Here is a 72,089-nt window from a genome sequence, read left to right on the forward strand (position 1 = left end):
TAAATTAATATAAATAAGCATATTTTATTAATTAAATGATTCTTACGTATAATTTCTTGAATATATGTACATTTATATTTTTACATATATATTATTACGGGGACTTATTTGTTAGTGCCATTTTTTTTATGATTTTTTGATTATGTGTTATATTTGTTTTAATATCATTATTATGGTGTGTTTTTGGGTTATTGATAACATCAGGTTACTTGAATGTTATTGAATTTTTATCGAATCATATTATTTATTGATTATTTATGAGAGTTAATTCAATTCGTTAACCTAAGTTTGAGTTATTTTCTTGAAATGTTTAACTAGTTTGACTTGTTAGTCATGATTGGTCGATCAGTAACTGAGTTGGTTAACTTGTAGTTCGATGAACTATGAGGTATCATGGACTTCAGGATACGAAGGTTTTCAGACGCCAGCTGGAAAGGGGATCCCAAAATGGAAGGTGTCGTAAAGATTGCTAGATTGCTCATTGGTTTAAGTTGGTCCATAAAGTCAGTTTGACGTTTGTTATTTTATTCTTGAAATTTTTCATTGTTCTCGATTATTTGCGTGTTATGAATATTGAAGTGTCGTCATATAATATCATGGATTGCAGGTCACACACTTGTTAAATATACTTGTTGGGCCATTCTTTGACTCATTATTTCTTGTGTTTATTTTTATTCCAGATCATGATATAAATAAAAAGAAAAGGGTACAATGGATTAGAGAATATGTAAAGAAAGGAAGGTCGTTATGAGAAGTTTTGTAATGATTGTGTACTGTTAGTCTCTAACAATGCAAAGAATTACAGAAGGGGGGTTGAATGGAATTCTTGAAACTTTTTCTGAATTGTAAAATGTTCTAACTTAAAATATATATCAGTGTTTTGATTTGCAAAGTGGAATGACAAGTTAAAATGAATTAAAACACAAAGTAATAAAAACACAAGTCTTTAAAACTTTCTGGTGGATTTGAATGTATCCACCATATATATATATATATATATATATATATATATATATCAAGAGAACTCTGTGAAGTTGAATAGCTCACAGCTGCTTACAAATAAGAACAACTAAACTTACAGAGAAATGCTAAAGGATTCAGCTTACAATTTTTCTCTGAGAAATATTGCTTAGTCTTGTTGTTGTTCTACTTGCTACTCTTGGTTTATATCACCAAGATTACACAGTAATAAGACAATAATAAAACAAAACCTATCAAGTCTAATACTATGTCTTCATTACTCTATTCCAGCCAGCATCTTTGAATATCTTCATAATAGCATGGAAATGGAATGCTTCTTTGTTCTCAAAAACCCAGTTGAATAGGCTGCCACATTCCTTTTGCAAACTCGACGCATGTGACTGTGTTGTCACTGTCAACAGATGTTTGAATTGATCATCGTCGGGTACATGCTTGTTATCCGTCGGGTGCCTTGTTGATCATCCGTCGGGTAGCTTTGATCATCCGTCGGGTAGCTATTTGACACTTGACTCATTTCATTTATGCAGAATTACAAGACATCATCTATTTACAATTAATCAACCTATTCTGCATATCTAATAAGTCACATGATTATACTACTACAGAATCTATACAAAGGTGTTTGCAGAAATGTGCTACATGACTTATTGTTACATAAGCTACTCACTCGATGGATGTCAAATCATCATCCGTCGGGACTATATTGAGTCATCCGTCGGGACTATATTTGATCATCCGTCGAGTGCTAATTTTACTAAGTTAATCTACTAAGGTGTTTTGTTAATGAAATCATCAAGTTCACAACATATTCCCAACAATCTCCCCCAATTTATGTCTACTAGAATTGTCCATAAATTAAGAGAAACTTGATGATAACAAAACACTCTAAAATACAAATTTAAATGAAAGTAGATAAAACTGTAAAGTGCTGCAAATAACAAAATGTACAAAGATTTGCTCACAGTCATTTTCAAGGTGCTCCTCTAGCCTGAGCATATGATCTATTTCCTTGATGATCTGGATCTCTTTCCAAGCTTTGTTGTTTTCTTCTATCTGATTTTGGAGCTGTCTGTGGAATTCCAGTTCATCAGATTCTGAGAGATTTAGCATTCCTTGCATTTCCAAAAGAGTCTCATTGCTAAGATGCTCAACTGGTCTTCTAACTGAAGAATCTTCTAACTCCCTTATCATCCATGAATTCCATCAGCCAGTAGGGCCTTAGATGCACTCTACTTCCAGTGTAAGGAATAGTTAGAGTCTTTGGGAGTGCATCTTTGGCTCTAATACTCCTCAGTTCTTCAATCTTCTTTAGAACCAGTCTTCTAGCTGTCATATTTAATCCAAAGTTCTTCTTAAATGATGAATAAACCTTTATCAGCACAGATTGGCTTTATTGAAGGATCCTGTGAAGTGGCCATTGTATCTCTTTTCCTCCCTTGTACTTGACTACTAACCTTTCAGGTAGATTCCTGTAAGCAATCAATCCCTCTAAACTTCTTCCAGTTCATCTAGATAGAGGTTTAAATCTAAGAATTCCTTGATGTCACAGATGTACATAATGTCTCCCTTGTTGACTTTGGTTTGAGCTTTGGTTAGGGACTTGGATCTGAGAGTTGAGGGCTTCACTTTCTTGACTGCTCTGGTCTTTGTCTTCTTTGGCTTCATGAAGTGAGGTAGATTGAGTTCAAGTATTGGTAGACTATCCCAGTCTATTGGCTCATCCTTTGGAATGATAGGTTCACCATGAAAATTCGTGGATGATTTATTTTAAATTCTCCATGTGCTACAGAGGGGCATGGATGTTTGAGTTATTGCAGATGTAGACCTTTTGGGAAACTGATCTTCCAATTCCTTTTTATCAAAGTCCACTTTTCTCTTTGCATGAAGTTTATATCTAAAACTTTTTTCTATGCTGTGATTCTTCTTGCATTTTCAGTTCCTTAGATTCAATGGTTTCAGATGATTGTTCAGGGAATTTGTTGTGTAGGTTTTACAGCTTACAGCTTGGCCAAGATAGCAGCTTGCTCCTTCTTTTGTTTAACATTTTTAGTATCTAGAGCAGCTTGCTTCTTTTCTTGCTTCAATCTTGCCTTTTCTTTTCTTTTGCTTCAGCAAATTGAGGGTGTCCAGCCACCACACAAATTTCCTTACCATTCCTGAAAACCTTGGCAATTACTTCTTTTCAATGCTGAATCAGCTGGATCCTTGTAGAACGCAAAAGATCTTGACAGCAGTTTCTTTTCATCAGGCTTTGGTGTCTCATACACTGTATCCAAAGGGTTCTTTAGAGAAGGTTTAGGATAGTTTCACCTTTGGCTTCAAAATTAGCTCAGCCTTTGGAGATTTGATGCAGGATGGTTGTCCTCTTTCCAGATTATTCATGCTCATATCATTCACAGAGATTTGCCTGACTTGAGAGTGATGAATGGCTGATTCTTCTGGCTTCTTTGTTAGAGCAAACCTCTTTTGTATATCCTCATCAATCTTCCTCCCAGTTGATTGGACTCAACTGCTTCTTTTCAGTTGTTCTCAATGTGGCTGCTGCTTCAGTAATCAGATCAATGTTGTCTTTAGTTGGTGGATTGGTGAAAGCAATTGTAGGCACAATTACTTTGCTAACTTGAATATTAAGTTGTTTCTCCCCCTCACTTGAGTCTTTCTCCCCCTTTTTGTTATCATCAAGTTGTGTGGGAGGGAGTTGAGCAGCCACCAACTGTTGGAGTAGTGCAGTCTGAGTTTCTTGATTGTTAAGTATCTTGGCCATTGACTTCTCTACAGCAGATATTCTTGAGTCCATGGCCTTAACTTTCCTATTGATATCAGCCTCATTCCTTAACTTTTGAACAATTTCAGTCATGGTGGTTGCAGGAAGTCTAGCATCCAACCTTTCTATGACATCCTGCTTTACTTCAGAAATTTCTTTCTTGATTGTATCCACACTCTGACTGTGTTGGAGGGCTTGAATTTTATGCAGCTGGAGTGCTTCAAGATGTGTTGTGAGTAGCTTCTTTGTACTTGCATTTAAAGATGCCTGAATGGCAGCTTGGGTGTCATGAATTAGCTTGAATAGTATTGATTGGAGATGTGATTAGGAGCATTCTTTTGTTAGCATCCAGGAAGGATCAGTTGCATCTCCCCCTATGCTCATGCTATCTTCCTTATCATCCCCACCAGCATCCCCGGTTTTCATCCAGTTCGAAATCACTACCAATGTTGGAAGGCATAGCAGTAATTGCATCCTTTGCTCTCTGTAAAGATTATGTAGTATGCACCAAGTTCAGCAATCTTTCAGCCTCCTCATTGCCCTGTACATCTAGAGTTTGGTAAGCTGTTACAGGGTGAGTAAATGTCTCAGCATCCAGGGAAATAGAATCTATAACATCTTGATATTCTTGATGAAATAGTCTTTCCCTTTCTGTATCATTGATATTCATTGACTCACATGCAATGGTTTCCATCCTTATCACTCATGTACCTGCATTTCTCTCATGATCTCTCTTTTGTTGCATCAAGGTCTCACTTTGGCTCCCCACCCTCACACCCTCACCTTCACCATTTAAGGTGGGACTCCTCACACTCACTTCTGTCAGTCCTGAAGAAATGGACTGCATTGGTTCACTCTTTTCCTCTCCTTTTTCCTGGGAGCAACCCAGACTCTCACTCATTTCACTCCCTTCCCTCAGTCCTAGGAGTGATTGCACTACTACTAAGTCTTCTGCACTTGTAATAATTGATGAAATTTGAAGTTGTGCTGAGACACTCGACGGATAACGAATATCCATCGGGGTAGTAATTTTGCTAACCGACGGATGACTGTTGTTAGGCACATCCGTCAGGATACAATCACTACTCGACAGATGAACAATATCCATCGAGAGAGTAGAAATAAATGAGTTTGGAGTGGAGACTATTGTGGACTCTGTGCAGATTGATGAAAATTTTGGCACAGATGTCTCAACAGTCTCAGAAAGAAATGGCAAGTGAGCCAACAAATCATCTAGAAGATGATGTTTACTTGCTTGGATTTTTGGCTTCTCCAAGAGAGTTAAAGATGGAGAATTTGGAAGTGATGTGTTTATCATGTCAATATCCAAAGAGTGTGTGGGAGAATTTGGTGTTTTAGGTGCTTCAATTGTTAGAGATTTTGGTTGTGACTCCACATTTATTGGAGCCACATCAACCTGACTTTGAGAAGGTGCGGTGACTGTATCTTTAGCACCAGTTTGCACAGTGTGTGAACCCTGTGCATCCCCAAGTGTCTTTGATTTCTTCTTTCTAGTGTAAGTTTGGGGTGAGCTTGTGTCCCTTACCCTTTTAGCCTGTGCTCCTGGCTGAGAGCTTGTTTTAATGGTAACATCCTTTTGGGAGGATGAAACCAGTAATGAGCTTATATCCTTATTAAGCACTGCAGTTTGTTGGGAAACTGCAGTGTGGCTAGGCTGGGAAACACTCACCTCTCCAACCTTATCCTTAGGGTTTCTTTGATGTTCACCATGTCCCTCACCTTTCTCACCCACCTTCACACTCCCCTCTTTTGGTTTGGTGGATATTACAACTGGCATCTTTTGAGAGACACCAGAGGGGGCTTTCTTTGTCTTTGTTTTTGAAATTTTGGATTTGGTAGCTTGGGTAGGCAACTGTTGGGTCAATGATACAGTTGCCATAGCTACACTAGAATGCAAAGAAGTTTGTGAGGTTGGAAGAGTAGAGACAGTTGTAATTACCTCAATTACCTGAGGTGCCTCCATAACTGGAAAATATAAGAGTGGCACCTCCTTGTGATGGTTTGCCCTGTTCAAATCTGCAATGATTCTCCTTTCTTGAACCCAACAATCTAATTTGTTGGTTGGGTTCTCAAGCACAATATCCTCAGAGAGGTGGTTAGCAAGCATCATTAAAAATCTAGCATAGTAAACATTTTTACCCCTCTTATTTAGCTCCCCTAATTTAAACCCCAACTCAAATATGACAAGATCGCTAAAGTTGAAAAATTTATCAGTTACTAGCATGTAAAGCATGTTGAGCATAGAGATATTAACTGAATTAAAATTGTTAATTTTACCAGAAAATACCTTAGTAACTACATCACACAGATAACTACATTCCTTCCTAAGACCCAACCTCCTAATTTCACTTAATTTAGAAGTAGAGAGTGCATAACCCATGGAATTAAGCATATTAACAATATCAGTATCTGTGTGTGGAGTAGTGACAGTATTATCAAGAAACGTGAAGCATTCTTTAATAATATCACTATTAACACAGAATTCCTTACCTTTAATAGTGAAAATGATAGTATTATCAGTTGAGTTGTATGTTGCAGTCGTCCATATTCAACAACCTCACAGTAAATGGTGGGTGATTCCAGCATGGCATAGTTGAGTTGGCAATTCTTCACAAAATCCATCATTTTGTGGTAGTCGCCAGACTGCTGAATCCCCTTGTTCACTAGAGCCGTGAAGTTGTTCTTCTCATTAGATGAATCCAATTTGAGACATGATCTTGGCGACTTGTGCCATTGTTAGAGAGTAAAAATTGCAGAGAGAGAGATGATAATTGATTTTGAGAACGAGAGAAGTTAGAGCAGATGATTTGAGAATGATAAAAGAAAAGCAATGAAAATGAATTATGCTTTTATACTATCTCAAAAATAACTGTCAAAAATAATAAAGTAAAATAAAGTAACCAATAAGAATTTCCCAAAATAGCCATTTAAAAATAAACTGTAAAAATTCCATCAATTATCCGTCGTGTTATGCTTACAAACTATAAGTATACTCGATGGATAATGTTCAGAGAATCAACGGCTAAGAATAAGACAATTCGACGTATGAGGATAAATCAGTTATCCGTCGAGACATAAAATATTCCAGAAAAATAATTGATTTTATTAACAAATTGTATACCGACGGATGATCAAACTCGATGGATAATGATCATCCGTCGAGATGTAAATTTTGACTTAGCCAAAATTCCATCCAAGACTGAAAATCAATTAAGTTTATGGTTGCATTACAACTTGCAAATTATCTGTAAAGATTCAAGAGTAATTAAGCATACCTAACTCACTTACCAACCTCGAAAAGGTGGATTCATCCAGTGGCTTGGTAAATATATCTGCAAGCTGTTTTTTACTTGGAACAAAATGTAGTTTCATAGTACCATTCATTACATGTTCCCTTATGAAGTGGTACTTGATGTCTATGTGCTTTGTTCTTGAGTGTTGTACTGAATTTTTAGTGATGGCAATTGCACTTGTGTTATCACAGAAAATAGGAATCCTTTCCACTTACAGACCATAGTCTAGCAATTGGTTTATCATCCACAAAATCTGTGCACAGCAACTGCCAGCAGCAATATATTCAACTTCAGCTGTAGAAGTAGAAACTGAATTTTGCTTTTTAATAAACCAGGACACAAGCTTGTTTCCTAGAAATTGACAGGTTCATGTTGTACTTTTTCTATCAATTCTGCAACCTGCATAATCTGCATCTGAATAACCAGTTGGAACAAAACCAGAATCTCTAGGGTACCAAATGCCAAGTTTTGGTGTTCCCTTGAGATATCTGAAAATTCTCTTAATAGCTACTAAGTGAGATTCTCTAGGATCAGCCTGAAATCTAGCACAAAGACATGTAGCAAATATTATATCTGGCCTACTAGCTGTTAAGTACAGAAGTGAGCCAACCATGCCCCTATAACTTGAAATATCCACAGACATTTCAGTAGTGTTTAATTCAAGCTTAGTTGCAGTGGCCATGGGAGTTTTTTCAGATGTGCAATCCATTAGATCAAACTTTTTTAAAAGATCATAGATATATTTAGTTTGACTAATGAATATTCCATCACTAACTTGCAAACCAAGAAAGTAAGTTAGTTCTCCCATCATGCTCATTTCATACTTACTTTGCATCAATTTGGCAAACCTTTTTCAAAGTTTCTCATCTGTAGAGCCAAAAATAATGTCATCTACAAAAATTTGAACAAGTATGCTAGAGCCATTAACATTTCTAAAGAATAAAGTTTTGTCTACAGTACCTCGAGTGAAGTGATTCTCCAAAAGAAACTTTAACAAAGTGTCATACCAGGCTCTAGGTGCTTGTTTCAGTCCATAAAGTGCTTTCAAAATATAGTAGACAAATTCTGGAAAATTTGGATCTTCAAAACCAGGAGGCTGACTGACATAGACTTCCTCCTCCAAATATCCATTCAGAAAGGCACTTTTGACATCCATTTAATAAACCTTGAAATTGGCATGGGCTACATAGGCTAAGAAGATTCTGATGGCTTCAAGTCTTGCAATAGGAGCAAATGTTTCATCAAAATCTATTCCTTCTTGTTGATAATAGCCCTTAGCAACCAATCTAGCTTTGTTCCTGACTACTATGCCATTTTCATCCATCTTGTTTCTGAATACCCATTTGGTGTCTATTAGATTCTTTCCTTTGGGCTTGGGTACCAGCTTTCATACCTTATTCCTTTCAAATTGGTTTAGATCCTCCTGCATAGCTAAAATCCAATCAGGATCCAACAAAGCTTCTTCTACCTTCTTTGGTTCTTCCTTAGATAGGAAACTGCTATATAGACATTCTTCTTGAGTTGCTCTCCTTGTTTGAACTCTATTAGATACATCACCAATGATGAGCTCAAAGGGGTGATCCTTTGTCCATTTCCTTTGTTGAGGTAGATTAGCTCTAGATGAAGAGGCCTCATGGTTGTCTTGATGTGTGGTTGAGTTTTGATTATTAGAAACTCCCCCTGAGTTTATGGATCTTTGATTTGAGAAAGGAGAACTTTCTGTAAGTGATCTATTCTGACTTTCAACTTCTTTTGATGACCCGACGGATGGTAAATTTTGAGTACCGACGGATGAAGCTGGTTGTCTCCTGACGGATAAAGCAGATTGTCTCCCGATGGATGAAGCATTTTACAACTCGACAGATGTTGAATTTTGTGCTTCATTGGTAGTAGATTTTTCTGCATTATCCTTTGATATTGCTTCTTGATCACTTTCATCATCACTGTCATCACTAACCATCTCCACATTGTCAAATTTGAGGCTCTCATGGTAATCTCCATCTTGTAGTCCTTCAATCCTTTTATCATCAAACACAACATGTATTGATTCCACAACAATGTTGGTTCTCAGATTGTAGACTCTGTATGCTTTACCAACAGCATATCCAACAAAAATTCCTTTATCTGTTTTAGCATCAAACTTCCCATTCTGATCACTTTGATTTCTCAAGATATAGCATTTGCATCCAAAGACATGAAGAAAGTTTAGAGTTGGCTTCTTGTTCTTGAACAATTGGTAGGGAGTCATGCATTTTGCTTGATTCACCAAAGAAATATTCTGAGTGTAGCATGCAGTATTTACAGCTTCAGCCCATAAATATGTTGGTAACTTAGATTCTTCAAGCATTGTCCTTGCAGCTTCAATAAGTAATTTGTTCTTTCTTTCTACTACTCTATTTTGTTGTGGAGTTCTTGTTACTGAAAACTCATGTAAAATCCCATTTTCTTCACAAAATGCTCTCATGACAGAATTCTTGAACTCAGTTCCATTATCACTCCTGATTCTTCTAACTTTGAAATCAGGATGATTGTTGACTTGCCTTATGTGATTGATGATGATTTCACTAGCCTCGTCTTTAGACTTAGGGAAATATGTCCAAGAGAACTTTGAGAAATCATCTACAATTACTAGGCAAAATCTTTTTCTAGAGATGGACAACACATTGACTAGTCCAAACAAATCCATGTCCAGCAGTTGCAAAGGTTCTTCAACTGTTGAATCAAGCTTCTTCTTGAATGATGCTTTGATTTATTTGCCCTTTGGCAAGCATCACACAGTCCATCCTTAGAAAACTCCACTTGAGGAATTCCTCTAACCAGTTCTTTCTTTACAAGCTCATTCATGGTCTTGAAGTTTAGATGGGATAGCTTCTTGTGTCATAGCCAACTTTCATCTTGACTTGCTTTACTGAGAAGACAGGTAACAGATTCTGCATTTGATGAGTTGAAGTCAGCTAGGTACACATTTCCTTTTCTCACTCCAGTGAGAGCCACTTTGTTGCTCCTTTTATTTGTCACAACACAGGCTTCTGAGTTGAAGGTTACTGAATTGCCTTTATCACAAAGCTGGCTGATACTCAACAAATTATGCTTGAGACCATCCACTAAGGGAACCTCCTCAATGATGACATTGTCCTTTGAAATCAAGCCATATCCCACAGTATAACCCTTACTGTCATCTCCAAAATTAATACTTGGGCTAGCTCTCTCCTTGAACTTTGTGAGCAGGGTAGAATCACCAGTCATGTGTCTTGAACAACCACTATCCAAGTACCACAGATTCTTTCTGTTTCCCTGAACATATTAAAATCAAATCAAGTTGATTTTGGTACCCAAGTTTCCTTCGTTCCTGCCTTGTTAGCTTTCTTCTTCTGTTTCTTAGGTTTGATCTCATTTGACTTGGGGATATCAGATTCATCCTTAGTCATTTGAGTTGGACCTTTGAAACCATTCATTAAAACAAAATTATCATGCACATTTTGATTAACAGGAAATGGCATGCTATTAGTAAACATGTTATTCCAATAGGGCATGCTAAATGGCATTTGAGGCATACTAAATGCAGCATAATAAGGATTAGGTGCAAATGGCATTTTAGCAAATTGTGCATTCATATTCTGTGTAGACATAGCATTCATAGACATAGAAGGCATGGCATTTATGTTGGGAAAAGGGGAGGGTACAGACATAGGAGTAGGCAAGGCAAGTTCGCAATTAACAGACAAATGATTAGCACTACCACACTTAACACAGATTTTTCTAGGAGCATATTTATCAGGTGTGTAGTTGCTATATTTGTTAATCCCTACTTTCCCATTTCTATTGTTTTTCCTTTTAGCCTATTTTTTAACATCAATCTTTTCTAGCCTGTCATTCAATTGCTTGATAGACAGATGACCAACATTCACATTCTTTTCCTTCTTCACTTGACTAGATTCTCCTGAAATGAAGTTTTTGGAAACTGATCCATATTTTTCATTAAGTCACTCGACGGATAATCCTTTTGGTTATCCGACGGATGACTCTCATCATCCGTTGAGTCTACATCTGTTAGCAATCCTTCAACTAAATTGGATTCCAGCTTCTCCTTATTCTTCTTCCAGGCTGCATCACAAAAGGATTCAATACCTTGAACTTTGGTGATTTGAGCATGAACATCTCTAGATGTTTTCCATGCCTTAATCACCTCATGTTCTCGTTCAAGCTGCTTCTTCAAAATCTCTTCTTTCTTCAAGGACTCAGTTAATTCATCCTTAGCAATCTTACACTCAATTCTCAATTTTTCAAATTCAATAAACTGAGACCCTAGTACATTATTCCTCTCACTTAAAAACAAATTATTTTGTTTAATTTTAGCATTTTCCTTAGTGAGAGACTTAAGTGTAACATGCAAATGATATAATTCTGTAGATATGCCATTGATAGCATCATTACACTCAGCTTTAGATAAATGTGCTAGGTTAGTGGTGATTACCTGATTACTTGAAGAACTTGTCTCTGTTTCATCAGACTTGGCCATTAGGGCTAGATTGACATAGCTGACATCCTCATCCCCATCCAGACCATCTGCTGCCCAGTCATTGTTCTTGTGTAATGAAAGCCCTTTCATTTTGTTTGAGCAACTCAAAATACTTCTGTTTATAATCCACAGGCTCAAACTTCTTCTTGCTGGAATCTGACTTTCTACACTCACTGGCAAAGTGCCCTGCCAAGCCACATTTGAAACATTTGAATTTTGATTTATCCACCATGTTTTTATTTGGCTTAGCTGCTCCAAAGTTCTTTTTGAACTTGAGCTTGGAAAATCTTCTGGAAAGAAATGCTAGATGTTCATCAATGTCATCCACATCATCTTGGCTCAAAGAATCCTCATTTTCTGCTACCAGCCCCTTGCCCTTGTTTTCACAGACCTTTGAAGTAGACTCAACAGCTTCTATCTTCATCTCCTTCTCTTTCTCTAACTCAGCAACCAATGCAATGGACCCTCCTTTCTTTCTTCCTTTCTCCATTCTTTCATCTTGCTCTATTTCAAGCTCATAAGTCTTTAGAATGCCATACAGTCTCTCTAGTGTAAACTCCTTGTATTCTTGTGAATTTCTCAAGGAGACTGATAAGTGGCATTTTATACCACTTAGAACATCTTATAATGGCTTAAATTGATGTCTTGAAATCAAGTATTTTGTGTATTTGATACGTTTTTCTAGTGTTTGTGTATTTCAGGGTATTACTTGCATTTGTGGAGAGATTTCTTCAAGAATAAGCCTTGGCATGTGTTTGGCATTGCAAATGGGAAGATAGGAGCAGAATGCAACAAAGAACGGGAGCAAAAACAGAGTATTTTCCAGAAGGGGTCTGAGCGCCCGCTCAGCACTGCTGAGCGACCGCTCAGGAAGCTGAGCGCCCGCTCAGGAATGCTGAGCGGCCGCTCAGGGACGGAAATTTAAATTATTATTTTTAGACTCCTGATTCTGTTAAGCTTCCAACTTCTGAGATAGTTGGGTTTTGTGGGACTCCTATATAAGTAGTTTTCAGAGACGTTTCACGTGTGTTGAATCGTAGTATTAATCGAGGAGCGAGGAGATAAGGAAGAAGACCGTTTTAGCGCATCGCAACGAAGAGGAAGCATATTTTCTTGTGATTCTTTATTTCGTTGTAACGTTGGATGCTAGTTTTCTTTACTTTGAACCTATTTACTCTTGTGACGTACTCTGGTTAATTATAAGTAGTTTTATTAATTATTCTCGTGTGTTATTATCATGTTTTCATATGAATCCATGGTGACGATGAGTTCAATCATGGGCTAATCGTGATCATGGGGTCGTAACGGATATGCTATGGAATTCTTTAGTTAGTTGTTTAATACCTTATTGTCTGATGATTGTATGATATCTAGTATTGGTTGTGCTTATTCGTCTTATGTGCGTCGCGAACATATAAGATAGGGTGTTAATCTCTTGTGAAGCGACGGTGGATCTTGAGGTTTAGAATTTGCCATGATAGCATAGGTTCATGTATGTGTATGTATGATTAGTGGGTAAGTCTAACCATTTTACTTGCCCTGTGTAATCATAATGAATAACTTGTGCTTAAATCGTTATGTTGTCAAATTTTGTAGACATATAGGGTCTCAACATAATTGATGCCTATTCAACTTCTATCTTAATTGTGGATGCTTGGTAGAATGGTATTAGTACAACAAAAGTTGGCTTTTATCAGTTTCGTGTTGTTCGATTAATATCATCACTATTATATGCTAAGGGTAATAATGATAACTATTGAAGGAAGTAGTAATGAAGTTGTGATCTCATGAGTGTTTTAATATTGTTAATTCGAGTGTCAATTAAGTGCTTAATTCTCGTAGTTAATTGTAGTTAATAATTAGTTAATCAAATCTAAGTGTTATTGTCTTGACATTGAGAAGTAATTATACATTGGTGAGTGAGTGTTAATTGAATATAATTTGTCTGAGTCTTTGTGGAAACGAACTAGAAAGTATTATATATTACTTGCGAACGCGTATACTTGCGTGTATTATTAGCGCATGTTTTCGCCCTAACAGAGACTATCATTGGTTTCCATTCTTTTGGTAGGGATCTCAGAAATTTGAGGTTAGAATCTTTGGTTTGGTAGACTCTTCCATGCAGTTTTAGAGCATTTAGTAGCTTTTGAAATCTACTAAAGATATCAGTGAGAGTTTCACTTTCTTCAAAGTGGAAATGCTCATATTGCTGAATTAGTAACTGCATCTTGTTTTCTCTAACTTGTTTAGTGCCATCACGGATAATCTGAATTGTATCCCAAACTTCCTTGGCAGTTTTGCAATTGATGATGTTGTCAAACATGTCACCATCAACTCCATTGAACAGAATATTCATGGCCTTCTTGTCTATCCTGACTTGTTCAATATCAGGATCTGACCATTCATGCCTTGGCTTGGGAACTGATGGCTCATTTCCAGTTGCAGCTCTCATTGGTACATGAGGGTCTCTCTCTATGCAATCCACATAGGCCTCATCTTGAGAAAGTAAATGAAGATGCATCTTTACCTTCCAGTGATGGTAATTATCTTTGTCCAGAAAATGAATCTTGACTCCAACATCCTTCATGTTCATCTTGTTGTTTGTTGTGATCTTTAAACTCTTTGTTCTTTAAGAGCTTGCTCTGATACCAATTGTTAGTCCCTAACAATGCAACAAGAATTACAGAAGGGGGGTTGAATGGAATTCTTGAAACTTTTTCTGAATTGTAAAATGTTCTAACTTAAAATATATATGTCAGTGTTTTGATTTGCAAAGTGCGGAATGACAAGTCAAAAATGAATCAAAACACAAAGTAATAAAAATACAAGTCTTTAAAACTTTCTGGTGGATTTGAATGTATCCACCAGATATATATATATATATATATATATATATATATATATATATATATATATATATATATATATCAAGAGACCTCTGTGAAGCTTGAATAGCTCACAGCTGCTTACAAATAAGAACAACCAAACTTACAGAGAAATGCTAAAGGATTCAGCTTACAATTGTTTCTCTGAGAAAATACTTGCTTACTCTTGTTGTTGTTCTACTTGCTACTCTTGGTTTATATATCACCAAGATTACACAGTAATAAGACAAGATAATAAAACAAAACCTATCAAGTCTAATACGATGCTGCTTCATTACTCTATTCCAGTATCTTTGAATATCTTCATAATAGCATAAAAATGGCAATGCTTCTTTGTTCTCAAAAACCCAGTTGAATAGGCTGCCACATTCCTTTTGCAAACACTCGACACATGTGACTGTGTTGTCACTGTCAACAGATTTTTGAATTGATCATCCGTCGGATACATGCTTGTTATCCTTCGGGTAGCTTTGTTGATCATCCGTCGGGTAGCTTTGTTAATCATCCATCGGGTAGCCATTTTGACACTTGACTCTATTTCATTTGTGCAGAATTACAAGACATCATCTATTTACATTTAATCAACCTATTCTGCACATCTACTAGCAGTCTACATGATTCATAAGCTACTACAGAATCTATACAAAGGTGTTTGCATAAATGTGCTACATGACTTATTGTTACATAAGCTACTCACTCGATGGATGTCAAATCATCATCCGTCGGGACTATATTGAGTCATCCGTCGGGACTATATTTGATCATCCGTCGAGTGCTACATTTTTTACTAAGTTAAATCTACTAAGGTGTTTTGTTAATGAAATCATCAAGTTCACAATATATTTCCAACATGTATATGTGTAAGTAGTTTGAGAAGACTTGGTTTTCCTTGAACTGTGCAAGGTTGTATTTAAATAAGTCGGGTTGTTTTGTAAACGAGAACAATGTTCTATATATGCAAAATATTATGGTTTGAGTTTAAGTTTGAGAAAAATATGTTATATAAAGATTTGGTTTATTGGTTAAGTACTTGACGAACCGGAATCGATCGAGAATTATTAGTTGGGGTCTGGGGCATCATAATGTGCGGCGTATCTGATGAATCTTGCAACCTTATATTTATCCAATTATAACGGGCATGGGGAAAATGGAGAAGTTTTTGGATCTTTGAGGTTGGTCCAAAGGGTGAGTGGGTTTTTGACAGATAGGTATTCATATTTTAGATTTTTATGGATGTGGTGCCTATGAAAAATGATAGCTTTGGCATTTTGTTCAACAGTTGGGGTTTTTTCAGATCCTATGGTGTCTTTTAGCCCGTTAGCAGTAATATGTAATTCCACATCGAGCACCCAAGAGATAGATAATTATCCCCAGACATATCCAGTGCAACAAATAATTTTGCAAGATTTATCATTCTGAATGTAAAACAAATATTTATAATATTATATAACAACTTGACACATTAAAGAGAGAACAATTAATCATGTAGCATATAGTGAAATTTATAGCATGAAATAAAAATTATATTAACATATTTAACTTTAATTTAAAAAATAATATTTTTTTTAAAATAACATGCATGATAATAATAATAATATTTATAAACTTAAAAATTGATAAATTAGATAGTATCTTTTTGGTCAAGTAAAACAGATCGTACACGAACCGTACCTTCTTTTGTAAGTTTTAACTTCGTACAGAGACCCGAGCTCCTTCTTCTGGCAAAACCAATTGCACCTTCTTTTTTCTTTTCAGAAACTCGTGATGATTATGTGTTATAAATATAAAGTAATAAACTGGTAATAAATACTAAAACAAGTAAACGAAAATGGACGTTGAACGTGCAATGAAGAGAAATAATAGGAATATATTTTCTACTATTCAATCTATGTATGTTACAATAAAGGGCAAGTGATTATTTATGGTGTAAAGATATCGCATCATTAAAATGTGAATATAAGACTAGTTTACATGCTCTCAATTATTAATGCGTGTATTGAAAATAACATTCCATGTATATAGCTCACCAATTCTAGAAATAAATTTTGACATATTGACAATTACTAATATTATAACGGACAAGAAGTTATAATGAGGGAAAATTTCAGGACGTTGGGTGTTCAATAATCTTATATATAGTACATTATTAATATCAATACATTCAAGTTACAAATGTGCGAGGTGAACGGGAAACAAGCTGTGCCGCAAACCTCATTGAATTGCAAAACTTAGTCATTGAAATATGTACCCTGTTGAGCATGCTGTCTTTACATTCTTGTTCATGACCTTTTGTACCCTTCTCAATTATTCCTATTTTATTGTTTGGATCCCTGAACCAAAGATTCCGCATTTGACGTAATTAAATTTTCAATTTTTCTGCTTCAAGTCCTTCTGTTAGAGAATCAGTAACGAACATTACTTTTTGCTGACGTTGCATACGCCTTTTTATAAGTTCTTGAATCGATTGCATGGTTGAAGGTGTTAGCGAGTTTCAAATCACTAATTCTCATAACCAAACTAAAACTCAAATCAAATTTTTCCTATTTTTAACCTCATATTTTACGACTGGTCTAATTTCAAATTGTTGGCGATCGAAATATTTTGTTCACGGGAATTTTTAAGTTTAAATCGGAATACCATAAATTGAGGTCATTTTTTGATTTTATTGATGCATACGTGTAGATCTGTTAATTGTGCGCCTAATAGTATCTTAGTTTGATTTTTTCAAGGTGTTCTAAGATTGCACGGATTTTTCTCGGTTAAAATTTGTAGGTGATCTGATTAATTTGAGCAAGATTCTGACAACCTTTAAAATCTTTTAAACGGAGGGGCTTAATTGGGAAAATTTTGAAAGTTAACCTAAAATACAAAATTTTAATTTAAGGGCCCAAAAGAAGAAAATAATAATAGTTGAAGGACGAATGACATGTCAACAGTAGCATAGCTACGTTATATAACGGGGGTCACTTGCACCCGCTCAACTCTTAAGTGTCTTCTTATTTTTATTATATAAAATTTAATTTTTTTATATTTGACCCCAATAAATAATATTTTTGACATCACTTAATATTTTTAACCTCACTTCTTGACCCCGCTTAATAATATAACTTGTAAAGTGGTGCATAAATTTATCTTTTAAGTTAAAGAAAAGAAATTAAATATACTGAATAAGAGATAAATCGTTAATTATAATTTTGATAAATATAAATAGAAAAAAATATATTTGAAGGTACCGTTGATGAATCAATTATGTTAATCAAGCAATAGTGTAAAGAAGTGTCGTTAAAATTAACTATTTTTTGCATTTATAATCAAAGTTTCATTTGTATTTCAATCTTTTTGTTCGACCCCGACTCAGTTTCGTGGCTGGGCCCCTGCAGGTCAATTATACATTTTTAGCTAAAGCTGCGTTGGATATGTTTTAACTCGTGGCAAAACCAGCGGAGAGAAGCTAAGCTGTTAAAAGTTCCGGGTTGAGCAAATAGAGAGGCAAATAGACTGGACTTTGGAGAAGGGATAAAACGACATTTGTCAGTTGATTCTGACATTCTGTTTATGAATATAGAACAAGTGCAACTGATTAATACACCATCACTTGTTACCAAAAAGCTTGCAATGATCTCTTGTATCACCAGTGACTTGTAATTTCGCTAGTAAATTTGAAGGTTCGAGCACAAAGGTACAGGGTGCCTGCGTATTCAAATTTCTGTCATTCACCCTACAAGAACATTTTCTTCCCTCTAAAATGTTTAAATCACTACAAATTTAGCATCTACAAACTGCCCTATACAACAAACTTTACACAGCTCAAGATTCCCATTTTCATTTGTATGGGAACCTTTCCTATAACTACTCTTTTACAGTAATTTTTTAATACAGATCAACATGTACAAACAAAATTATGAAAAATGAGTGTCAGCACAGCTCATTGTCGGCCAGCATCCTGTTGGACCATGTAATTGCGATTTCAAGTGTTCGTGATGAACCATCCTTTTGCCTACCATGGCTGAGGCTAAATAAACCACTATATACTCCTTCACTTACCACTTTGTCAATTTGTATTGTCAGTCTCCCTAACGTAGTCTGAAAATATTCACAAATATATTATTACTAGAATAGTGTATGAGAAAGGATTGACCCCTTTTTTTTACATTACAACAGCATTTGTATAGCAACACAATTGCATTTAACTGCTTCAATTATTGTCATATTGAAAAAGTGTTGCAGTATGAAAAGCTGTCCTGTTGTAAGAAAATTTAAACCTCTTACATTTATTTGTTGAGTAAATTACCTTTCCGAACGTACTTCTGCTTTTGCAAACAATTTCTAACTTCTGTCCCCTTGGGGGCACATCAAACGACCACTTAAAACACTGGTTCCATTCCGGAGAGGTGCTGTTGTAGATTACCTGACATTAAGAGAGACATCAAATATACGGTTCTACATAAAAATTTGAAATATCAAACCAAAAAACATATTTGATATAATGACACATTGACATGGAAATTAATATATTAAAAAAAAATCTGATCAAAGAAAGGAACACCTTGGTTTGCCGGGAAGGACCATTGCCTATCATCAGCCGACAAAAGGCATTTGTTCCACCTATAACCTGTCTTAAATTGTTTGCTCGCTCAACGGTAACAGTCAAGCAACCTGGTAAACCATGCAAAAGGTTGTGTGCTTTCTCATGAAAACTTGGTGGACAGGTTTTCAGAAGCATTTGAAGAACAGGAATAGCTTCTGCCGCCACTGTTGCCTGAGAATTTGAAATATCTACTGACATGGTGGACCATGAATCTCTGAACAAACATAGGGAGTTTAAAGCAGAATCTTGGGCAGCCTCACTGCCAGATTTAAGTGCTACTATCAGGTGGGGGATACATAATGTAGCTGCTTCAGACACATGAAGCTTAGGAAAGTTGGAGAAGATGACATTAATGGTCTTCAAAATCTGTACATTAATTGTTGCTACTGACCACAATTCTTTCTCTAATGCAGCTGTATGCCAATACAAAAAACAATGCATGGGTAATAAGGATATGCTTATGGATGAAAAGCCTTGAAGAAGCAAACATTAAGTTCGAGCACATTGTGGGTGCCCGGCAGCAAGATATTATAACAAATATAATAACTAATTTCCATATACTAAAATGACGATAAAGATATAAACAGATCATTAAATCTCACTAAATATACAGTTGAGGCAAACCACATATTGTAAGCAGTCGGGCACCAAATTAAGGCTGCCCCGTGTTTTTGGTCCCTCTATAAATAGATGATATTGAATTGTTCACTAAATTTTATTTGTAGTATACTGAACTACCTTGGTTGTCAAATTTAAAATCAACTATACACCTCTTTGTTTGTCTATGCAATATAAAATCAAAGTATACAAGAAAAAGGTGGATATATGTAACCACTGGATTCAGCAAGGTGCTGGTGTTTTATTTGCTTATGGCAATGACTAAGTATCTCAACTTTGATATAAAACCATGTGAAGATATATGTACCAGAACTCGTAGAAGAAAACCCATAATAATCTAAACAATTGAACTACTTGGATCGGAAACTTACCAGTTAGAGATCTGATGAGCTCATTAGATACATATTCCTGAAGTGTGTGATTAGAGAATAGAATATTGATGAGCACTGCTGCCTGTGCAGCAACATCTGGGCTAGGAGATAATAACATTTCCTGAATTACCAATATTCCACCGGCTTCTGCGACCGCTCGCCTATTAGTTCTGCTATGCATAACGAAGTTTTGCAATGCACAAATTGCAACCAATTTTAATTCATCTGTGATCTGATCTTCAAGCAAACTTACCAGTGCACGACATGCGCAGACTGCATCACTGCCTCTGGCAAGTCCTTCATGCTGTGACAGGTCACCAAGAGCAAGAGCCACAAGAAGCATACCTGACAGAGATCTAGTTTGGGGATCTAGCAAGTACTGTGCCAGAGGCGCTACTGCATACTTGCACACCTTCATCTCACGTATTCTTACATTGTTGAATAGAGTTTCAAGTAGTCTTCCAGAGGCTTCCTCACATCGGTGCGACCTTAATAAGTCGATTAGAGCATCAATGGCACCGGCTTTAGCCATCAGTTCACCATAAGAAGATTCGGTCTTCTCATTGAAAACCAGTGCACTAAGAGCTACGGACACAGTGCTTTCCGAGCTTGAGAGCAACATCTTTACAAGAGCTACCAGAGGTATACTAGAGTAGTAATCAGCATTAAAATGTAACAGATTGGACAGAACCGATGCAGCTGATTCCCACAATGCATGAGAAGGTTGAGGATCATCCTGAATGATTACCGCTGCAATCTCAAATATACCCCCAGCTTCAGCAAGGGCCTTTGGCCAGATTAGAGAAAGACTTTCCAGAGCTTTTATTGCGGTTTCCTGTAAGTTTAAGATTCCAGTTCCTGCGAGATGCACAAGAGGAATAATTGCGGTTTTTGTTGTGATGTCTTGCTTAAAATGCTCCTGTGCAAGCAGATGGGAGAGCAATTCAGTAGCAAGTTGCTGAATAGCTTGAGACGGGGATTCCAGAAAGGATATTAAACGTTCAATTACTTCGCTAGGAGTGAGTTTTATAATGTCAAGACTTTGTGGTTTCTCCAAATATTAACAAGTGCTTGCAGGGCACTGTGCTGCCCCCATAAACTAAAATCTGGACGAAGCAAAATTGTAAAGAGAGGCCCAACAATTTTTGCAGCACTATTACTTTTAGCTATGGCACTACAATTTGTCAAGATACGGAAAAGTTCGGATATTGTGGAACATAGTGAACTAGGTGCATTAGGAACTAGTGAGAGACAATTGTCAATTACTCCGGCTTTGACAATATCCAATTTGCATGGAGTTTTATCTTTTCCAAGTCGAATTAAAACAGAGATGCTTGCTTCAGTTAGCCGACTATTTGAGCCTGAAACCAAACCAACAAGGGGTTCAAGAAGATCATAACCTGCTGCAATTTCCACATTATGGTCATCATCCAACAGTCTCTCTAGAGCACAAACACCAGCTTCCACTGCTGTATCCATATCAGATTGCATAAGCAGTATGAGAGGCTCTATGCATTCAGACGCAATTGGCATTGCTCTGATACTTGAACTACTAAATAATACAAAGGAAAGTTCTGCAGCCATGGTCCTGTATTCTGTCGCAGAACTGGAAGAGAGAATTCTGTATACGGCCTCAAGCACATTCCCTTCCACATCAGACAATAAAGCAGCTCTAGACAAATCTCCAGTAGTCAACTTGATCAATGAGAGGAGGGCAACATGTTTCTCAACCTCTAACCCGGCATTGAGCAGGCCAAGCAACGGTTGAACTGCATGCACAGCCAAATCAGAGTTTCTGATGTTCTCATCATTTAATAATTCATTGAGAGCCCTAGCAGCACTTAGCCTGGAACTTCTTGAACCCATTCGCAGAACAGCTATGATCTGTTTCCCGGAGCTAATTGCAGCTTCATATCGCAGAATTTCATGATTTTTAAAACAAAATTGTGAACAGCTCAGCCAACATGTTTTCAATTGAATCTTGAGGGCTCAGTGAAAGATATTTTGTCAAAGCATCCAGTGCTCCCGCTTCAGCCATTAATAATTTGTTTGCATCACTTCCTTCCGCAATACGACTCATGAGCTGAATCGAATATTTAGAAGCCCCGGGTCTATCTGGCATTGGTCTTAAAAGATCTACCAGCAATGGTATAGTCTTGCGTGCTGTGGAACCAGCTCTGATATCTTCAAGTTCAAATAGGTAATCTAAAACAACTTGATCAGGGTTTGGAACTAAACAAAATTCTTCAGACAAAGCAATAAGATTGGGCACATCTAATTCAACAAATCCAATCAGATTAATCAACCGCACAATTGCTCCTGAATTCGCAACTGCAAGTTTTAAACCCTTGCTTCCATTACAAACAATACTAGCCATAGCTTGGGCAGCAAAGTATTTGTCAATCACTTCATCAGATTCTAGCACGACGGCAAGTGATGGTATGATGCGCAAGGTGGCAGGCGATGAAACAACAGTTGCATCCTGGAATAATATGGCCAAGAGAAGGGCACTTATCCATATACCCTCATTATCCCCTGAAGCTGCCTGTGATTGAAAGAAGTGTTGTTTACATGGGCAAATAGATATTTAATTACACATGAAAATACAAACATCATAACAAAATCAAGTAGACATGCATTGCTTTCCGTCAATGCTAACATACTACAATCCATAACAAGCTCATTGGAAACTGATATTAAAATCAATATGCATCCTCATATAGCACAACAAATCCATGATCCCTGGCCTACAGATAATCTATTGCTGTTTAAGGATTGGATAAAATCACAACAAATTGACCTTCAGTTCAAATAAACATCTTGAGTTGCAAGAATTGTTGATCACTCAATTCCTTACACAAACACACACTCCTACAATAACATAGCCCCTTGTTCGTAGATACTTAATTCCTTACACAAACACACACTCTTACATAGCAGAAACTAATCAAGGATGGACTTTTACTGTGCTTAAATGAAGATCCACTTGTAGAGATGGTGGGGAAGTGAATATAGATCAAAGACAATTTCTGTACAAAGTAAATTAAATGTAATGGGTAATATTTATGAAAATATTATATTTCGCTTTGTGTGAGAACATACGTTCTGTTTTAATATTTACTGATGATTATCATTAGCATAGCTCTAGATTCATACATCGTAAACAGATATCATCTTTAAACCAGATCAGTTCGGCACACAATGCAAGGGACAAGGTTGTTTTTTACAGGAACTGTGTGGGCTGTGGAACAATGATTGCATGTGCGCCAAAGGCGTCTTCTAAGCATACCCTAAGCCTATGCTACGAGCTGGGGATTTAAGCAGGCGGCCTCCTGTTTATGTCCTACATGTTGGTTCTTTAAACCACACCCTCCCCGTTATATCAGTTAGGAGCTTAATAGGCCTACTAACGCCCCATTACACCATTCAGATATAGGGGCAATCCAGCTAGTGCTAGAGCCATTTTTCTTTAAGTCTCAAATTCCTACATATAGCAACGGCACCTTAATGCTAAAGGCGGAGTGACAGAACTAACTTTTTCTTTTCGCACCGGGGGTTTGATGACTCACTCCGTCCATCCCCCTAAAAAAGAAAGCAGCCAGAAAAGACATTCTCCCTGACTCCCAACCCCATGCACAAAATTCACAATTGCTAATGCCTGATCAATAATTACTGTACCTTTTTCTTACTGAAAGTACACAGGTGATCTTAGCATTAATTTTACAGATTAAATGGACTAAATTATTAGCCAATAGTGAACCAAATTTTAATTTCCCTGCAAACTACGATGCCTGAAAAAACTTGGTAATGTTTTTTGTACTTAACAATTAGCCATCAACATGTTTATTAACATCTAAAAACAATGCTTCGAATATATGATCTGCATATTATTGCTTATCATTCAAGATCAGCGATAAAGTTCTATAGGTCTGTTATAGAAGTTTACGAAGAACGGTATAAAGGATGAAGGCGATGAATCTGGTGACTGTAAACTAAACATTTGCATCAGGGCCTAACCTGTGGACCGGTAGTGTAACGTGCAAGCTTTTCAGAAAGTGCCTCAAGCCCACCAGCTTCCGCTACAAGGTTTTTGTTTTTGACGTGAAAGGAAGATAGAATGGATAGCAACCATAAGGCCACAGTACCACCCAAAATAGTGGCCGGATCAGGAATCTCAAAATCACCGGCTTCTTGGAAGGGAGTTTTCTCCGCAAAACCTCTAGGAGCTGCAACTTCAATTTCTATAGAATTGCAGCTAGAATTTTTCTTTGTCATCTCTACCAACGTATATATAAGAGGTCTTAGAGATCCTGATGCACCAAGTGCATCAATTGTATTGCTTTTATGTTCTTTAGCAGCAGATATCATTAATGCAGTCGCTCCAACTCTCACTTCTAAACAGGTAGAGTTTATTATCCTTTTAGCCAGCGAAGCAATTGTTCTTAAATTTGCAACCAGAGAGTCACCAAGAAGAGCTGAATGGTCTGAACAAAGTCTAGATAAAATTTCAATTGCCTTATCTTGCACTGAAGATGTTCCATCAGCCAGGCAGTGCATGAGTGGGTCTAAGTTTGATGGAACCTCCGCAAGGGCAGTCCATGAGGAGAAACTCCAGTTCCCACTCCGCTTTGTCCGGGACATAAGTGCAACTACTTCTAAAGACTCTGCAGCTTCATTCACATTCATATCCATGCCCTTTAAGGAACTAACAATTTCAAGAACAGTTAAACGACATTGCGCATTATTTATGAGCACATCACCTACTGGAAAATGCCTCATCAATTGGAGAAGAGCACGTGAAGCACTTTTCTTTCCTTCCAAACTTCCGTCACTCAGGACTCTTATCAACGCTGACACAACATCTTCTGCCAGTGCTTCTGCTGCTATCTTTGAATCAGATAAAAGATTGGCCAATGCAGCCACTGCAGTCTCTGCAGCAGCAATAAAAGAATTTTTTGCTAACTTTATAAGGGGTTTAACATCCCCTTCCGCAATAGAAAACATCTTGTTCCTAGACTTGGTCCTGATCGGACGAATGAGATGACCCAAGGTGCGTGCAGATTCGGCTGCAATGATCTGGGTGCTACTATTAAGAAGCATCAAGCAAGGATTCACTACTTCATCCATTGCAAGACTATCACATATATCTTGTCGGCTGCTGAAAAGATCAGCCAAGACACAGGCCGCGCACCCTTGGGTCTCCTCATCTGAAGAACGAAGAACCTGGACAAGTGATCTCAGTCCTTTATTAGCAGCAGCTCCTTTGTCTACCAGGTCACTTTGCGATGCCGTAGCCAGTACATGACCAAGAATTTTAATTATGTAGACCTTTGAGGTTGGAAGCTCCCCCTGTAGTAAAGCTAATAACTGATTAATTGTGGGAGAATCAGCTACGCGTATAATTTTTATTAAAGCCTTTGCTGATGCTTCTTGTCCCACTGGTCCACCATTTTTTAGAACCCACAAGAATGCCGAAACAGCCCCTGCACTTTCCACACATGCACAGATTTCTTCACTGTGACAACACAAATTCCATAAAATATGTGCCGAGTCCTCCCTTCCCTTCTCAGATCCCATTTCTAGCAGCTGGACAAGTGGAGGAATCCCACCAGCAGCGGTAATCGCCCACTTGCTCTCATCAACTTGGTCAGCAAGGACTGCAAGCATCCCAACAGCATATTCTTGATTTTGCTCACTAGATAAGCCTAGTAGTGAAACGAGTAACTGAATTCCATCTCTTTTACCAATAGCTTCCCAGATGCCAATTCCATCACAGCATAAGCTTATTAAAGAGAGTATTAAAGAATCCTGAACATCATCAATAGCAGTTGTTATGAGTCCAATCAAAAGCCTTTTAGAGTGTGACTGCTCAATGGTTACTGAAAGAAAGGGATTTCCATACAGGCTGGCCATAGCCTCAAGGACACACCCCTGAACCAGCTTATTATCACGCGGCTTTAAAAGGATTGTTAGAGTTCTTTCAATTTTTGTTGCGTCAAATGAATCTTCCTCGAAACCAGATTTCTGCTCATAAATCATCAATAAATAAGCAAGTGTCCCAATTATATCAGCAATTGGAGCAGCAAAGTGTGGCGACTGGCATAGCTCCATAAGATATAGTACTAAAGAAGACATACCACCACAAACATTAGCTAATGCTTGTGCTGCACGGATCTGAAGGACCTGGGCGCCCTCTCCTTGCATACACTCCTTTGAAGGGGCAACTACAGCTCTGATGAGAAGTGGCACACCTTCTGCATCTTTAACAGCATTTCTAGCCTCGGTTGACTTCAAAGTAATAGCTTCCAATGCATCAGCAGCACTTGCACGGGAAGAAAACATTGTTTTCCTTGCCCAATAATCTCAATAAAGCTCCGACGGCTCCAGAATCAATTAGTTTAGGTATGCTATCACTAAAAGCCATCAGTAGGCGGGATAATAGAGATGCTGCATTTGACTGAGCAACATCATTGCTAGACGAAAGAAGTCCCACAATTACATTTAATCCTCCGGCCTCAAGCGTTGCTCTCCAGAACCCATCTTCATCACTGCATAAATTTCTTAAAGCCCCGGTTAAAAAACCTTCCACAACTTTGTCTTCTTTGTTACGGGGGTCTAGCTGCTCCCACAAAGTTGGAACTACCCCTTCTATGATAAATCTTTTTGTTCCTACATGATCATCCAAAAGTCCAACTGCTGAAACTACATATATAGCTTCTGCTGCTGCCTTTCTTGCCTCAAGTGATTCTGATTTCAACAGCGAGAGTAGGGGTGGAATGCATCCACCAAGAAGAACTTTCAATCGTAAATCTTCATCTTTGCACAGAACACTCAATATTGTAGCAACATTCACTTTTGATACCAGGGTGCCACTCCGCAGAATAGATATAAATAATGGCATTGCTTGAGCATGTGAGCCAATAAGAGCTCGTGCTTCCTTCCTTGCCCTGGTAATACCCAGCAATCTTGTTGTAATAAGTTCTTTTTCCTGTGGTGAAAATGTTTTTGCATGAAGCTGCTCAAGAAGATTGGCAACCCTTGATATTATACTATCCGGATCATCCAAATTTGTACTTCCGTCTACTTTCCTGAGAGAGAAAAGGTAGTCGTTCGGTGGGAGAATCAGCATACAGATTAAAATAGTGGATGCAATAATTAGCCAAAAAATACTCCTTTGAGAGTTGAGCATTATCGAAGGAGTCCAGCTTTCTAATTTAAAAGATGACAGAATTAGCAAAATATTTAAAGATTTTGACTGAAGCCTAGTGAAGAGAGTATATTTTACAAAATGTTTAAATTTTTAACATTAGCTTAGAGCAATGTAATATGCTTACACCAAGTACTACGTAGTACGTACAATAAGAAGGTAGTCATTGTTACAACATTTTATTAGGCATCTTAAAAGTTGACTAGTATCAAACTCCGGTATGTAAAAAGTCATTATGACTTACCTAACTTCATGAGTGGATGATGATTGAAGCCTTCTAAGCACAGGGGGGGGAAACTTCGACATTTTACCCAGACTCCACTTTAGAACCCGCCTATTGCTCCTGCAATTTGCAAAAAGTGAAACCTATCAAACGCCGCTTAGGCACTAGCATGATGCAGCACTGGGTAATATAGAGCAACTGTACATGACAACTTAAACAAAGAATTATAATCCTAACAAACTCGACTGATCCAAGTCGATAAGTCTAAAATAATGTTTAATAAGAATAATAAAATTAAAGTTAAATACAATATGGGTTTATGTAGCTTACCCTTTGCGCAAGGTGTGTATCTCTATTTCATTTAACTCATTCTGTGTACCTAAACTATACAAAAACACAAAATGTGTACCGCTGTTAGAGAGAAATAAACGGAGTCATGGTAGGTTAGGTTTGCTATGAACATTTATGCCATTCAAGTACTTCCGTCCGGTATCTTAAACAATCAACATATCCTGGTATCTATGCTATAGCACTTGTCAATTTAATTTAATTTCTCGGCGTGGCATTTTTCCTGCCATTATCATACCCATGAGTATATTCTCTCATTGCCTATATACAGCTCTATATATACTAAATTGGAAGCTGGTATACAAGGCACTAGTTGGTTTCTTAGAGACTTGATGATCACTTAGCTTACTACCCAAAGAATGTCCTGACTATAGTTGTAAGCATAATACCTTCAACCCTTAGTGTTAGGAGTTATCCCACATCGTTTGTGGGAGGGGCAGTTTGTTAGAATATAAACAACCGGAAAACTCCATTTAGTATGAGGCCTTTTGGGAGTGACCCAAAACCAAACCCTCCAGAAGTGACCTAGGAGGAGGCAGATGGGCTAAGGAAGAGGCAGACGAGCTTTCCAAAATGGGTCTATGGGGCTCAAGGAAGAGGCAGACGAGCTTTCCAGAATGGGGGAGTCAAAAAGCCCAAGGATTCCAGTATGGGTCCAGGGGGAGCATATCACACAATCAGAAGGGAATCTGCAGGTGTCGAGCCCGATGTGTAAAGGGGGAGACTGTTAGGAGTTGTCCCACATCGTTTGTTGGGGAGCAGATCACTCGTTCCAGGGGGAGCAAATCGATCAGGAGGTAGATTTGGCAGGTGTCGAGCCCGATGTGTAAAGGGGGAGATTGTTGGGAGTTGTCCCACATATCGTTTGTTGAAGGACATTGCTCCGCAAGCCCAACACCATATAAGTGACACCAATTACTAATTGTGAATTGATCGATTTGGAATTGCCCATGATCAATTTACAATCAAGTATTATTTTGGTGGTTATTTTGATACAAATCCTTGGCGGTGATATGTGTGATTTTTGATAAAATTAGTATAATAGATATAGGTAATGTGTTCAATGAGAGTGGCGTGACTGTTGGATTTTTGGATTTGTGTTACAGACTCCCACACTCAGAAAATGGATGTTGCTTTATTCCCTTTAAATTACAGATTCTAATGCAGATGTAGTTTCAAGATGTAGAATCTATGTTGAATCACCATTTAGCAAGGCTACTAGTACTGAAATGTGTAGGAATCTTTGCTCATCTAGGATAATGTATGTTTATTGTAAAAGTTCAAACCCGCTAAGCCAAGAAAAAAGGCCCTTCATCTTGGTTGAAGTTTGACTACATTGATGATATCATATGTGCCCAACGTGAAAAAGAGCAGCTATAACAGTTGTTATCATTAAAGGGAATTAACAAAAACTTTAATGATACAGAAGACATTTTTGAAGCACTTGGGCAAGTTACAATTGAGTACCAAGAGCATGGTGATAATTGTCATGGTAGTTTTCATGGTGATATTTCTAACTTACAATACTGATGAAGATGTCACTGCTGTTTGAATAAGAAAAAGAAGACAAAAATCGAACGTAGTTGAGGATGGGATAGTAGTGAATGCTTGAATGCTAGTGAAATTATTAAGACAACAACAAATTTTAAATCCATTTGAGAGGGTGATATCTAGATTCTACTTGACTTAAGTGAGAGGTGACAGTGATCAAGAAACAAAGTTGCTAACAGCACAGCACCGATGATGAAGATCATGAACTGCATTCTTCTACCTTCAATGATGAAGAAGATGGGGAACAACATTTTTTATTTTTATAAAAAAATTATGTAGAACATTGTTGATGTTTTTAATGCATGAACCACACTAAAGCAACCACAGAAAATACAACGCATTAATATTGAAAATAAAAAAATGTTGATGGTTTACGATACCGGACTGCAGTACTTTAATGGCAAACATGTTCATAACAAGTTTACTATGACCTTGTATTTCTCACAAACGGCAATAGACATTTTTTTGCAAATCTTTATGTAGTTAAAGTACATAGAATGAGCCATGCATAGGGAGTAAACTATAGATATCTAATAATTATCTAGCATACAAGTAGGCTTGTGGTCAAATAACAATAGCAATAACCAGAGATTTGATTAGCTGAAATCGGCGATTTGGGGCAAATCGTTAAAATGATGAAATTATTACAATTCACCACTTACAGTTACATAAATCACAAATAATCTGCATCAAGATTAGCGGTTTGAACTACACAGATCACTAGTCACGGCTCTCAATTTAAGACGGTTCTCATTGGAATTTGGGCATGACCTTTTAGAAGTATCATGAAAACTTACAATCACAGCACAACCTTCCAACTCCAAAGTAAAAGAGCAATTCATAAGAATCTTTCAGTAATGTAAGTAATAGGTAATGCTAGTAATAGTAAGAATAATTACCAAGACTGAATTGTTCTACCAATTAGTAGGTCGAATACCTATTGCACAACTTGATAATTATGATCCATACCTTAACCAAGATCATATTCTACTGAACAAGTTTTTATCACTCTAGAGAAATATTAAATGGGGAAAAATGCAGAAACAAATCACCTTAACCGATAAAATGGATGAATATTTCCCCCGAAATCCCTTCCTTCAAAATAAACAGAGTTCTTTCATCACAATATCATAGTAACCCACATTGAATAAACCCCGGTTACAGCTAAATTTGCTTAAATGATGAAGAAGCAAGCTTAAACCAGTAAATTTCCTGTAAAATTCAAGAACCATATGAGACTTCCAAACCATCAAAACCCAGTTACAAAATCAAAAACAAATTAAAAAATAAGCATACATTATCCAAAACAGAAAAAAGAAAATACCAATTACAATTCAGAGCCCCATTAATTAAATAAATCAAAGAAATAGTATAAACAAAAGATGAAATCAAGAACCAAGTTATAAAGAAAATGTAAATTACAAGACAAAATGTCATGTTATAACACACAGACAAACAATGAAATATACGTAAACATACATGAGATTACCTTGAAAAAGTAGAGTCTGGGAAAGAAGAACATAGAGGGTAGAGGAGGATTGATTGAAGGGAGGGAGGGAGGGAGGGAAATAAGATCAAAAATTAATTTTCTGGGGACTTATTTAATTTTATTTATTCTTAGTTTAAATTTAGTGATTAAGTTGTTGGGCTAATTTTACATGCTTGCATTGTTTGGTTGGCATGTTGATTTGATGATGGGACAAGTTACAGAGAAACCAGGCGAAACGCTCGGTTCTGGTCCCTGTAATAGAACCAGCCTTTTGCTGACGGAGTTTGCTTTCAAATTTCTATCAGGGCAAAATGCTGAAAATAAATTACTTTCCTCCCACCATTTATTGGGGCAAAATGCTGAAAATAAATTACTTTCCTCCCACCATTTTCCCCCACTAAATACGTATTATATATAGAGAGAAAAGTTTAGTGGAGACCCATTTTTAGATGGAGACTCGAAGACCAATTGTAGACCGTTAAGATTAAGAAGGATATGATGGATCAGATATTTTTATTTCTTTTAACAAGACATTTATACACATACACATACATCTATAATACATCTGTTTAACATCACAATGGTTTTTATATTAGATTTAAATAATATCTTTACCATCAACTTATAATATATCATCTTTAATGCAAACAAGATTTTGAGTTAAATACAAGATCTTTTTTCTAGTCCTTCATGTCAAATAAACGTGTTCTGCAAATAAATTTCAATTTTCTTTTTTGTTTTTGGTAATGATCAGAAGATATAACTAATGATCAGAGAAGGGTATTCGTGCACTTCAATCTCCACCACCTTGTTTTATATATTGTGTTCTGCATGCCTAATTATAATTTATCTAGATTTTAGTGATAGTTGAAAATTGTTGATATATAGTTTTGCATGAATAGTTGTATGTGAAATTATGCTAATTATATTATATTTTTTGACATTTTGCAAGTATTTTCTAAAGTTCTGCACATTCACTATAAATGTTATGCACATTGTGGATAGTTTTACGCACATTTTTCACCATTTTTTATATAGTGAATGATTGTTACGGGAAAGGTGATGGCATAAAAGATTGTCAGTTAATTTTTATATAATAACCTACCCGACCTAATTTTGTGTTGAGTCTACATCACAAGATATAATCTAATCCAACGGTTATAAATAAAGTCTCCATGGTCTCCAGATTAAATAGGTCTTCACATAACTCAACTCTATATATATGTGTATTTTATTTTTATATTTTTTGAAAGCACATTTTTAATTTTTTAAAAAATAACAAAACATATGTGTATTCCTTTTAATAAAAAAATAGGGAATATGTATTCAGAAAAATATTTTAAAAAATAACAAAATATTGTGTATTCCTTTTAATAAAAAAAATTAAAGGAATACATATTTAGAAAATACATATTCACTACAATACAAAATGTCAATACATATTTTCATAATCATATTTTTGTTATTTTTGAAAAAATTGGAACACGCATGTGTATTTATTGAGTATTTTGGCGTGAACCTCCCGTCAATAGTATTTTGGGTGCATTTACCACTAAAATGGTGGATATTTTGATTTTTCGCCTCTCTAAAATTAGACTTTTTAATATATTTATTAATTTTAAAATATTTTTATATAATATTTTTTGATAATAAATTTAACCATGCTTTAATTATGTTGATAAATTTTATAATAATTTATATGTATTAAAATGTATAATTGAGAGATTGTAATCTTATAATTTAATAATAAAGATGATAAATTTTATTTAATTGATTACATGTATTGTTTAGAATTACGAATACAATTTAAATTTTTAATGTTGTTTTCATTAGTATTCGAACCTTGAAATTTTGATACGAGCCTAAACACAAACTATTTTTAATATTGTTGAGAAAATTTGAAACTTAGGTTGTTTACAGAACAAATTAAATAGCGAATATCATGAATTTCAAACCACTTATTCATGTAATGTAAATTAACGGCTGATATTTTTTTGACCGTTGAATCGAACGATGAACACTTATACCCCATTTTACTTGGTATAGTATAGTATATATAGTACTGATGTCTAGTTAATTATTACAAGGCATTTTAATAATTTGATTTTTACAATTTTACGTAATCATTGCTTTTTAAAAAAACTTAATTGATTAGTTACTTACTTTTTAATTAATATAACAGTTTTAATGAACTAAATTTTTTTATTATATGTTATTATATTTAATTTGTATATTTCAATTAAATTTTTCAATTAATTATTATCTCTACAATTGTCGAATAGTTCAGATTACTAACTTCTTAAACATTCCTTAATGGTGTTTAATTTAATTTCTTTTCCTTTTTATACATAAACAAGTATCAATTCATTCCGTACTTCCGGACCCCTCCTAAAATCATACATGAAAAGGCCTTTTTATATGATCAAACGATCAATTGCACGAAATAAAAGATCATGAATGGATACGCGAATATCTAAAATCTCATATAATTTATGTTAGATATATTTGATAATGTCATGGCTAATATGATTTTGTTTAGTTTTCAGATCTTACTTAACAGGACAAATCAGTACTTATACTGGAAGTCAGGAGTTAAGGATATCAGTACTTATATTATCAGGAGATAATCATCAGAAGTTGGATATCAGAACTTAAGTGTTGAAGGACGATCAGATAAGGACAGTAGCTGATTAAAGGAAAGAAGATCGAGATAAATATAAGAAGAGATATACATGAAGAAGGAGTTCCGTGAAGAATGGAATACTTGGAAGAAAAGATATCTGATTGATATATTTTAGGAAGCAGAATTATATTCCATATCAATTAGCGATTATCTTGTAACTGTGTAGTATATAAACATAGACATAGGGTTTACACTATAAGTGTTATCATATTCGAGAAGATTATTTATTGTAACCTTAGCAGCTCTCGTGATATTTTTTCATCACTGAGAGGTAACAGTTCCATACTGTAACAGAGTTTATTGTTTCAATAAAGTTTGTTTTCTGTTACTTAAGATATTAAAGTTCGATTTGATTGTATTTTATACTGTATTCACCCCCTCTACAGTGTGTGTGACCTAACAAGTGGTATCAGAGCCTATCTGTTAACACACATACAGTTAAAGATCCAAACACAATCATGACTGACACAGAAACTCCAACTAAGCCTACCAAAACTGAAGAACCTCCAAAGACACAAATCCAAAGTCGGTATGAAACCATCAGATTCCCATACTGAGACCATCTGAATATGCCATATGGAAGGTGAGGATGACCATGTTTCTGGAAGCTACAGATCCAGAATATCTTGATAGAATCAAGGAAGGGCCTCACAAACCAACCAAGCTCGCTGTTGCAGTTGTAGGTGAAGCAGCAAAGACCGTACCAAAGGAGAAGATTGATTATACTGCTGAAGATATAGCATCAATTGCTAAGGATGCTAAGGTACGACACTTACTGCATAGTGCCATTGATAATGTAATGTCAAACAGGGTAATTAACTGCAAGACTGCTAAGGAGATATGGGATGCTCTGGAAACAAGGTGTTAGGGAACCGACACAATTAAGAAGAACAGGAAGACAATACTCACTCAAGAGTATGAACACTTTGACTCAAAGGCTAATGAGTCATTGACTGATTTATATGATAGATTTGTCAAACTCTTGAATGATCTGTCACTGGTTAATAAGGAGTATGACCTTGAAGATTCAAACCTTAAATTCCTGTTAGCTCTTCCTGAATATCGGGATTTGAAGGCAACAACAATAAGAGACAATTACAATCTTGATGAAACAACTCTTGATGAAACAACTCTTGATGAAATTTATGGAATGCTCAAGACTCATGAACTTGAGATGGAACAAAGAAGCAAGAGGAAAGGAGGAAAGTCAAGGACAGTTGCTCTTAAGGCTGAAGAAGAATCCCCCAAGGCAGCTACCTCAAGGAAAGACAAGGGTAAAGCTCTTTTCACAAAATCTAATACTGAGTCATCAAGTTCTGAAAGTGATGATGACTCAAATTCTGAAAGCTTGCCTGAGACTGATGCTGATGAGGAGATGATGAAGCTGTGTGCTCTTATGGTGAAAGGGATCACAAAGATTGCATACAGGAAGTTCAGGAAGGGAAAGAAGTTTTCCAGGAAAGGCATAAGTTCTGATAAGAAGAATTTCAGAAGATCTGAAGGCAGAGGAGGAAAGTCTGATAGAGGAGATTATACCAATGTCAAATGCTATAACTGTGGTGAGAAAGGCCACATATCTCGTGATTGCAAGAAGGTAAAGGGTGACAAAGGCAATACTCTTGTCACAAAGCAGAAAAGCTGGACAGACACCCCAGACTCTGAAAGTGAGGAGAACTATGCGTTGATGGCAAATGCTGATAAAGAAAGTGCTGAGAGCAGTTCTGAAGTTGCTGAAACAAAGGTACCTCAGACTACTTATGTTTTTCATACTGATGATATTAATGAGTTGAGAAGATATCTTAAAACCATGTTTGTTAGTTATAGAGATCAAACTTTAACATGTGAAAGATTAACTTCTGAAAATCTTGCTTTTAAGAAAAGAAATGATTTCTTAGAAAAAGAGTTAGTTATGTTCCATCAAACTCAGAAGGATAGAGATGATGCCTTTTATGTTAGGGATGAAGTGCTAAAAATGAATGAATCTCTAAAAACTGAGTTAGAAAAGGAAAGAAAGATAATCAAGACTTGGACTAACTCTGGCAGAACAACTCAAAATTTGTTAAGTAGCGAAAATTGGAAAGAGGGCTTAGGTTATGGAGAGGATAAGAATGATAAAGGAACTGTAGAAATTAAGCCTGTTGTTAAGCAAAAGCCAAAGTTAAAACCTGTTAAGTTTGTAACTGTAAAGTCTGATAATGATAAATCAGAAGTTAGAGAGGGATTAACTTCTGACAAACTAAAACAGGAAAAGACAGCTGAAGTAAACATAGGCTTAATGACTAAGAAACAGCTTAAGCATAAGCTGAAAGATGTTAAGAATATAAACAAGGTAAAATCACCTAGGAAAAATAGGAATGGAAAGGAAGGTGTGAATAAAAGCAATGATTATAAACCTGTTCCTGATGCTCCTAGGAAAACATGTCATAACTGTGGAAGTTCTAACCATCTGGCTTCTTTTTGCAGGAAGAATAAGAACATTAACTCCTTACCTTCAAAATCAGGAGTTAAGAGTCAGTCTGTTAGATATAAACCACAGAATCCTTGTTTTTATTGTGGTAGTTTATGGCATTCCATTTATACTTGTAAGGAATATCATAGCTTGTACTATGATTATTATCAATTAAAACCTTCTTTGAAGAAAGTTTCCATTGTTCCTTCTAGTGTAAATTCTGATTCAAAGTCTGATAGTGTAAGTTCTGATAAGAAAAATGTTAACATAAACTCTGATGCTAAATCCGCTGCAAATGTTAACAAACTTGATAAGGCCAAAGGATCCAAGCAAGTCTGGGTCCTTAAAACTAATCATTAGTGGTCTTTGTGATTGCAGGGCAACAGGAAAAATATTCTAGTTCTGGACAGTGGATGTTCAGGACATATGACTGGAAATAAAGCCCTGCTATCAGACTTTGTGGAGAAAGCTGGCCCAAGTGTTTCTTATGGAGATGGCAAGATTGGAAAAACATTGGGATATGGCAATATCAATCTTGGGAATGTCATCATTAAAGAAGTAGCTCTGGTCTCAGGACTTAAACACAATCTGCTGAGAATAAGTCAAATCTGTGACAGAGGTTATCATGTTGATTTCTTTGAAGAACACTGTGAAGTTGTGAGTAAATCTAAAGGCAAAAGGATACAGGCGTGGTAACATTTATGAAGCTAAGCTTTCAACAAGTACTGATGGTTCTGCAATCTGTCTGATGAGTAGAGCATCAATTGAAGAAAGTTGGAATTGGCACAAGAAACTCTCTCATTTAAATTTCAACAATATAAATGAGCTGGTCAAGAAAGATCTTGTGAGAGGACTGCCAAAGTCAGTATTTGCTCCTGATGGCCTTTGTGATTCTTGTCAGAAGGCCAAACAGAGAAAATCTTCATTCAAGAGCAAGACTGAATCATCAATTCTTGAGCCTTATCATTTACTACATATTGATCTATTTGGTCCAGTAAATGTCATGTCTATTGCAAAGAAGAAATATGCATTGGTCATAGTGGATGAGTTCACTAGATACACATGGGTGTATTTCTTGCACACAAAAAGTGAAACTGCATCTATCTTGATTGATCATGTCAAACATCTGGATAAATTGGTCAAAGATTCTGTGAAAACCTTAAGGAGTGATAATGGCACTGAGTTCAAGAATTTGATAATGGAAGAGTTCTGCAAAAACCATGGAATAAAGCAGGAATTTTCTGCTCCTGGAACTCCCCAGCAAAATGGAGTTGTTGAAAGGAAGAATAGAACTCTCATTGAAGCTGCACGTACAATGCTTGAAGAAGCAAAGCTTCCAACCTATTTCTGGGCTGAAGCTGTGCAGACTGCTTGTTTTACTCAAAATGCAACCTTCATTAACAAGCAAGAAAAAACACCATATGAGATGGTGAAGAAAAAGAAGCCAAATCTGAAGTACTTTCATGTATTTGGATGCAAGTGTTTTATTCTCAAGACTCATCCTGAAGAGCTATCCAAGTTTGATCTAAAAGCTGATGAAGGAATCTTTGTTGGATATCCACTTTCCACAAAAGCCTTCAGAGTCTATAATTTGAGAACAAAAGTGGTCATGGAATCTATCAATGTCTCCTTTGATGACAAGAAGATTACTGGTCTTGAAGATTTTATTGACCATGATCAGCTGAGATTTGAAAATGAAGACTCAAATTCTGATACTGAAAATCCTGACAGTCTAAGTCCTGATATTGTAAACTCTGATGGATTAAACTCTGATGTTATTGAAACTGTGGTGACTACGCCAAAGGAAGATGCACATATGCAGGGGGGGCATACTCAAGATCTTACTACATCTCAAGAAATATCAGAACATACATCTGACTCTTCAAGTTCTGATTTGTCAAGTTCTGATAGTGCTGAAAATCTGAATTCTGAAGAATCCAACCCAGAGAGCATAGTTTCAGGGGGAGCATCAGAAAATGAAAATGAAGACAGCATGGATCATGGGGAGCATCCAGTTCTAGAGAAAACCTTCCATCTATAAGGAAGTAGACTAAATCACATACACCTGATTTGATAATTGGAAATCCTGATGCAGGTGTCAGAACTAGAACAGGTACTTCAAACGAATGTCTTTACAATTCTTTTCTCTCTCAGACTGAGCCAAAGAAAGTGGAAGAAGCTCTTCAAGATGCTAATTGGGTGCAAGCAATGCAGGAAGAGTTAAATAAATTTGAAAGAAACAAAGTCTGGACCCTAGTGCCAAGACCAAAGAATAGATCTGTTGTTGGTACAAAGTGGGTATTCAGAAACAAAACTGACAGTGATGGCATAATTACAAGGAATAAGACAAGGCTGATTGCAAAAGGATATTCTCAATAGGAGGGAATTGATTATGATGAAATATTTGCACCAGTTGCTAGGTTAGAAGCCATAAGAATATTTTTGGCTTATGCTGCTCACAAAACGTTTACTGTCTTTCAAATGGATGTGAAAAGTGCTTTTCTCAATGGAGAATTAGAGGAGGAAGTATATGTTGAACAACCTCCAGGCTTTGTAGATTCCAAACATCCAGATTATGTCTACAGGCTTGATAAAGCACTTTATGGACTTAAGCAAGCTCCTAGAGCATGGTATGAGACTTTAGCTCAGTTTCTTCTGGAAAGTGGATTCAACAGAGGAACAATAGACAAAACACTGTTCTACCTCAACCATGGAAAGGACTTACTTCTGGTCCAGATTTATGTTGATGATATCATTTTTGGGTCTACAAATGACAGACTTTGCAAGAAGTTTGCCAAACTGATACAGTCAAGGTATCAGATGAGTATGATGGGGGAACTTAGCTATTTTCTGGGCCTTCAAGTCAAGCAGAATGAAGAAGGCACTTTTATTTATCAAACTAAGTACACCAGAAACTTGCTGAAGAAATTTGGAATGCAAGATTGTTCAAGTGCATCCACTCCCTTGGCCACTGCAACAAAACTGGATAAGGATACTAGTAAATCAGTAGATATTACTGATTACAGAGGTATGATTGGCTCTCTACTCTATCTAACTGCTAGTAGACCTGATATCATATATGCTACCTGTGTAATATCCCGTAATTTTTTTAGAATTCGATTAATAATAGAATAATAGAAAAAAGTATTAAAATTTGATTAAGATTAGGATTTAAAATTGAATTAGAATAACATGCCTAAAATTTGGATCAGATTTTAATATGGATAACTTGTAGGTTAAGATATAGGGTTTTGTCTCGTTATAAATACACCCTATTTGTCTTCCCCGCCTTAATTAATAAAATTCGTAGGGCTCTTCTCAGCAAAAATCAGTAGTCTTGTAAAATTCGTAGAAAATTCATCGTAAGTCAGAATTCAGTGATTCTGGACTTTTCGGAAAGGTCTTTTCGTTATCTTCAGCTTTCGTGTTTCGTATTTTCCAAGAAAATATCATTTAGAGGGTCAAAAAGAGTAAATTCAGATCTGGTCAGGCTTTGAGATAAGTACTTTTTGACTTACTTATATTTTCGGAAAAGTTTTGATACTCTGATTTTCGAATTTCGTATAAGATATAAGAATTTTGTTTCGAACTGTATAAGAAATAAGATACGAGAATCTTTTGAAACCCAGTCTCTACGTTTTCGAACCTGTTCGTAATTTACGCTATAGTTCCGGAACTAGCCTTAGATACCCTTATTAGGCGCACAAGTGTGCAACTTTAGATACCTATTAAGGGCGCGTAATTATTGAACTTTAGATGCCGACCACTGGCAAAGTGTGGTATATGAGAATAAGAATAAGAATTAGATGCCGGCTACTGGCAAAGTGTGGCCGTAGATCAAGACTGTGGTATTTATAAGAATTATCGTTTCGTTCTGTTTTACGCAGTTCTAATCTGTTATAAAAATATGCTCTGTTCTGTTTTAAATTCTGAATTTTAAAATATAAAACTTTGGGTTGGATTTATTTTAGAAAATATTTTACAAAATTATTATTGTTTTGAGGGAAATCGTTTTATTAAAACACCCATTGTTTTCCGGTTAAATAGTTAGTTACTTTGTACTTGCTGGGCTTTGTAACTCACCCCTTTTATATTTCAGGTTTCGTATAAGATTCGAGTTGGAAATCATTGGAGTTCGAGGATCTTAGTATGGGAGTAGATTGACCTTTGGGCTTCCGCTTTTAGCTGCGCTTTTGTAATAGACACCTTTGTAATAGATTTTCGTATTAGTAAATTGTATTTTATATTAGTTTTGATTTAGATTTAATGGTCCTAAAGTACGGGTCGTTACAGTTGGTATTCAGAGCAGGCTGTCTTTCGGAGTGTATTAGGTATGGGACTAGTACATTCCCTAGGATTCGATCTTGTGGACCATAGTTTGACCTTTGGTAGATCAGGGGGTAGATGTGTCTCGAACTTTAGGATTGTTGTGAATTTGGGGACCAAATTCTTTTTAAGGAGGGTAGTATGTAATATCCCGTAATTTTTTTAGAATTCGATTAATAATAGAATAATAGAAAAAAGTATTAAAATTTGATTAAGATTAGGATTTAAAATTGAATTAGAATAACATGCCTAAAATTTGGATCAGATTTTAATATGGATAACTTGTAGGTTAAGATATAGGGTTTTGTCTCGTTATAAATACACCCTATTTGTCTTCCCCGCCTTAATTAATAAAATTCGTAGGGCTCTTCTCAGCAAAAATCAGTAGTCTTGTAAAATTCGTAGAAAATTCATCGTAAGTCAGAATTCAGTGATTCTGGACTTTTCGGAAAGGTCTTTTCGTTATCTTCAGCTTTCGTGTTTCGTATTTTCCAAGAAAATATCATTTAGAGGGTCAAAAAGAGTAAATTCAGATCTGGTCAGGCTTTGAGGTAAGTACTTTTTGACTTACTTATATTTTCGGAAAAGTTTTGATACTCTGATTTTCGAATTTCGTATAAGATATAAGAATTTTGTTTCGAACTGTATAAGAAATAAGATACGAGAATCTTTTGAAACCCAGTCTCTACGTTTTCGAACCTGTTCGTAATTTACGCTATAGTTCCGGAACTAGCCTTAGATACCCTTATTAGGCGCACAAGTGTGCAACTTTAGATACCTATTAAGGGCGCGTAATTATTGAACTTTAGATGCCGACCACTGGCAAAGTGTGGTATATGAGAATAAGAATAAGAATTAGATGCCGGCTACTGGCAAAGTGTGGCCGTAGATCAAGACTGTGGTATTTATAAGAATTATCGTTTCGTTCTGTTTTACGCAGTTCTAATCTGTTATAAAAATATGCTCTGTTCTGTTTTAAATTCTGAATTTTAAAATATAAAACTTTGGGTTGGATTTATTTTAGAAAATATTTTACAAAATTATTATTGTTTTGAGGGAAATCGTTTTATTAAAACACCCATTGTTTTCCGGTTAAATAGTTAGTTACTTTGTACTTGCTGGGCTTTGTAGCTCACCCCTTTTATATTTCAGGTTTCGTATAAGATTCGAGTTGGAAATCATTGGAGTTCGAGGATCTTAGTATGGGAGTAGATTGACCTTTGGGCTTCCGCTTTTAGCTGCGCTTTTGTAATAGTGACCTCTGTAATAGACTTTTTAATCAAGAAATTGTATTTGCTTTTAGTTTCGATTTTAGAGTTAATGGTCCGGAAGTGCGGGCTGTTACAACCTGTCTTTGTGCAAGATTTCAAGCAAATCCAAGAGAACCTCACTTAACAGCTGTGAAAAGAATTTTCAAGTATCTTAAGGGAACAGCTGATATGGGATTGTGGTATCCTAGAGAATCAGATTTTAAACTAATAGGTTACTCAGATGCAGATTTTGCAGGTTGCAAAATTGACAGGAAAAGAACGAGTGGAAGCTTCCAATTTCTTGGAGGCAGATTGGTTTCTTGGTTCAACAAGAAACAAAAGTCAATTTCCTCATCAACTGCAGAAGCAGAGTATATTGCTGCAGGAAGCTGTTGTGCACAGATTCTTTGGATGAAGAATCAATTACTGGATTATGGGTTAACATATTTCAAAATCCCTATTTACTGTGATAATCAAAGTGCTATTGCTATGACAGGTAATCCAGTTCAACACTCTATGACAAAGCACATCAGCATCAGGTACCACTTCATAAGGGAACATGTGGATGAAGGTACAGTGGAATTGCACTTTGTTCCAACAGATCAACAACTAGCAGATATCTTCACAACACCATTGTGTGAAGCCACTTTTACAAGATTGGTAAATGAACTTGGAATGGTTTCAGGTTCTTTCTCTAAATCTGCTTAGTTTTGCTCTGTTATATCAGACTTTATGATCAGTATTTACAGAATTTAATCTCTTTGTGTATTCTGTGCTTAATTGACAAATGTGTTTAAGTACTGACTGTTGTCTGATATATGGTTCTAAACTCTGATAATTGATATGTCTGTTTAAGTAACTATTCAATCTTATGAAGATAATTGTGCTAGATACTGACCCAGTAGTCTTCAATAAATAAGGGATCCCATGTAAGAAGTAATTATTTCTGTGGAAATCTATTGACACAAGCAAATTCTGATAATTGAGCTTAGTTGAGTTTACTTTTTCTATCTTATTACTAAGTCACAAATTAGAATAATGTTACTCATCTGTTAAGTTCTGATACTAGTAAATCTGCTGAATGCACTAAGTGCTGATAAACCTCACTTATCAAAAGAAAAAGCAAAAGGATCAAAGAATAAAATTAGGTACTCCTTTGAGATCTAGAGTAAAAATGTGGAAGGGACGACCCAAGTGCATTGCTGGTATTAAGTAAATATGCATTAGAAAAGAAAAATATTTTCTTGGTGACTTTTCACACTCTATGATTACTGGAGAAATACTCTGATAATAACATAAATTCTGATAAGCAGTCGTGACTCACTTACACTGAGAAGCCACTGTGAAATGGAATTTAAAAAGATGCATAAAATTAGCACAAAATAGTTGAGGTGGACTCAAGCATGAACTCATTCAACAGTAGGTTTCAGAATAATGACAGCTCTTTAGCAAAGTTTTAGTTATGCCTTATTTCTAAGATGTACTGAAGTAAATCAGACTTTACTCTGTATCTGACATTTAGCTTCATGCACACACTAATCACTCCATATGAATAATGAAAATTACTGTGGTGATCTATGTTGTTTTCGATGAACAGTCATTGTGTCACATTGCACAAATTCTGAGGACAATTTCTGGATGCATGTTCTGATGATTAATTTCTGAAGAATATAAATCAGAACTTGTTTGCGGACTTACTAAAATAGGCATTCCTTTTTCGAGTTAAGGAATTATGTTCTGATGACTGTTAAGTTCTGATATAAGTCTAAGTTCTGATATTACAGTCTAATTCTTTACTTGACTTATCTGTGGATAAAATTTGATAACAGTCTCGGTTCAAACTAGAATATGTTGAATTGGAAGATTAATAGTCACTATGGTTAGGGTTAGTGGTACTCGTACTTGAACAATCAACTTTTACTTGCTTCTTGTGCGCATTAAACCATGTTTTCTCTTTCCAATGAATGTTTTTCTTTTTCCAAGTTTGGGGAGACGAGGTAGAATTAATTCTACCTGTCAACATTAAATTTCTTTGCGTCTCCTGACATTCTCTTGGCTATATAAGCAACCACTTCCCTTCAGCCTTCTCACCAAATCTTTTCTCACAAACTTACATTCATAATTTTTCTTTCAAAAACACCATGGTCAGATACAACATGTTTTTGAACTACGAAACCTTTAATATGGAGCTAAGTTGTGCTGAGTGGCAGCAGGAATGGCACGTCACTGCCATTCCTGATGAGATATGGGACTCTGTCCCACAGGAGGTACTCATTCGCCTCCTGTTCTTCTATATGGATTACCATCGCCATCTGGAGTGATTGGAGGAGGAAAGGTTGGAAGCTCTCCGCCAGCAAGAGCGAATCATTCGACTCGCCATTCTGTTTGTCGAGAGTAGGATGAAAAAATGATTTATTTTCTTCTTCCTGTTTTTCTTCATCATCAGCCTTGCCCTGCTTCTTGAGCTAGGACTAAGGCTGTTGATGTTAGGTTTAGCAGCTTAGGGAAATCTTGTATAAATTCTGATGTAATTTCAATTTCATGAATGTATTCTCTTGATATATTAATGAAATTTGTTTTTGTTTCAAGATTTTGTCTCTGAGATATTTTGTAATGCATTGATAAATCCTGATAAATATTCATATTTTGATGACCATATAAATTCTGTTTTAATTTAAGTTCTGATTTTACTTTATCAGTACTTACTCATCTGATTTATTTTGGTCATTTTCACTTGATTTATTTTCAGAATATTAATGTTGCAGTGAAAAATAATTAAATAAGTGGGAATGGTTTCAGTTTTGAATTAAAACTGTTTCACCTTGATTAATGGAATATCTGGGTAAGTGGAACGGTTTTTCCTTGAAAAATGGCAAGTGGGTAAGTAATGATTACTGTTTTTTCGAGTCCAGTAACTATCCGTTATTACTGCATGTCTGACAGGTTATTTTCTTCTTCCTGTTTTTCTTCATCATCAGCCTTGCCCTGCTTCTTGAGCTAGGACTAAGGCTGTTGATGTTAGGTTTAACAGCTTAGGGAAATCTTGTATAAATTCTGATGTAATTTCAATTTCATGAATGTATTCTCTTGATATATTAATGAAATTTGTTTTGGTTCAAGATTTTATCTCTGAGATATTTTGTAATGTATTGATAAATCCTGATAAATATTCATATTCTGATGACCATATAAATTCTGTTTTAATTTAAGTTCTGATTTTACTTTATCAGTACTTACTCATCTGATTTATTTTGGTCATTTTCACTTGATTTATTTTCAGAATATTAATGTTGCAGTGAAAAATAATTAAATAAGTGGGAACGGTTTCAATTTTGAATTAAAACTGTTTCACCTTGATTAATGGAATATCTGGGTAAGTGGAACGGTTTTTCCTTGAAAAATGGCAAGTGGGTAAGTAATGATTACTGTTTTTTCGAGTCCAGTAACTATCCGTTATTACTGCATGTCTGACAGGTGTCCAACGGTAACATTTTTTTTCAGAGTATAAGTAAGAGAGAGAGCGGATTTTTTTTAATCTTTTATTTCCTTTCATACTTTTTCTCTACTTGCTTTTACTCTCTTTCTTCTTCTCACGTTGGTTTTTCATACAGACATTTTATCAAACACCTAACAGGCACTCTTAAATCTCAATTTTTCACATGGCACCTAAGGATTTAATCATTGATGGAGCTAAATTTGTTCCAAATAACTATGCTGCAATTCTTGCTCATGCTGCTGCTCCATCTGAATTGCATTTTGTGCAAGATCTTCTTGCACACAGTGAGATTGGGTATGCATTGACCCAGCCTTCAGTCTTTTCGAGCCAACAAGTTCTGACATTTTGGCGGACTGGGCACTTTGATAATGGTGGTACACATGGCACTCCTAGTATTATTTTCGAAGTGGGTGATTCTTCATATGCAGTCACTCCTGGTACAATACGCAGGGCTCTACATCTCCCAGAAGGATGTACCTTTTCAATTCCAGAGGAATCAGCTCTTCAGGAGTTAATGGCCAATTTGGGGTATGAACAGAGTTTGGCAAAGCTTGGACAGTTGAAACGGGATCATATCAGAAGAGAATGGAGCTTCTTCTTCGACTGCATCACTAAAGCTTTTGGGAACAAGTGTTCAAATTTCGATGCTCTTCCTATAATGAGTCAGCACATCGGGTATGCTATTATAAACCAAACTCATTTTGATTTTGCAACTGCTATAATTGGTTTTATTGGGGATAGGATGACAGAGGATAGGAATGTTGTGTACTTTGCTAGATTCTGTCAACTTATATATACTTTTTGTACTAATGAACCTCAATTAGTCAGTTCCTCAACTCCACCTTTTAAGGTTGCAAAACGTTACTTTAATGACCTGATAAATGCGGACACTAAGAAATCAGTGGTTAGACCTTTACAGATTCCTCAATCTGTAAAACAGATCTTAGTAAATGTTGATCCTGATACTTATAGATCTGTTTATTCTGATGTCCAACCAACAACAACCTCCCAAACACCATAACAACCATCAGCACCTACCACCCATTCTACTCAACCAACCCTCAGGCAATATATCAAATCCTATCTCTCCACTTCACAGACAGTTCAACCCTCAACCTCAGTACCTACTGTGAAGCCTTCATCTTCCAAGCCAAAGAGGACAAAGACTGTTCCTCAAACACCTCAAAAGAGAAGGATGATTGCCTTGCGAGATGAATCTGATACTGAGGACCAGGTTCCTTCTTCAGAACCTGTTATTGATGAAGCTGAGAAAGAGACTTCTCAGAAGGATTCTGGAATTGGGGGATCTAGGCTTCTCAAGAGGCTTAGAAGAATGACAGTTCCTGAAACTCCCAAGGAATCCAAATCTACAAAGAGATATAAGAAACAGAGGGCAAATAGGCCAGTTTCAGATGATGAAGAGGAAGCAGCTAAGGAAAGGGATCAGGAATCTCTGGTCTCACAAGAAAAGGAATTTGCTAAAGTCACTTCTTCTCCATCAACTCCATCTCAGGAAGCTGTTTCTGAAAAGGCCAACACACCATCTGTATCTCCTGTTGATCCAGGCATAAGTGCTGATATTGATGTTCAAAACTTGGTTGTGCCTGAAGTAATTCTCTTAGAAGCTCCAACAACAACTAATCCTTCAACAACACCTGTTACTGATGTTGTTCAAACTCCAGAGCTATCTACTACACCTTCTCTGCATCTAGATGCTGATGATCAGAATTTAGGTGAGCATCAGGATATGGCTGTTGATCAGAACTTAGAACCAGATCAGCAATTAGAGGATGCTGAAGCCTCCATTGCTACTCACACTGTTGTTTTATCAGAAGATACTGATTCTATAAGTTCTGATGCTGCAAATGCTGGAGATACTGGTGATGCTGCTCCAAATGCAGATGCTGATGTAGTAGGTCCTTCAGGACATGCTCCTCAACAAATTATTCTTAAATCTGAACTTGTTAAGAAGTTTGTTACTAGAGAAGCACCAGTGCCTTGGAGTGAAACTCCTGCAGGACAGGAGTGGACTAAGGAATGGAACTCAGTTTCCTGTGTTCCAAATGAGAAGCATCTTGCTGAGCACTTGACTAAAGCTGATGAAATGTTAAATTCTGATGATTTCAAAATCCAGCTTAGAGTCACTGCATTGAGTACTAAACATCTACAAGGTCTTCATTCAACTACTCATGCAGAGCTACACAAGATTCAGGAAGAATTTATCAAACAGGAACAAGTTCAAAAGATTGATAAGAAAAAGTTCTTCCAACCTACCTTTGACAGGATTGCTTATATTGAGAAGACTCAAGAGAAACAACAAGCTCAGATCAATGATATTCTGACAAATCAAGCTTCTCAGCAATCTCAACTTACTGAAATCCAAGCCTCAGTGGAATTGCTTGTCTCTCTTCTACTACCTGCTGATGCCAAAAAGGGGGAGAAAGTAATTAAGTCCAAATGCAAGACTGACAAGACACTGAAAGGGAAGGATGATGATCAAGGAAACTCTGGAACGGGTAGAGGTCATAGTCAAGGTAGAGAATTCACATCAAGAAAAGCTGAAATCACAAGTCACATGACAAGTTCTGATACTGGGAAAAGAATTAGTTCTGCTACTGGTAAAAGAATAAGTTCTGATGAACTTTTAGATCTTGATGAAGAAATGTCAAGACAGTTATTTCTTCAGGAAAATCCAGGAATGGACTTGGAGAGTTTAATGGAAGAAGAAGCCAGACTTAAATCAGAGAAAGTCACATCTAAATCTGAAGCTTCTGGTAAAAAGCCACTTCCAAAACTCAAAGGCATTGTTGAAAGGCATATGTCATAGCCTACTCGTTTATTCGAGTATTTAACTCAACTCAAATAAGAATGTAATAAGTAAATAGTGGATCTATCATCAGAGAGATCTCACAAAGTAACATCTGTCAAAGAATAAAGAAACATTGTTCATCTGCAGACTTGAAGATTCACTGGAAGAAGTTCAAGAATTTGATCATGCCTCAGTGATATAAATCAAGATCGTGGATTTAATCAAGTGACAGAGATCTCGTCAGGGTATCATTTATTACAAGGATTCAATCAGAACAACAAAGTCAAGACATGAAGAAACGTCACGAAAGTTAGTCACTCATGAACCAGACAGTACATCGAGTGTCAGCATTGAAGTGGCGGAATTGATTCATAAGTCTCAGTGACTTTCAGAAGATTGTCAGAAGAATGGATGCTGCTCAGGGTTAGTTATAATTCTCTATTAATTAATTAAGTCATATAATTTAATTATGAAAATAAATTATATCTGCAAAGATTAATTTATTTGATTAATTAAATTAATTGATTAATTAATTCTGAATTAATATTAAGGTTTTTCAGAATTTTAATTGATTAAAATCTGTTTTAATTCTAAAAAGACAACTGATTGTACTAGTATGACAATCGGTATGACAATTGATAGTCATACCGAAAGTCATGCTAATTCAGTTGATTGTCTTGATAGAATTATTATTTAGATTAAAATCACTTATTAATTCAGTAAGACAATTTCATTTGAACTAATATGACAATCGGTATGACAATCAATAGTCATACCGAAAGTCTTGCTAGTTCATTTTAATTGTCTTACTAGCTCTAAAAGATTGTCACACCGAAAGTATTATTGGACAAAGGATTGTCATACCAGTTCATTGATCTCGGCTGTGTTGATTAAAAAGCAGAAGAAGCATCCAATTAACTTACACACATACAGAGAGCAATCAAACAGAAGCCAAGAACAAAAAGAGAACAAGCAGCCAAATATTTCATCTTATCTGCTAATTCAAGATTACAATTTCTAGCTTGTAAAGTTAAATCCAATCAACTAGAAATCACTCTCTTGTTCTTGTGTATCAATCTAGCGGATTAAAATCCCTAGAACTTAATCTCAAATCGCATTTAGCATTTGATCTTTTAATTACAAAAATAGAAAAAGTTCATGTCGAATTTATTCTAGATTTGTAATAATTGATTTGAAATTAATCCCTTGTAACCGATACCGTAGTTGTAACACCTTTCAAGTTTAATAAAAGTTTTATTTAACTTGAATTTTGTTTCACAATTTTATTCCGCATTTTATTCGACTAAACGGTATTGTTTGCATTCAACCCCCCCCTTCTACAAACAAATTGGGACCTAACAATTGGTATCAGAGCCTTCTGATTAACGTACAAATCTAGATCCTAGACTTTTGTGTTTCTTTCACTTCTTGAATTTTTTATTCACTCAAAAAAATTCATAATGACTACACAAAAAGTTGGAACCGTTAAAATTCCACTTTTCGATAAAGAAAATTATGTTATGTGGAAGAAGAAGATGCTACTGTTTTTACAGGTTGCTAATCCCAAATATTTGCAAGTGTTGAAGAAGGGTCCAAAATTCCTATGGTTATGGAACCAGAGGTAATAGAAAATGATGTGGTGATCACCAAAGCGAGAACTTATGTGAAGGATCCTGAGGACTTCTCTCCTGCTGAAATAGAAGAAGCTTCCCTGGATGCTAGCCTTCAATTAATCTTAGTAGATTCCCTTAATCCCCTGATGAATAGACATGTGATGAATTGTAAAGATTCCAAACATATCTGGGAAACTATTGAGATTATTAATGAAGGCACAGAGGAAGTTAGGGAGAACAAACTAGAAATCCTAACCTCTGAATATGAATATTTCAAATCAAATCCAGGAGAAGGAATCACTGAAGTGTTTGAGAGGTACAATGCATTGATCAACAACCTGAACATTAATGGTAAATACTATTCCATCAGGGAGGTCAACAAAAAGTTCCTTTTAACACTGCCAACTCATCTCGAACATAGAATCACTGCCATAAGAGAAGCAAGAGATCTGAGTGAGATTTCTTTGGAAAGGCTCTATGGTGTGTTAAAGACTTATGAGTTGGAGCAGATTCAGCAGAAGGAAGTTTACGGGAAAGGAAGAGTGGTCAGCACGTCTACTGCTCTAGTAGCTGATGAACAACAACAACAACCACAATATCAACAACAATCTCAACAGTCAGATAGAATGGTACAGTCTTCCAAGGTTGAAGATAATGTGATAGTAGCAGAATTTGATTCTCCTACTACAAATCAATCAGGAGATGATTATTATTCCTTGGAAGAACTGGAGCAATTGGAGGATGAGTCAATGGCCCTGATTGTCAAGAGATTCTCAAATGTCAGATTCAAAAGGAATCCCAAGTTTAAGTACAAGTCCAACTACAACAGATTCCAGAAAGGTGGATCTTCATCCTCTAACACCAGCAGTGGTGGGTATAAAACAGGGATGGTTGATCGAAGCACCATTCGATGCTTCAACTGTAATGAGTTGGGACACTTTGCCACAGAATGCAGGAAACCAAAACAAGCTAGGAAGAACTCTTATAATTCTAATCAGAAGAGTAAATCTGAAAGGGCGTATCTGGCAAAGGGAAGAAGCTGGGATGATACTGACAGTGAAGATGAAGAAGTTGGGAATCTTGCTCTCATGGCTAGTAATGCAAGCACCTCATCATCAAGAAAAGAGGTAAAACTTTCTGATGCTGAAATGGTTTATCATCTAAGAGGTAACTTAGATTGTGCTCGTCGTGATAATGAATTGTTAAATCAACAAATCAAAGACCTTGAGAAAGAGGTCAATGAATTAAGACTTATGCACATTAATCAAGATAAACTAAAAGAACAAGTATCTTTTCTAGAGAATAGAGTTGACTGTTATAGACAACTCGAAACTATTCTCAAAGACAAGATCACCGGTCTTGAGGCTAAGGTTAAAGCTTACTTTAATTCTTGTTCGAAGTCCAAAGAGTTTTACAATAAGCAAGCTGTTAATCAAACACATGGAATAGGTTATGATTACAATGCTGCTATTGGAAAATTAGGCATAAACTCCCCTCCTCATGTATGTGCTAAAGGCAGGGAAGTACCACATGTGCTTAAGGGTGTTGATGAACCCCTCTATAAAGAATCAATTGCTGAACCATTTGATGAGACCTCTTTTATTATTCAAGAAGAAATCCGTGCTGAAGATAATGCTAATGGGAAAGCTGTCTCCAAGTCAAGTGTGTCAAAGGTTCCAGTCAAGGTTGTGAAAGCAACTGAGACTAACTCAGACACACATGAGTTGGATAACACAAATGACATGTCTACCATGCATAAGTTGCCTATTGTTAATCCTTCTCATAAAGCATGTGGTGTTCCTGATTGTATGTCTTGTGCTTTTAATCTGTTGTTTGCTTATTTTAATGGTAAGCATGTTTCTAATGATAAGACTACTCCTCGTCAGCATGTGAATAATAGAAAGCATGATAGGTCTAAGACTGCTAGTCCTCCTAAAGCTAGAAAGGAGACATTTGTGCCTAAGCCTAAACAGAAATTTGATAAGGCTGTTTTAAAGGTCAAATGTTCAGTCATTGAGAATGTTGAGAATAGTGAAATTAAGAATGTTGTTTTGCCTGATAAAGGCCAATTTTACAAGTATGCCGGACCCAGCCAAGCTTGGGTTCCGAAGAAGTTCTAATCCATTTGTATTGTAGGGCATTAAACAGGTACAACCGGTAGTGTGGATTCTTGACAGCGGATCGTCAAGACATATGACCGGAGATAGAGCCCTGCTATCAAATGTGGTTGAGAAAGCTGGCCCAGTGGTTACCTTTGGAGATAACAGCAAAGGTTTAACGGAGGGATATGGCTGTTTGCAAGCTGGAAATGTTATCATTGAAAATGTATATGTTGTGCAAGGACTTGAACACAATCTGCTTAGCATTAGTCAGTTCTGTGATAACGGCTACAATGTTTTATTCGACAAGCTGAAGTGTCAGATTCTGCACAAGAAAAGTGAAAAACCCTCCTTAATGGGAATCCGGAAAGGAAATCTGTTCGTAGCTGACATGAACTCTGGAAGCAATCTTGAAGTCAATTGTTTCTATGCAAAGGCATCGTCAGATGAGAGTTGGCTATGGCACAAGAGACTTTCCCATCTCAATTTCAAAACAATGAATTCTCTTGTCAAAAGAGAATTGGTAAGAGGTCTGCCTCAGCTGGAATTCTCTCCAGAAGGACTATGTGAGGCTTGCCAGAAAGGAAAGTCAAAGAAAGCAAGTCACAAAGGCACTGACACATCTTCCATAACTGGTGTTCTGCAATTGTTGCACATGGATTTATTTGGTCCAGTTAATATCCTTTCTATGTCAAAGAAGTGTTACTGTCTTGTGATAGTTGATGACTATTCCAAGTATACGTGGGTTTTATTTCTTCACTCTAAGGATGAAACACCACAAGTTGTGATTGATCATATCAAGATGATTGAGTTAGATTCTAACGTCCCTGTTAGAGCAATAAGGTCAGATAATGGGACAAAATTCAAGAATACACTTCTCAATGGATTCTGTACAGACAAAGGGATTACCAGACAATTTTCAGCTCCTAGAACCCCTCAGCAAAATAGAGTGGTAGAAAGGAAGAATCGTACATTGATTGAAGCTGCAAGAACGATGTTAAATGAATCAGGTCTTCCAATGTACTTTTGGGCTGAAGCTGTCAATACTGCATGTTATACTCAGAATCGAACTCTAATCAACAAAGACTTCATGAAAACTCCTTATGAGATTTTGAATGAACAGAAACCTTCTATCAAATACTTTCATGTATTTGGTGCCAGATGTTTCGTGCTCAAGGATGGAGATGATCGTCGTGGTAAGTTCGAGGCAAAGGCATATGAGGGTATTTTTGTTGGATATGGAAGAAGATCATATAGAGTGTATATCATTGATCAACACAAAGTAACTGAAAGTGTCAATGTTACATTTGATGACACTAAACTCCCTAGTATCCAAACTGAAGATCCTTCTGAGAAACTGAAGTTTGATGATACGTCAGATTCAGAATCAGAACATGGTCAAGAACCTGAGGTTGTTGCTGGTGAAGAACCTGTTAATCCTAATGATACTCAAGGTAATAGTGATGGAAACTTTGGCAACAATGGAGATACCACTGCTACTGACGGAGAATCTTCAAGTCAACATGGCAACAACTCAGGGGGAGATGCTGAAGGATCATCTAGTAGGACACAACATCACAATGAATTTCAAGGCGAATCATCAAGATCAAATCTTCCAAGACAGATTGTCTGGAATAAAGCTCACCCTTTTGAGTTGATTATTGGTGATCCAGATGTTGGAGTCAGAACTAGACGTGCTACTCAAAATGAGTGTCTGTTCTCAGGATTTCTTTCTGAGATGGAACCTAAGAAAATTGAAGAAGCACTGACTGATCCAGATTGGGTGATTGCTATGCAAGATGAACTCAATCAGTTTGAAAGTCAACAAGTCTGGAAACTGGTACCTAGGCCTGTACACAAGAAAGCTGTTGGTACTAGGTGGGTATTCAGGAATAAACTAGATGAAGATGGTGTGGTTACAAGAAACAAGGCAAGACTGGTAGCTAAAGGTTATTCTCAAGCTGAAGGCATTGATTATGATGAAACCTATGCTCCAGTGGCTAGACTTGAGGCCATCTGGATATTTCTGGCATTCGCAGCATTTTCAAACTTTAAAGTTTATCAAATGGATGTCAAGAGCGCCTTTCTGAATGGAAAGCTGGATGAAGAGGTATATGTAGAGCAACCTCCTGGTTTTGAAGATCCAGATCATTTGGATTTTGTCTTCTTTCTTTTCAAGGCTATCTATGGGCTAAAACAGTCTCCAAGAAAATGGTATGACACTCTCTCTGAATTTCTTATTGAAAATAGCTTTATTAGAGGTGTCATAGACAAAACTCTCTTTTCTAAAAAACATAAGAATGATACTATATTAGTCCAAGTCTATGTGGATGATATAATATTTGGGTCTACTAATGATAATCTCTGTAAGAGATTTGCTAAGTTAATGCACAGCAAGTTTGAAATGAGCATGATGGGAGAGCTGAAGTTCTTTCTTGGATTACAAGTAAATCAAAGGTTAGATGGAACATTTATTTGTCAATCCAAGTATCTCAAGGAACTCCTCAAAAAGTACAATCTAGAGGATTCTGCATCAGCAAGGACTCCATCAACTACAGCTGTCAAGCTTGGACCATGTGAAAACTCCATTAAGGTAGATGTCACAAGCTACAGAGGTATGATTGGCTCGTTACTCTATCTTACTGCAAGTAGACCAGATATTATGTATGCTACATGTTTATGTGCAAGGTTCCAAGCAGATCCTAGAGATATTCATCTCGTTGCTGTTAAACGAATCTTAAGATATCTTAAGGGAACACCAAATCTAGGTATTTGGTACCCTAAAGAATCTGGTTTTAACCTTGTCGGATATACAGATTCAGATTATGCAGGAAGTGTTGTTGATAGGAAAAGCACCTCAGGAAGTTGTCAATTCCTAGGAAGCAGGCTAGTCTCATGGTACAGCAAGAAACAGCAAACAGTTTCCAACTCAACGGCCGAGGCTGAATATATTGCTGCTGGAAGCTGCTGTGCTCAGATCTTGTGGATTAGGAACCAACTACGAGACTATGGCTCTGTATTGAACAAGATTCCTATTTTATGTGACAACACAAGTGCAATAGCCATCACCAACAACCCTGTGCAGCACTCGAGGACAAAGCACATTGACATCAGGTATCATTTTATTAGAGAGCACGTCATGAATGGTACTGTTGAACTATTTTTTATTCCAACAGAAGAATAAATAGCAGATATTTTCACTAAACCACTTGACGAATCCACATTTACCAGATTAGTTGGTAAATTGGGCATGTTGAATAGTTTTAGTGATTAATTTAGTTAATATCTGGGATCTGTTCTTGAATGAATTTACAAATGAATTTTTCATAAATGAAAAATTCATTTGCAAATTTATTTTATCATTTTATCATATTTCTTGCTTATTTCTATGTAATATATATTATCTTATCTATTTTTATTTTCCCTACTTGTTAATTTAAAATACCTCAGAATATTTTATTTCCTCTAAAAATATTTTTCTATGAATTTTATTTGCTAAAATTCAATAGAAATCTATTTTTGGAATAAAAATAATAAATTCTGATATATTGTCTTTGTTTCTGTAAAAATTATAAGTTTTTATTTCAGTTTTACTATTTTGTAATATAGTTTCAGTACATATATAGTAGTCTGTTCCTTTTATTTTATTTTCTACTGCAATGACAATCGGCAAGACAATTGAATTGTCTTGTTGAAAGTCATTTCAGTATATGTTTGTATATGTTTGAATATGTCGGTATAGTTTATACTGGCAAGACAATCGGTATGACTATCGATTGTCTTGCCAGTTATAAACATTATATTTATATTTCATTTTATTATTATACTGGTATGACAATCGGTATGACAATCCCGGATTGTCATACCAGCTGTAATATAAAAGCGTGTGTGTGTATTGTTTTAAACCATTTCAACAGTTAATCACTTCTGAAAAAAAAAATTCGAACAGTTTTTTTTTCTTTCTCTCTTCACTTTCTCTCTTCTCTCTCTTCGAACCAAATCAATAGAACTGCTCTTTCCTTGCTCGAGTTTTTACTCAGCAAACTGATTCATCACTTTGTGATATATACATACAAGTATATATATACAGAGGTGCTGTTGAATTTTTATTAAAAAAAAATAAAAATCAGTTTGCCCCTTCAAATTCAATTTGTGTTTGTTGATTTTGAACTTTTTATTTTTATTTTCAATTTCTGATTTGTGTCTTTTGGTTTGTCTAAACTGTGTTTGTGAGTTAGGAATTTTAACGAGATACATTTCTGTCTAAATTTTTCGATTATAATTAATTTAATTCGAATTATTAAATTAATTTAATTAATTCGAATTTTCTTAATATTATTCTTAAAATTCTGAAAAGCGTGTGTCTTATTATTATTTTAAATGGCTCTCAATTTCCAAATTGTCGCGCATAATCAAGTTGGTTATTTTAATCCGGAAAAATGTGATGTTGAAAAATTTAAGCCATGGATTAGATTTTTAAATGACCATTCGATTGTTAGCTTTGCTATTAAATCAAATATGATTTTAAACGTCGATCTACTTAGACTGATTTGCACAACTTCTACTGTGGCCGATGATTCAAAATCTTTTTCATTCACCGTCGCAAACACACAGTATGTAGTTGATGAAACAGTCGTCAATCGTGCGTTAAATTTTCCACTAGACAATTTCTGTAATTTACCCTCTGAAAATGATATCACAAATTTTTTCAATGCTATTCACTATCAGGGGGTGATCAATTTAACCAAACTTTCTAAATCAAATTTGGTGTCTGAATGGGATATTTTCTTCGATACACTTTCCAAAGTGTTTGCCAACTGCACAAAATCCAATTTTCATAACATCACTTCCACTCTGCAGTATATTGGTCTTGCGGTTGTTTTCAATCAAAGGATCAATTTTGGCAAACTACTTTTTCCCATTCTCTTGAGACGTCTAACTTCTGCTTTACGTGATCATTCTACAAATCGTAGAGTATCATGTTACTATGCTCGTTTTCTCATGCTTATAGCAGATCATCTACTCACCCCTGAACACAAAGCCCATTTTGCTAACTCTGCGGTAACCGAACCCCCTCCAGTTAGCAAAAAGATTTACACTCGCCAAGACATAACCTTCAAATTTATGCAAGTTCCAGTACTTGTATCTGCTTTCATGGCCAATTATATTCCCTTACCTATTTTCAATCTTCCCGGCCATGAACAGCAACCTCAACCTCCAGTGGTTCAAGCCACCCAGGCTCTTCCATTACAGGTAGTAATTCCTCACTCTCACTCTCTTCCTACTTCTGTTGAAAGACCCCCAGTGGTTGATAGGGCTGACCATGAAGTTGTAGAACCACAGCTTCAATCCCAGGTCATAGAGCCAAACACAGAGTCTCATTCTATCTCAACCTCTCCCCCACTGTCTAAAATGTTACCCAGGAGATTACTAAGAAGTAGTACATTGTTAAATATGAGTGAACCCTCAGCTCTGCCTCCTCCTAAGAAAAGAAGAACATATTCTGAGGCATCTGAAAGCCCATCCTTGTCCTCCCAACAGGACATGGACTTTGAAATGGCCAATGAACAGTTACTAGAGGCATTCTCTCAACAGGATGCATCTATTGAAATTCGCCATAGGGTCATGGCATCTTGTACTGAGTCAAGCACAATTCCATTACTCACAATGGAACCATACACTTCCCCAGATCATACTCAGGACACACAGTGAGGAGTGCACGTAGAGTCGGTTACAGTGCCTGCCATAGTTACGGCAGAAGAGCAGTCACATGCTTCAGAGGGAAAATCTGACTCTCCGCCATCTTTAATAGAGTCATTTTCTCCCCTCCCAGATCCAACACCTCTGGCTCCCTTATGGGATTCTCCACTCGCAGATTTATCTGGAGAAAGTGGAGGGCAACTCGGTCAATCTATCCCTGAAGCAATTCAGACATCTATTCCAAAAGATTTGATAGGTTTGACTGAGGATCGGGACTCGCGAATTCCCATTGCACCACCACTGACCTCTCTTGAAGAGGCTAGGGTGATTTTTAATGCAGGTACAGAAGAACAGCAACTGGAAGACTCCTCACGAGCAATTATATTGAGAGAAACACATGCACGTGAGATGAGTGAACCAAACACGAGTGAAATTCAGGTGAGAGCACACACAGACACTGATACTGTAAACCTGTTAGCTCAGATTGCTGCCCTAAAAGAAGAACTTGCTAAAAGCCAAGCTGAAGCTCAAGCATTCAAAGCACAAGTGGTTGAACGGTCTTCTTCTTCCACCTCTGTCAACAATCAGCTTGCAATCATAAGGAATGACATCTCAGATCTAAAGACCACTGTAATACCAAAGCTCAATTCTATTCAGGACACTCCAAATTTATCAGCTGATGACATATCCAACTTCTGCTCTCTACATACAAGAATGACTTCTCTTGAAGACCTCGTTGAGATGAATCATTCACTGGACTCCTCAAGATTTCTAAAGATAGAGACGGGCATGGAACATCTCAATGAAGGGATGAAGCACCTATATTACATGATCAAGAATTCTCATTGCCCTAATAAAGAACAAAGAGCTTATTTTGAAGGACCGTCTGGTGGAGGATCAGGCTTTGGAGGTGATGGAGGTTCCAAAGGAAAGTCAGTAGAGGATCCCTCAACTAAGGGGGAGAAGAAAGGGAGTAGTGCCAAAGGAAAGGAAAAAGATACCTCTGCTGGAAACAAAGGAAAGGCTGATGATGTCTACTACAGTGGAGAACAGGATGACTTTGACATTTTTGACATTCCCACTGAACCAGTTCAGGAAGATAAAGATGGGTTATTTGAAGCTGAAGAGGAAAGTGATTTTGAAGATTGGGAAGAGGAAGATACAGTGGATCCTAGGTTTGAGAAAGAATTTCAGAAAGAGCAGTCAGAGATGCTAAGAAAAGAAGCTGAACTCAAGAAGGTCTCTCAGATCATTCACAGGAGGAAAGACATTCAAAGAACAGAAACTCTTCAAAAGCAACGTCTTCATGACATTAAGGCTCAAGAAAGGAGAAGAGATGTCAGACTAAAGATTGGTGAAAAATGGGATGAAGCTAGGAGAGTACTCGATATGCCTCAGCTATGCACTAACAATGATAGGCAGTTCTTACATCTTCTTGACAAGCTGGAAATCTCAAATCCTAACAATGACATGTACATGAATGCTATCAAGACTGAAGTCTCAAGGATCACAGCTGCTTTTGATAGATCCCTAAATGAGATGAGCATTTTTGTATATTGTCAGAGTGAAGGATCATTCAAGGTGTCACTTCATCTATTTGAGAATCGTTCTTTGTCAGAGATTTGGATTCTTTTAAACAAAGTCAAAAGAAGCTCAGAATTGAATGAAGTTCTTCGAGAAAGGCTTAAAGAGTTTGCCAGCAGGGCTAGTCCTCAAGTGGTCAACAATCCTCATCAGGTGAGATTCTTTAAGTCTGATTGTCTTCAAATCTGTCAGCTAGATGTACAATCTCTTAAAGACTACTCAGCTAAGCATCTGGTCTGGATGGAACATCATTTGAGAACTGCTGGATATTCATCCATGTTGAAGACTCAAGCTGCTGACTTGATTCAAGCTTATTGTGAAAAGAATGTTAAAAGGTACAATCAACTCAAGAATAAGCTGAAGTCAGTTGGAGTTCAACCAGTCAGACCAGCAAGCTTCACTTCAGAAAAGGATCGTGTCTTTGACAAGGAATTGCTTCAAGATTTAGAAGAAGGTGAAGTCAGAAGAGAAGACAACTGAAGTCAATTAGCTCAAAACTCAATGTAATATGATTAGAGCTTTATGAATCAAGATAGTCTAATGTAGTTATATGTTCAGGCTAGAGGAACATCTATCTTGTATTCACTTGTAAATTTCATTTGGAATCTGGAAAATGTTAAATATAATCCAGAACTTTTCTGCTATTTACTTTACATTACTGTTTATATCTTTTTCTTATTTGTTAGTTGAGTTATCCTCTAGGTATTTGTTGTTATTGTCTAACAAGCAAATAGGGGGAGATTGAAAGGCATATGTCATAGCCTACTCGTTTATTCGAGTATTTAACTCAACTCAAATAAGAATGTAATAAGTAAATAGTGGATCTATCATCAGAGAGATCTCACAAAGTAACATATGTCAAAGAATAAAGAAACATTGTTCATCTGCAGACTTGAAGATTCACTGGAAGAAGTTCAAGAATTTGATCATGCCTCAGTGATATAAATCAAGATCGTGGATTTAATCAAGTGACAGAGATCTCGTCAGGGTATCATTTATTACAAGGATTCAATCAGAACAACAAAGTCAAGACATGAAGAAACGTCACGAAAGTTAGTCACTCATGAACCAGACAGTACATCGAGTGTCAGCATTGAAGTGGCGGAATTGATTCATAAGTCTCAGTGACTTTCAGAAGATTGTCAGAAGAATGGATGCTGCTCAGGGTTAGTATTAATTCTCTATTAATTAATTAAGTCATATAATTTAATTATGAAAATAAATTATATCTGCAAAGATTAATTTATTTGATTAATTAAATTAATTGATTAATTAATTCTGAATTAATATTAAGGTTTTTCAGAATTTTAATTGATTAAAATCTGTTTTAATTCTAAAAAGACAACTGATTGTACTAGTATGACAATCGGTATGACAATTGATAGTCATACCGAAAGTCATGCTAATTCAGTTGATTGTCTTGATAGAATTATTATTTAGATTAAAATCACTTATTAATTCAGTAAGACAATTTCATTTGAACTAATATGACAATCGGTATGACAATCAATAGTCATACCGAAAGTCTTGCTAGTTCATTTTAATTGTCTTGCTAGCTCTAAAAGATTGTCACGCCGAAAGTATTATTGGACAAAGGATTGTCATACCAGTTCATTGATCTCGGCTGTGTTGATTAAAAAGCAGAAGAAGCATCCAATTAACTTACACACATACAGAGAGCAATCAAACAGAAGCCAAGAACAAAAAGAGAACAAGCAGCCAAATATTTCATCTTATCTGCTAATTCAAGATTACAATTTCTAGCTTGTAAAGTTAAATCCAATCAACTAGAAATCACTCTCTTGTTCTTGTGTATCAATCTAGCGGATTAAAATCCCTAGAACTTAATCTCAAATCGCATTTAGCATTTGATCTTTTAATTACAAAAATAGAAAAAGTTCATGTCGAATTTATTCTAGATTTGTAATAATTGATTTGAGATTAATCCCTTGTAACCGATACCGTAGTTGTAACACCTTTCAAGTTTAATAAAAGTTTTATTTAACTTGAATTTTGTTTCACAATTTTATTCCGCATTTTATTCGACTAAACGGTATTGTTTGCATTCAACCCCCCCTTCTACAAACAAATTGGGACCTAACAATTGTGATCAAAGAAAGGACACATACTGAAGCAACATTGGCTAAATCACAATCGCAGATAGATCCAAGATCCAAGGGTAAAGAAAAGGTTGGTGAACCTATCAAGATTTATGTGCCTCCTGAGGATGAAGAAATTACTGATGAAAAGGATGATCTTGCTCTGACTTCAAGAAAAGTTTTTAAAACAACCTCTGACATGGCTAAAGTTGTTCAGAGTCAAGAGACAGTAAGTTCTGATATTTCGAAGAAGCAAGTAACCTCTGACATAGCTCAAGTTAACTTGATATCAGAAGATAGACCAAAGACATTCCTACCAGGATTCACTAAAGCAAAACAGACTCAACCTTTGAAGACTACTGCAAGTGGTTTTGAAGCTAGAGTAGTTACTGGAAAGGAAGCAAGAGATAAAACTAGATTGGGAAGTGCTGATGAAAGGAGAATACAGAACACTACCAATGATCCAACTTCCTTGAGTGAACCAGGTATTGGAGCAACTCCCGAGAGATTGAATCAACTGGAATCTGTACAAATGGTTACCATACTTACTTGAAAGAACACATCTTGTTGTACTTCATGACAGATGGTAGGGTTTATCATATAAGGCAAAATGCCATTCCATTGAAGTATTTTGAAGAATTGGAGCATGTACTATTCTTACTTCAAGTGGATGACAGATTGACAGGAACTGCTACAAACTATTTGAAGGATCAGATTCAGAGACAGAAAAGGCTTTATTCTGTTAAGTCTGACAGCACATATGTTCCAAAGTACAGAGATCACAAGGGTGATATAGTTGAAATGAAGCCCAATTCTGCTCAAATTATAACTACCTTTCTAGGTTACAGGGCTGTGGAATTCAATCTTGAGTCTGATAAAGCTTATTTGATCAGACTGGATCAGGATATAAGAAAAGCAAAGATTAATGATCTCAGGACTGCAATCTTTCAAATTGGTGAAGATACAGCAGAGCTTAAAGATGCTAAAAGGAGGATGATTGATGAACTTAGATATGCTGAGAGATGTTTGTTGAAGAACTATCTCAGAACAACTCATGACATCAGAGAGATCAGAAGATGAAGCCAAGTTGAAGAACTACAACTGCTTAAATTCTGATATTTGTACAGACTGAAGTTGTTATCAGAAGTTAAATATTGGTAAAGCTTTAAGGACTGTAAGTTGTAGTTATCTAGTCTAATTCTCATGCATTTGTACTTAATTTTTTTGACATCATCAAATATCTGTTAAACTTGTATATTATGCTAATTTACAAGTTGGGGAGATTGTTAGATATATTTGATAATGTCATGACTAATATGATTTATGTTTAGTTTTCAGATCTTACTTAACAGGACAAATCAATACTTATACTGGAAGTCAGGACTTAAGGATATCAGTACTTATATTATCAGGAGATAATCATCAGAAGTTGGATATCAGAACTTAAGTGCTGAAGGACGATCAGATAAGGACAGTAGCTGATTAAAGGAAAGAAGATCGAGATAAACATAAGAAGAGATATGCATGAAGAAGGAGTTCCGTGAAGAATGGAATATTTGGAAGAAAAGATATCTGATTGATATATTTTAGGAAGCAGAATTATATTCCATATCAATTAGCGATTATCTTGTAACTGTGTAGTATATAAACACAGACATAGGGTTTACACTATAAGTGTTATCATATTCGAGAATATTATTTATTGTAACCTTAGCAGCTCTCGTGATATTTGTTCATCACTGAGAGGTAACAGTTTCATACTGTAACAGAGTTTATTGTTTCAATAAAGTTTGTTTTCTGTTACTTAAGATATTAAAGTTCGATTTGATTGTATTTTACATTGTATTCACCCCCTCTACAGTGTGTGTGACCTAACAATTTAATATATATATTTTTTAAATTATACCTTGTTTGTGACGTGTCTTCCATGATGCAAAGTAACTTGTACTTTTAGATTTGAAAATAATAATATATTTTTAGTTTACACCGGTATTTATGAATTTATGATTATGCCTCCTGAGTCAGAACCTGTCGCTTAAATGCGGTTTACCTTGGTTCACGTGGTTTGCAGGCTATTGCGTGAGCCCGTAGGGTTTACCCAGTGCGCACCCAAAGGGTAGCGGCTGCGGGTTACCTACGATAAAAAAAAATTATAAGATAAATACTGAAATTATAGCAAAACAAATTGGGGAAATACTATTTTCATAGCTGACTTTTAATTTCTAGAACAAACAAAATATGAAAAGATAAAATTGTCCCCATGCATACACAATAATAGCAAAAGAAAAAAAAACAATGTGAGGGATAATTACATTTTTTCATGGTTTTTCAACTTTGAAAATAAAATGTTTGCTATGAAAAGAACATTTCCCAACAAATTGCTATATTATCACCTAATTATTAAAGGAGTCAATATTCGAATGACTGTAAATTTAAATAAATAAATTTACTCGCATGAAACAGGTCAGTGATAAAAGTTAGACGAGGCAATGAAATGAGAGGGGCACAAATAATAACCAACATAATACCGTTGGAATATTTAAGTGTCGGCTAAAAATAATATCGTTGGAATACACTTGATGCTGGAACTTGGAAGGGGCCGACTCTAATAATACAGTTTGCATTATTTGTAGGCGGATCTCAGTCTCGTCTGGCAGAGACATGTTACGCCATATTATATCTTTTCATCAGAATTAGTATATTTAGTATAAATACACCAAGTTTATATTTTTAGCATATCGCGCGTATTTATCGTGCTATCTATAATATTATTGAAATTAGCTTGCTCCGCATCACAACGAAACACTATTATGTTATACAAACAGTTTGTTCTGAACCGCCTACTCTCAAACTATTCACATTTCATACTTCCTTTAGGGAACACTGGCCCCAGGATAGCTGCTTGTATCGTTTTCAGTACAATTTTGAATGACATCTGAAAATTAGGAAATAAATAATATTCGAGAATAAGGAAAAAAAAAATTCTGGATGACTTAAGTGTACTATATTTATTATCAAATTACTTACTTTTCTAGTTTAAAGACACGTAAAATATATAATACATAAATATTTAATAATGAATGACTAAATTACTTGCTGTATTTGTGGAGACCTCAAGAAATATATGTAATTTTAACCTTAGGATTCTTCTTCTCATAATAATTATACTCTTATTTCAGTCACAAAACTACACTTCAGGTTAAATACATCACATAAATTTTGTTCAAGTAAAGTCATAAAATATATTTACTTTTACCAAATACTAAAACCAATTCTCTATCCTTCATAATCTCTCCTCCCAAAATATTCCTTTGGCCAATTTTGTAAAACCAATATGGTACTGAACATAAATATATTATCCCATATTAGTTTTTTCTATCCTCATCATTTCACCTTTTACTCTTTATAACTTATAAATAGTTTATTTTGACATGCAAAGAAGAATAAAAAGATCACCATTGTTATTTCTCCTTACAATTGACAACAAGCAGTCTGTACACAAGAATATGTAATATTCAGTAGAGACCTAATGGTACATTTGACTTGCAACTACCAATGGAATGGCAATCAGGCCATTGCTTAAATTACTGTTCATGATTCCAGTGCATGTCCATGACCTCTCACCGAAACAAATTCAAACACAATCAAATACTCTAACCATGTTCAATGGGCCTGCAGATTAAACTCTGCACTGTCATCTCAAAGTTAAATCAAATTTCAGTCATTTTCGAAGCGCCTGAAGACTAAACTGCATTTTCATCTCAAATTTAATGTAAACTTACTAATACAGGGTGAGACTGAATGGCAGTCTGTACGTAATCTAACCCTGTCCATGTTGCATACTTGCAAACAACTCACCTGAAATACAAACAAAACCTCTTTAGTTTCACCTCCCACATTTTTGAAGTATTATCCACCCCAGGAAAACCACTAAAGCCCATAACAAGGATCTACTATTCACACTCTAAAAATTCCTGATAGCAAGGAATTAATGATACATTTTTAACCATAAGAAAGAATAGTTCGCGGAGTATTAGCGGCAAATTATGCAAATATGATTTAAACAGAAGAAAATCATGCCTTATAAAATGTTTTTTAAAAAGGTGCAGTTTGCATAACTGTTAAATTTTGCAACTCACTCAAAAATATACAGACGGGACTGAAGCATCAGAATCTGTTAATAAAGGCTGAGAAAGCCACCAGCATCCACATATGTCTTCCATGAGGTTGAGGGTGCAAATCTTCAAATTCAATTTTGGTGTGCAAGTGCGCTTAATTAGCAAAAAAAAATCCCTCTAAAAGAGATCGTTTTATTGTGTACAAAAGTTGATAATTAAAGAAAAGGAACTATGTGTATTTATTATGTGCTAATTGATAGTTAAATAATCTCTCCAAGAGTAACAATCAAAAAATACAGAATTTATCACTTATTAGTTATTACTAAAACTAGGAACATGATTTAATCAGACATAGAAAAACATGTTTAAATTAAAACCCGTATTAAAAAGAAGCAAGAGTTAGAAACCAACCTCTACTACCCTTGCTAACTCTGCCAGGAATATGGCTACCATATATAATTTTCTTTACCGGCTTTAAAATTTCAACTAAATATCTTCCACGTCTGCAAAAGATTAGTAATCAACTTTAACAAACTGACAACGTTTTATAAACTAAAACCAAATCAGAGTTCTTTTTGTTATTTCATTTTCATAGATGCCAAAAATGTCAAAGTTTGAACATGCACATTCAGGTTAAAAGTAAAAACATCACAAGTAAAGTTCTTACATTTCTTGGCCTTTTTTGGCTTCGAAGGTTTCTTTTCTGCGGTAGTCCACAAGATAGATGGTAGAAGTGCTTTTTGAGAAGGCAATTCTGCAATAAAAAGAAGTGTTTGGGCCCAACCAGCATACTTCCCATATTTGCAGACGAATGCCTCTGCCACTCGACCATATAACTTAGGAGTCAGGCGGGTGCCAGCAAGCTCTGGGATGAGGTGAGTAGTGGCAATCTTGATAAGATCAGCAGGAAAAAATTTGTACACCATAGTCAGAACTGAGAAGTATGACATGTACACAGGAATACAACCTTGTATATAGATTATAAAGACTTCATGCTAGACGAACACATACACAATCTTTTATGTGGGTTGTGTGCCAGCCAATCATATAGAAAACAATTAATTATATTTGTCATAATTGATACACTCTAGATTTCATCAGCAGTTACCTTGTTCTTTCTCTTCTTTCAGGTGTATATTAAGTTAACACATTTCAGTGTAAAGAAAGTAAAAAATAATAAGCCAGATCAAATTGCAAAACTTCACTTGAGAAATGCTAACACAGAATCTGAAAGAAATTACGAACATTGCAAAAAAATTAGCGTAGATTATAGCATTTGATGAAGTTCCCTTGCTCAGCATCTCAAGCCAAGTAATGAAAATAAAAAGAAATATTGCTAATTAACCAAACCTTTAGAATATAAGTTATTCCTGTAGAATAAGAACGAAGCCCTTGCCCCTTGGGTTTCGTAGAACACTAGAATAAATGGATCCTGGGATTATCCATTAAGCTTACCTATCTGATCAGGTTGCTAATTGCAATATACTGGATTCTCTAATAAATCATTTTATGGTTAGAGCTGAAAATAGTAACTTGATACTTTGGTCCCATGTAGCACATAGGTATGCAAGTATGTATCTGTAAAAGATGAAATTTCCTTACACGGTCCAAGCCTCCCAGGTAATATAAAATATAAATCTGAAGAGAGACACCACGGAAAAAATTTAAGAAGGTCGACACAAGTAGAAAACCCACAACACAACACTCTAGATGCGGAACAGACCCCCAGCCTCATCAATATGACCATCTAAAATTCTCTTTCACTGATAAGTGAAAACCATTATAGTATCTCGGCAGTGATGATGAACAAGGAAGCCTTTTTTTTTTAATTCGTTACTTAATATTAAAATGGTAGCGAACATTAGGCTTACTCTCTTATCAATTCAGAGATTAGGATTATTCTCTTTTCATCCAAGATAGATCTTTACCCCTATAAGAGGATATGTAATCATCTCATCAATCAGATATGACATAGTAGAGATATTTCATATCAGTTTTCCATCTTCTTAACGACAGCTCCTCTATGAAATGTGGCAGCGGGGGCCTAGTACCTACTCCATCTAGGCAGTGTGTAGGTGTTTTCTTAGACTAATTTTTTTGACAATATATAAAAGCTTGCTTCCAGAGAGAATCAATCATTGATTTTCGAACAACTATATCGAAGCCTGAAAACCAAACTATAAGAGGCCTATAAACTCACCTGCCAGACATGAGTATCAACAGGAATGGCATGATGTTGATCTAGAGAAAAGAGAGCAACACAGGCAGCTACTTTGGGACCCACGCCAGGTAGAGTAGTTAAAGCATCAATAGCCATTTGAAGATCCAAGTCACGAAGAGAAGAAAGCCACTTCACACCTCCTCCAGGCTTTGCTCGCAATGCATCTACTGTGCGAGTTATGTATTTAGCCCTGTACAATTTGCAAAGAGATATTATGAATACTCCGCAAATTGCAATTCATGCTCTATAACGGATATGCAGGACAGCAGCAGATGCTTGTTATTTAGAAACAAAGTAGATTCAGAGGAAGGAAGATGCCGGTGGCTGAATTGGCATAGGATGCAATATTAATAAAAGAAATATAAATATTCATAGCAACTTCATGTTTGAGAATGACACTTCCATCTTTCCTGTGCTAGTGCAGGAGTCAAATATGTTAGTCTCAAAAAAACACAATTCTACTCTATAGAGCAAATATATAATTATGGATAGCAATTACATGGTCAGTATCAGGATATTTTATTATCAGTTGACTCACTATCACTAATCACCCAACATTTATCTTAACACTGCAGTCCACATGCATTCTCTTTTCGATCACAGATCTTCATATCAGTTGCATTAAATATAGCAGGATTAAATTACGTTAAATATTTATTCCCAATATTTTTTTTTCATTGGTGCATTCACACTACTATTTCTTTCTCAGTTAAATGACAATTAAAAAAACCCCGCTTACCAGTAATATATTTACTTTCTATCATATCAATCCTTGCTTAAAACTCATGAATAAAAAAAAATTATAGATACAAACTTAAATTCATGAAGTTATATATGTATATACACTAATGACCTTTCTTATAAAATAAGAATTGAGTACAATAAAGGACATAATTTAACTACTTGATTTTTTTACTTAGATCTGTAAAATTGAAAGTAATTACACAAGGTATAATCAAAATACATAAAGAGAGACACCAAATAACAGCAGTGAAACAGAGCTTAGCCCAGAAAGAGCAACAATATTCATTACAAATTTTAGATTTCATTAGGGGAGCACAGAACATATACTGCTCAAATGTCGTTGGTCCAACTTGCTGCACAAGTTGTTGTCAACTCTCATATTCGGTATTAATGGAGCCCTAAAACTTCCAGGCTGCAAGTAACAATTTAGATTAATGAGCTTTATGCTGACAAATCCCTACTATTCACTTCTACATACTGGTGATGATGAAAAATAAGGTCAATGGATTCAATAACATCATTTCACATTGATGAGTATGAAGTTCTTTATGTATTATCCTAGCACATGATTCGTGAACATGTTCCTACTAGAAAAATTATGCACAAATTATCATTAGCTCAGAGAGCTATTAAATGAGGGTCAATGGGAATCGCAAATGAAGGACAATCGGCCTGATACTAAAAAATTGAATACACGACAAAGGTACATATTATCCTTGTCGGACTCCCCTCCAAATTGTCATTACGTCAACTTCTTCCAACAAACATCTCAGAAAAACTAAAAATTGTCTTTCAAATTTTAGCTCATGTACAAAAATTACTAACAACTCATCTAAAACCAATTCGAACAACACGAGTTCTACAGCACATTCTGACAAAATGAAAACAAACAAGCAAGTCAAAGAAAACAAACCTGTATCCGAAACCAGCGACTCTAAGCTCCTCCTCAGAAACATCCGATAACCTATCCAAAGTAGGAAACTCATAAAACCTAAAACCCTCAACAGTCCCCAAATAAACCCCTAAGCCCGAAACGAAATCAACCATTTGAGTAATCCTCTTAATATTATTATTTGAAGAACAAATAAACTGCACAAGACATTCCAATGGGTCCTGTCTAACAACTCTAGCACCTCCTAAATAAGGTGCTAACTGAGCAAACCTCGAATCGGAACCCGAAAACTCCTTCCACAAATCACTCAAACAAATACCCACATTCAAGAAATCCACCAAAACCAACTTAGCGTCAAAAAGATCATCTTTTGAGTTATGAAAACAAGCAGCAATGTCACCATTGTCAAGATGCTTGAGGGACACTAAATGGGACCCAACAACACCAGTGAACTCAAGTGGGCCAGTCTGTTTCCACCTGAATGTTTGGCCAGTCGGGAAGGTGAGGGGCAAGAAAAGCTCAGATTTTGAGATGTTGAGTGGGACCCATTTGGGGGAAGATGTTAAAAGGGTTCTTTGAGGGTTCTTGAATGAATTTGAAATGGGTTTGGATTTTAGGGTTGCGGGAGATGATGGGGGTGGTGTTGAAGGTGAGGATGAAATGGGTCTTGATCTTTTCTTCATTATTGAAAAGGATTTTGGTAGTGATTGCATTAAACTGCCTTTCAAAATTGAAATTATCATCAACCTACTGCTCTGCTGCAAATTTGTGCTTATTTTTTCTCTAAATTGTGTTTAGAATTTCAATTTGACAAGTGCAAGTGGCAAATCTAATTCGCTCAATGGCACAAACAAATAGTTGGCACGATAACGGGAACCGCATATCCGTAAATTAACTGCGGATTTGATTTTTAAATAATCGTCATAGTCAAATCGCAAACCGATATATATATATATATAATATAATATATAATATATATCATATAAATGCAGAAACAACAATATATAAGAATTAAAAAATAAAGAGTTTCGAACTTTGGGATATTGGACTTTATATTTTATAATTTAAATAAGGGGGTCGGTCTACAACAGACCGGTATATAACAAACACATGGGTAGCCGTTGTATCGGAGATTGAATGGCTGAGATTAAAGGCGGACCGCAGAAATTTTCAGCGGTCCGGGGTAATTACGAAAATACCCCTAACCACGGACCGTGGAAAATTTCAGCGGTTTATGGCGTTTTTTGTTTGCCTTATCCCTTGCAAACACAACTCTCTCAAACAGATATAAACAAACACAACAGCAGCCGCGCAGAAGCAGAAGCAGCACAGCCAAAAACCTAACACAACCTAACACCGCGAGCCAAAATCATTCATCTTTCTCGCAATTAAGGTATATAATCGATTCTTTTATGTTATTTACAGTTTTGTTGATATAAATTTATGTTTATTTTCTTATTGTAGATATGATTTTGTGTATGTAATTCAAATTTTTAGTGTTAATTAATGTATGAATCTTTGTGATGAATTAACATATGAAGTGTAGTATGATTAAATTTGATTTTTGAGAAATTCTAGGGTTCATAATTGGAATTGAAAAATATTAGTTTTTTAGGATTTACTTAATTAAAATTTAATGTTGATTAGTTAAATTCGTTTTTTAGGATATATTTAATGAAGAATTAATTTCGAATTAGTTGGTTTAATTAGTGGTTAAATCGAATTTAATTAGTGAATTACGTTTATAAATTTGGTAAAATCGAATTTGCATAATTTGGTAAATCGAATTTTTTTGAATTAATTTAGTTAATTTCGAATTATGAAAAAATAGTGTGAAATTAGGGTTTAGTTTAATTTTTTGAATTAATGTATTTAATTTTAAATTTAATTTAGTAATTTCGAATTTGGTAAAATTAGTGTTCAATTCTAAATAAATTAAGAATTTATAATTTATGAAATTAGGGTAATTAGGTTATTATATGTGGTAATTGTTTTAATTGTGTACGTGGTGTTTTAATTGTGGTGATGATGAATTATGTTGACAATATTTTCAGGTATGGATAATTTTGGTGATTTCGGGAATATGTTGTCGGGCTCCTAATGCGCATAATATTATTTGGGACAATTGGTATCACGTCACTGAGGATGTTTGGGATGGTGCAGGGAGAGATGAGTTGCAGAGCTATTCGGGGAACAAGTCATTGCACTTGTGGAAGTTAAGGAGACCACAGCGGGAATTGCTACACATGCTGGGTTTGGATTATTGCAGACCCTGCTGTTGTCTTGGCTACTGCAACTCGGTTGATATCTGCTTTGGTGGAGCGTTGGAGACCTGAGACCAACACTTTTTTCCGAGGCAGGGGGAGAGACTGTTACATTGGAGGATGTGGGGTTTATTTTAGGGGGTGCCAGTTCAGGGGGATGCGCTGACTTGTGCGGGTGATAGAGAACAAGGCGGCGTATTTGCTAATAATTGGTTTGAGCCTTTGACCGAGGAGGAGGTGAAGGAGGCTTTGTATCGGAATAACATCAAGCTGGGGTGGTTGTTTGAGAGATATGGTGCACAGAAGACTGAGAAGAACCATATGAGGGCCACGGTTGTACAATACCAAGGCGTATCTGCTATTCATTATGGGTTGTATTCTCTTCCCCGGCATCAACCGCGTCTTTTGTTCATGTTTCGGTATATGCACCCATTGATTAATATGCGGGAGATTCCTTATTATGCTTGGGGTGCAGCTGTGTTAACTCATATATACCGGGAGTTTGGAGATTGTGCAAGGAAGGGCAGCAAGAGCATTGCTTGTTGTGTCTGGGTGTTATAGGTTTGGTCTTACGAGAGATTTCCTCGTATTGGCGTGCCTTACGATATCCCGGTCAGGAGGATTATCCAGTTGCTGAGGGATGGGCCTATGCTAGTGATACTCATGTCGGGGTTTCGAAGAAGCGCAGGATGTCAGGCCCTCACCACAGCTTACCGTTTTATACGGGTGAGTTTGATGGGTTGCTGGTGATGAGGTAGTTTGGAGGCCGTATGCTAGGTTCGAGGATGTTATGGAACGAGATGATACAGGCATAATAGTTGGGTGCGGTCGAGTTCCCCTTGTATGTTCGACGTGGTCGAGTGGCAGCATCCGGACAGGGTGTC

The 72,089-nt window shown here is 36.0% G+C and overlaps 2 protein-coding genes across 3 annotated transcripts; both read right to left on the bottom strand.

Moving 5' to 3' along the window:
* Positions 1-18,073: 18,073 nt before the first annotated feature.
* On the bottom strand, positions 18,074-31,184 carry LOC141703110 (protein CELLULOSE SYNTHASE INTERACTIVE 3-like). The gene is given in 11 exon segments (XM_074506709.1): positions 18,074-18,546; positions 18,755-18,871; positions 19,010-19,464; positions 20,041-21,099; positions 21,102-21,978; positions 21,980-22,585; positions 24,058-26,376; positions 26,378-27,128; positions 27,492-27,590; positions 30,422-30,581; positions 30,859-31,184. Coding segments are annotated over 9 exon segments (6,414 nt in total). The 5' UTR covers positions 27,554-27,590; positions 30,422-30,581; positions 30,859-31,184; the 3' UTR covers positions 18,074-18,378.
* A 33,221-nt stretch (positions 31,185-64,405) lies between these two features.
* LOC141703111 (N-glycosylase/DNA lyase OGG1-like) lies at positions 64,406-69,774 on the bottom strand. 2 transcript variants are annotated; one of them, XM_074506711.1, is made up of 6 exons: positions 68,963-69,774; positions 67,285-67,495; positions 65,752-65,974; positions 65,496-65,587; positions 64,749-64,824; positions 64,406-64,638 (listed from the first exon to the last, which is right to left on the bottom strand). In XM_074506711.1, exons 1-4 carry the CDS (start codon positions 69,682-69,684, stop codon positions 65,571-65,573), a joined length of 1,173 nt encoding a protein of 390 aa, XP_074362812.1. In that variant the 5' UTR covers positions 69,685-69,774; the 3' UTR covers positions 64,406-64,638; positions 64,749-64,824; positions 65,496-65,570. The 2 variants fall into 2 exon arrangements, with proteins under 2 accessions (XP_074362812.1, XP_074362811.1); XM_074506710.1 differs by having other exon boundaries at positions 64,406-64,824; positions 68,963-69,773.
* Between the last annotated feature and the right edge of the window lie 2,315 nt (positions 69,775-72,089).

This window comes from Apium graveolens, unplaced genomic scaffold (genome assembly GCF_009905375.1).
Source record: "Apium graveolens cultivar Ventura unplaced genomic scaffold, ASM990537v1 ctg625, whole genome shotgun sequence".
NCBI lineage: Eukaryota > Viridiplantae > Streptophyta > Magnoliopsida > Apiales > Apiaceae > Apium > Apium graveolens.

Excerpts from the sequence above, each read along its gene's own strand:
- LOC141703111 (XM_074506711.1), bottom strand. The coding sequence starts at position 69,684 with ATGATAATTTCAATTTTGAAAGGCAGTTTAATGCAATCACTACCAAAA. Across the intron at positions 67,496-68,962 it reads GTCGCTGGTTTCGGATACAG|GGCTAAATACATAACTCGCA; the intron begins GTTTGTTTTCTT and ends CAAATTGTACAG. Across the intron at positions 65,975-67,284 it reads TTGATACTCATGTCTGGCAG|ATTGCCACTACTCACCTCAT; the intron begins GTGAGTTTATAG and ends GATCTTATCAAG.